The sequence below is a fragment of the Gossypium arboreum genome, chromosome 1 (assembly GCF_025698485.1).
Source record: "Gossypium arboreum isolate Shixiya-1 chromosome 1, ASM2569848v2, whole genome shotgun sequence".
NCBI classification, from domain to species: domain Eukaryota; kingdom Viridiplantae; phylum Streptophyta; class Magnoliopsida; order Malvales; family Malvaceae; genus Gossypium; species Gossypium arboreum.
The window spans coordinates 116,755,258-116,817,005 of NC_069070.1; the positions used below are offsets into that span (position 1 = coordinate 116,755,258).

At 33.2% G+C, this 61,748-nt stretch overlaps 4 protein-coding genes across 5 annotated transcripts; 2 read left to right on the forward strand and 2 right to left on the reverse strand.

Moving 5' to 3' along the window:
* Positions 1–33,212: 33,212 nt before the first annotated feature.
* LOC108480457 (uncharacterized) lies at positions 33,213–38,390 on the reverse strand. 2 transcript variants are annotated; one of them, XM_017783470.2, is made up of 8 exons: positions 37,837–38,371; positions 36,982–37,116; positions 36,645–36,833; positions 36,327–36,388; positions 36,057–36,214; positions 35,302–35,450; positions 35,071–35,214; positions 33,213–33,591 (listed from the first exon to the last, which is right to left on the reverse strand). In XM_017783470.2, the coding sequence occupies exons 1-8, from the start codon at positions 38,191–38,193 to the stop codon at positions 33,412–33,414; spliced, it is 1,374 nt and encodes a 457-aa protein (XP_017638959.1). In that variant the 5' UTR covers positions 38,194–38,371; the 3' UTR covers positions 33,213–33,411. The 2 variants fall into 2 exon arrangements, with proteins under 2 accessions (XP_017638959.1, XP_017638958.1); XM_017783469.2 differs by having other exon boundaries at positions 35,071–35,450; positions 37,837–38,390.
* Positions 38,391–39,173: 783 nt separating this feature from the next.
* Positions 39,174–43,864, reverse strand: LOC108480558 (polynucleotide 3'-phosphatase ZDP). Its single transcript, XM_017783594.2, has 11 exons — positions 43,231–43,864; positions 43,081–43,140; positions 42,608–42,688; positions 42,086–42,157; positions 41,894–41,950; positions 41,550–41,626; positions 41,027–41,108; positions 40,809–40,925; positions 40,028–40,155; positions 39,786–39,855; positions 39,174–39,380 (listed from the first exon to the last, which is right to left on the reverse strand). Exons 1-11 carry the CDS (start codon positions 43,576–43,578, stop codon positions 39,333–39,335), a joined length of 1,140 nt encoding a protein of 379 aa, XP_017639083.1. The 5' UTR covers positions 43,579–43,864; the 3' UTR covers positions 39,174–39,332.
* Positions 43,865–46,051: 2,187 nt separating this feature from the next.
* LOC108483573 (uncharacterized) lies at positions 46,052–50,104 on the forward strand. Its single transcript, XM_017787040.2, has 7 exons — positions 46,052–47,087; positions 47,408–47,503; positions 48,106–48,231; positions 48,311–48,400; positions 48,794–49,471; positions 49,552–49,644; positions 49,792–50,104. Exons 1-7 carry the CDS (start codon positions 46,326–46,328, stop codon positions 49,834–49,836), a joined length of 1,890 nt encoding a protein of 629 aa, XP_017642529.1. The 5' UTR covers positions 46,052–46,325; the 3' UTR covers positions 49,837–50,104.
* Positions 50,105–56,628: 6,524 nt separating this feature from the next.
* Positions 56,629–58,796, forward strand: LOC108480715 (multiprotein-bridging factor 1a-like). The gene is made up of 4 exons (XM_017783792.2): positions 56,629–56,890; positions 57,068–57,151; positions 58,300–58,382; positions 58,487–58,796. The coding sequence occupies exons 1-4, from the start codon at positions 56,749–56,751 to the stop codon at positions 58,604–58,606; spliced, it is 429 nt and encodes a 142-aa protein (XP_017639281.1). The 5' UTR covers positions 56,629–56,748; the 3' UTR covers positions 58,607–58,796.
* Positions 58,797–61,748: the final 2,952 nt, after the last annotated feature.

Below are 61,748 nucleotides of genomic sequence, written 5' to 3' on the forward strand. Positions count from 1 at the left end.
ACATGGGTTCAGATTGGCTAAGACCGTAACTCAGATACAGTTCCAGGTGAACTTTGCCAGAAAGTTTGGCTAGGAAAAATGACAATACAAAGTACGAGAGAGATCAAAGTGTGATCTATTTAGATAGTAACACGAAAGGACGAACACGGCTTGTCCGAACACATGGGTAGATGGGATAGCCCTAGGATCCACCAAATTAAGAAGATAAGAAAGGAGAGTATGAACTCATGAGTTTTTATGTATTGGCAAGTAAACCCAAGTCAATGGCAAACTAGGAAGATAAAGTAGAACCTAAGTCTAAGGGGTTCGCGGGCAAAAGACTGTTTGGACGGATAAGTCCGTTGGGGTTTCACTTGGGAACAACGATAGCGTAACGGTCTGACTGGTAGAGTTTATCTAAACCTATAAAGAGGAAGAAAGTTTAACCAAGACTAAATAATACCGAATAGACTGCATGGAACTAACAAAATGAGTGTCCGTCAGGGACAAATCGAGGACGAATGGCCCGTCAAGAATAATAGAAGATAAGGATCTAGATTTTGAGGAATTAAATAGATGACAACCAATGGTAAATAATGGAATTCACATCCAAGGTTGTGAAAAAAATGGAATATGAGCTTGTTAGGTAACAAAGGAAGTTGGGATGAGGCAAAATTAGGCATGTACTAATAGAGGACAATCACCATAAATGAACACGCTTGTGTCTCAGGTAGAGAATGAGACGCCAATGGTAAGCTATGGGAAAAAGAGAGATATCAACCTCACAGGTGAAATCTAGGGAAGGCTAAGGATGATCAGAAATTTGAAATCCCTACTTAAAACTTGTTCCTTAAAGTTTCTGGATTATTACTATAGTGCAGTCATGTAGATTCTCATTAAGTTCATTCAAACTTACAAATTTAATGTTTTTTTTAGGATAAAGCTTTGTCTTGATAATCGAGTGGAAAGACCAAGATGGACATTGTTAGCTTATGAAAGGGGCATGATTATTGTTCATGTGTCTAGAAGGGCACTCCTTAGATGCTACGCCACGAGAGCTGGGTTGGATGTATTAAAGTAGTAGGCCTAAATTAAAATGGTGAATAATGTCAAGAATTTACCATTATAGTGAAATTGTAAGAATTCTAAAATTTTGTTCGAAATAGATTACAAATGATGCTACATTTTGAGAAATGTTAAAACCCAAAATATATAATTATGACAGTTAAAGAGTTTGTTGAATTATATATGGTTTGTGACATTTTGTACCCGAACCCATGGATCGGGTTGTAACACCCGGATTTTTTATGTTAGAAGTTTTGATATTTGTAGTTAGGGTCAGTGGCTAGATCAAGCATGTGAGTTTGTTTCCGCGTTTTAATGTTAGAATGGGTCTACTGGTCTGGTGGTCGGTTGAATGTTAGTTTAGTTTGAGGTTTCAGGTTCGAGCCTCAAGTGTACTTTGAAGGAATTACTTTGATTTAAGTTTTGTTTTGTTGAGAAAGTTAAATATTTATTTATTAAATATGTATCTAGTTTGGATTTTTTATTTTTATTTTTCTTTCTTTTTTTCTCCTTCTATTTTTTTTTGTTGGCACGTTCTCTCTTCTCCCTCACCATAGTTTGCTTTCTCCTTCTTTTCTTCTTGGTTTTCTTGCTCCTTTGGACAAAAACAAAAGAAGAATGGTTTTATTTTGGAAAGCTTCTGTTCTCCGTTGTCAAGCCGGCATCTGAAGGTTTTGGTCGCGAGTAAGGTGTGAGATTCGAACCTTTCTTTTTCATTAATGAAATTATGAATTGGATATATGAAATTCGACGGTTGTTGGTGTTTTCTGAATCATTAAGTTTCGATGTTGGTGTTTGGCTTTTTCTTGTATGTTTTTGGATTAAAGCGAATGGGATTCATTTTGTTAATGGTTGAAGGATTGTTAAGCAATTTCGGGGTGGGTTTTAGATATATTGATGTTGGGAATGCATTTCGGGAAAGAAAGGTATGATTACAGCCAATTTTGGTGTGGATTCGTGACTACACGGATGGCCACACGGACAGTTTACACAGTCGTGTACTTTTGGAATTTAGGGTTTCTAGGTAAATTTCGGTGCCACATGGCCCTGTGGCTAATTTGGGGATTTTAGTTGATTCCCACATGGCCATGTCCCTTGGGAATTAGGGTTTGGGTGATTTGGTACCATACGGCTGTGTGGGTAATTTGGGGATTAGAGATTCCGCACGGATGTGTATTTTAAGACAAACAGATGTGCCTGGTGGGCACTCGAGCATGTGAAACCTTCATACGGTCGTGTTTGCCCTGTACCCTATTTTAGTAAAATTGAACAGAGAGTTACACGGTTGAATCACACGGCCATGTCCTTAGGTCACACGGGTGTGTGCCTTAGCCATACGACCGTGTGCCTCCTTTCACACAGGCGTGTTACCCCTATACGGCCTAGGCACTTCCACACTGTCGGAGCACACAGCCGTGTGACCCTGTTTTTGCAAATTATTATTCTGTAGCATAGCCTATCCATTCTGTATCTTGTGTTGTCCAATGGTTGTTGGGGCCCCTATATAAGTAATAAGGACTCTGATACGGCTTAGGATCATATGATTAACTATAAGCGTGGTGTTAAACCTTCAATTTGATAGTTCATGTTTGTAATGTGCTCTGCAAAATGAAATCATGTCCGATAACTGTGAAGAAATTTGACATTGAGTTTGCGTTTGTAAGAGCATTCTGATTTTGCACTCTGATTTTGTGTGTTTGATTTCAAAGAGTGTGTATTTTTGTAATCCCATGAAATTTTGTATTTGTCTGACTATTTACGACCTTCTGTGTCTATGTAATTGTTCATCTTTGGTGAGCATTGTTGCATTTACATCATGATTTGGGGTTTGGTTGTGAAGAGAAAGAAGACTGATTCTGATCTGATCTGATCTAGTAGTTTAACTACAACATCTCTATACAGTAGTTTACCACAATACACTGTACTGAATATATGTTAGCTTTGTTACGGACTATTATCTGAGTGGCTTAGTCCACATACATGGTGTGTAGGGTTGTATGGGCCTTTTGAGGACCTATATGGTGTGTTTGGTTAGATAAGCTTTAACAGTTCTATTGGGGTGTGATCGGAGGATGAAGAGGTGTTTTGGCTGGATGGGTGGGTTTTCACTGCTTGTCTGCATTTTGTCTGTTTAACTTATCATATGCGATCGTTCTTGTGAGTAATGACATTTGTAACACTGTGTGTGATGAAAAGTGCTTTGCTTGAGTACGTTCGTTTGGGACGCTGGCTTTGTGTATACCTTCTGGTTCTGTATATTACTGTAAGTACGTTTCACTGTTGTACAGCCATCTGGAATTCCTATCTATAACTCCATTATTGGTCATGTTTCGAACTTACACTAAGCTCATGTAGCTCACTCCCTTAGTGTTTCCCCCTTTCAAGTACATTCACAAATTCTGTTGCTGGACTTGGCATGCCAAAGGTCTCGGAGTGACATGTTTAAAGGCTAAAAGGACTTTTCAAATTTTTAAATTTATAACTTGTTTTAGACTGTAAACATCTATAAAGACTGTGGTACAATATAATTTTGGATTTTCGTAAGTAGTTTTGTTTTGATTTCTAGAAACTTCAGAACTTTATTTCCGAACGCTTTCAACGTAACTTGAACTCTCCATTTTAAACCCTAAAAGGGCTAAATGGTTTAGTTCAATTTTAATAACTGTGTTCGAATAAGATTTTAACAACTCGTTTTGTAAAATTGTTTCAGATCACTTCGGTAATCAATGTGACCTCTGAAATTCGATCTAAACTCCTAGGTCAGGTTTTAGGGTATTACACTGGTTGAGTATAGGGTGTTACAAATATGTAGGAGTATAACAAGTGTTTCAGCTACAAGTGTGCAATTTTATAGTGCTTGGGTCATGGCTCCATCAATAGGATTTAATTCTCTTGTCAACTTCTTCACAAATATTAATATAGGCTTTAAAGATAGATAAAGACAAAGAGGAATTGAGAAAAGGGTAAACTTGACCAGAGTGAGATTTACAAGAAGCCAATTTTGTGTTTATCTTATCCAACAAATTGTGAAAGTATTCCCTCTTTTTTTAAATTTTCCCTAATTCATGACCAAGATACTTTCTAAGGATGTCAACTCCTTTTGCATTAATAATACCACCATCTATTCTTCTTGCTTCAAACTTAGTGGAAGGGCTGAGAAAAAACTCAGACTTCTCAAAGTTAATCTAGAAACCCAAAAGAGAATAGAAATTAAGAAGAAAATCTTTAACCAAAAGAGAACAAAAATTAAGAAGAAAAGCTTTAAGTGACCTGCACAATTGAACAGAAGCATTGAAAAAGACATAGCAATCATCAACAAAAAGAAGGTGATTACTAAGAGGAGTATTTCTTAAGATTTTGATTCCTCGAATAGAACCATTATTTTCAACATCTTGAAGCATATGAGAAAGCACATTCATAAAAATGACAAAAAAAAAGGTGATAGGGGGTTTCCCAACCGTAGACCTCTATTGAGGGCAAAACCTTTCAACAGTAAGCTATTAACCAATACATGATAAGAGAAAGTAGAGATGCATTGTCTAATAAGGTTGATCCAATATTGGTTTAAGCCCATAAAGTCTAGGACGGAAAGGAGGAAGTCCCAATTAATCCTATCAAAAGTCTTGCTCAAAAATAAGACGTCCAAGGACAAAAGCATTTGAAATGGGTGATAAAAGAAGGAAGAGCATTCTTAAGGTGATTGACAATGGTCTTTGAAATGATCTTATAGCCATATTGTAGAGGCTAATGGGACAGAAATCAATTGGGCAAGTCTTGGAACTTCTTTTCAGGATGAGAACAATTAGAGTTTCATTAAGTACTCTTAAAAAGTGCCCAAAGTTGAAAAAGGATAAAGGGGCTTTAAATGCTCCAATTTGGAACACCATTTTAGAAGCTTCAAATGGCTTGTTAAGATAAGTAAAATCATTATGAGAGATCCAATTTGGAATACCAAGAACTTGGTGTCGCGACATTACCAACAGCCTACTCCCAAAGTCACTTGCTAGCTTCAACATTGTGACCCTAATCTCTTGGTGTCAGGATTATGGACCCTGGATGGCTGGAACTTCTCAACCTTGGCGATTTCCTTTGAATTCATGACTTAACTCTAAAGCTTGATTTTGTAAACAAGCGTATACAAAACACCCCATACCCAACCTGATCATTGGGTTCGGGTAGTAAATGCTAGAAGAACCCATTAAATTTTACTATATATCCATAATTAATTTAATTATATACAAGAACAACTCAATCATATTGACCTAATTGCCACTAATAACATACACTGAAAATTTCGTAATGATTTCCTATGACATTAGTTTCTACGTATCGTTACAATATTTGAATAGGATTCTATTGTTCTTATGTTTGACTTAACCCCAGAGGTGAGGCCTCTATGAGTGCCCTTTTACATATACGTACAACTTCTACTACACCACACTAATTGAGCAATGGTTGGCTTGGCCCTTCCATTCGAATCTCTTGTCACGCTTGGTCTTGCTATTAAGCAGTAAAATCTGTAAATTCTAATGGACTTAGTGAGAATTTGCTAATCACATTATATAACAAACTTTTGAGAGAACAATAAGAAACAAGTTTTGGGTAGAGATTTCAATTCCCTATCTCCCTTTTTGGTATGTCGCAAAATTCACCAGAAATGTTGTTGTCTCTTCATTTCTTTTACAACTTCTTGTTGCCCTGACTCAATCTCTCTATGAGACACAAGCACGATCTTTCATGATATTGGTCACTTGATAGGGTAGACCTATCTCTGTCTTACCCCGACCTTACTTTTTCACTCTTTCACCACTAATCTTGGTGAACTATCTATTCCAAATTTGGCTCTTAACGGATCCCTTCCCCTGTTAGCCCGAATGATCAAATCTCCGTATGGTTATTAACAAACTTATTTCGCCCCTAGCAGACCCTCACCTCCAAATCCTTATTGACCGAGTTTTGCTTGATCACCCATTGCTACCTTACATTCCCATATTTTTTTGATGAACTACTTTGAACAATTAGTCATTTACCACCTCTTCCCCCTTACGGCTTGTTGACAGACCTTCCATCCGCCCACAACGTTAGGCCAATAAAGTTTGCCCCAGATTTATTTATCCTCATAAGATCTTCTGCTTCTCTAATGGACTCGATTGACGAATTGTTGGCCCCATTTTGTATCATCTTTGGCAAACCCCTTTATTATTCAAAAGATCCATACCCCTCAGATGAACCTCGCTTATGCATACTTGTAATTCATCATGTCATTCACGTTGCTCTTTCTATCTTAGCCCATGGCGTACCTCTTGTGTGGTGAACTCCCTTGTTGGGATCCCATGTCTTACATCTTGGCAAACCCTTCCACATTTTACGTTATGGCGGACTTTTCGTAATGTTGCTTAAAGGCACTTAGGCGAAGTCAACAAGAGGGTCAACAATAATTATGCTTCTGACACATGCTCGTACTGGCGGAGGGATACAACATGTATAATAACAAATTTAGTTCAACACGTTTACACATTTGTGTCCATTTAGTCTCAGTTCTAAAATATAAATATTTTAAGAAATAATTTTAAATTAAAATTTTAAAACTTGAAATTTTAAAGTAATTATTAAAATGCAACATAATTTACCTAAAATAATAATTAATTTAAATATTTACAATACAAATAAAATTTCCATTAGTTCTATCATATTATATGAAAAATGATTTAAAATATCAACGTCACAATTTTTAAATTTAAGAAAACTAAAACATAATGAAATAATTTAATATTAACTCATAATAACTAACAACTCTATAATAATAACTAGAGCTCATCTTTATGAAATAACATGAAAATCATCCTTTATTATCAAATATGGAGCACTATTTCAGGACTTTATATTGTTCATAACTTTTTAGGTCGAATATGAAATTCTAAGAAACAATTATTGGAGGTTAAAAAAGTAAACCAGTGGGAGTTAATTTTATTCTATTGACCATCAGGTTTGTTGAGTCTCGATGTTTGTAAGTGTAGTCCAATTTCATGAGTTCTTTTTCTATTCATTTGAAAATTAATAAATGTTATCTTAATACCCAACTAAAAGGAAATCAAGGAAATGCCATTGCAAATCTCAAAAGGTGATGACTAGTGTGAGCAGGTGTACTATCATCTAATTTCACTTTTGACAATGAGACAAATTTTTAAGTCATTTCAATCAATAATATTAATTTCAGTAGTCATGCTCTTTGTTCCCCATTATTCCATCACGCTGTTGCATATTCTAAGCATTAACATCAATGTTAGCATAAATCATAAATAAAATGTAATAGGTATAGGATTTGGATATCTAAATCGTTATCTATGTAAGTAAAGCATATTTTGTGATCCAAAATATTTCAACGTGAATATCTTTTCTAATTCATATTTAGAACTATTTATTATTTATTAACGATGTGAATTTATATTCTATCAATATAAAATTATTTTTTATCATGTATTAAAAAGGCAATATCATATCGAAAAAGGAAATTGGAGAAAATAAAATAAAATAAAAGAAGAAACAATAGAGGAAGTCCTTTTTTACCGTGGTCTTTATTTAATGATTAGTCAGTCTTCTGCAATTTAAGTACACCAATTCTACGAATTCTTTAGCTTTTGCTTTTGCTTTTTGCTTTTTTTGGTAATTAATTTTAGTCTGTATTAATTAATTTACTTTCAATTCCTATTGCATAGTTTTGCTTTTTGCTTTTTGCTTTTGTTCTTATTCGGTAGTTTCAATTACACGTTGATTGTTCAACGAATATGCTGCTTCTTTTTATTAATAAAAAACATTGCAGATAAACTTTACAGTGCTACAAAATAACAAGTCACCTCATTCCAGGCAAGTTTATTCAAACTAATTTACGCCGTTACAATAGTAGTCACCATTGTAGTTAATACTGTGGTAAGGAGTTAGACAATTTTTTAAGTAAAATTTTTTAAGTAAAATCTTTGAGTTCTGAATTATGTTTGATATTGTATAAATATGATAATATATTTATGAAGATAAATTTATTTGAAATAATATATCTTGAGTAGATCGAATTCGATCCGATCAAGCAATCGAATCCTTTAAATTATAAAAATTATATTGAAGTTATGTTATATGATCTTATTTTATCTTATATTTTATTAATATATTGTACATGTTATAGGGGGAAGTGATTGTAATTTTTTTATTATCAGCAAAGGTTAAAATTTATTACTAGAACAAAGCCAAAAGGCTGAGGTACAACTACAGACGCCCAAAATATAGAATAAAATACAGTTATCAGGACACATAAAGAGGAAGCAAAGTGAAAGGAAATTCAAATAATCAAGAAAATTAGTCCTCAACAGTCCACCCAAGGAGAGTGCCGAGAAAGTCCGGCTTTTGCAAGTCACCTCACCAATTTTTCAACCATTTTCTCAATTAATTTAAAAAGCTCCCATAGTTTCCACCGAGGTTCAGGAGAATCTGTAAAGTGATTTATTAGGTTAACAAATCTAGCTTTAATATATTTAAAGAGTTTGGTATAAGTTTTGTATCTGTAAAAATAATTTATTAAATTTACTTTTAAAATATTATTAAAATGTAAATTTTAATCATTTATATTAAGATTTAATATTTGTATTGGGTTGATATCACCTTTTAACTAGGTTCAACTCGAGAGAATTTTTCAAAAGCTTCTTTTTTTATACAAAACAATAAATATTATTTTGAGAATAATTTTATTTTTTCATTTAAAAGCTAAAAATTATGATTTTAATAAAATCAATTTTATCGTTTCAATTATTTCATTATTATATTTAATTTTTAAAATAAAATTTTCACCTATGATCATAATCTAAGATAAATAATATAAATAGTAGGGGTTGGAGTGAAAGAGGTAGGTTAGATCTTAGGCAAGCCTCTAATGTCATGGGTTGCGCATGGGAACTCCAAGAATCCTAAATCCGTGACACTAGAATGGTGATCATCCTCATCATCAGCGAATCTTGGTGAAGGCAGTTGTGCAATGTTTCCGCATTTCTTTGACAATGGCAAGCCACACCAATCCCAAGTCGCTGCTAGAGGAAGTGTTAAATTGCTTTTCAATGGAATGAGGAATGAATTTAGAAATATTTTAGGAGTGTATTTTGTAAAATTTTAAGATTTTAAAATGTTAATATTTTAGAATTCATCAATTTAAAATGCTAGTATTTGTAACTATTTTGTTAGGATAAATAATTAATTTAGAAAAATTTAATTTATTAGAATTTTACAAATTAAAAATAATTATAAAAGAAGAATAATTATACTGAAAATAAATAATATAAAATTCAAGATATCATTATATTTTTAAAAATATAAATAAGTTTTAAAAATTATATATTAAAATTAAATAAAATTATTTTTGAAGTTTAAGTTTTTAACTTAGGATTTGTGTATTAAAATCAAATAAAGTTACGAGAAATTTTAAAAAATCACCTCTATAGGTAGAATTTGAGAAAGGAAATTGAACTATTGAAACCACCTACAGTGCATTAGGATGAAGAATTTTAAATTCTTTGTGATTTTTAAAATACTACCATTTTAGAATTTATCAATTCAAAATGTTAGCATCTGTAGTTGCTTTTTATTGATAAATCATTGATTTAGGAAAAACTTGATTATTGAAATTATATAAATTAAAAAGTATTTATAAAAGAAGAATAATTATACTAAAATAAATAAAATAAAAAATATTCAATATGGATATCATTATGTTTATAAATATTTTTAACAAAATATATATTAAAGTTAAATAAAAATAATTTTTAATTTGATTTTTTATCTTATGATGGGGCCATGTGTATTAAATAAAATAAAATTAGGATGAATTTTAAAAACCACTTCTTTTGGTGGAATTTGAAAAGGAAAATTGAACTACTAAAATCCTCTATTGAAATTACTCACTAATTTTGGAATTATTCAATATTTTTATTTATTTTTATTTTAAAATTTTAAAACCTTGATATAAATGAAATCTCTCTTACAAATTCTTCATCCAAACACATCTCTATTTAAATTACTCATGAATTTTGAAATTCTCCAATATATTTTCCTAAACAAGTAAATTTGTTTTTAGGATTTTGAAAACTTTGATACAAATGAAGTTCCTATTGCAAATCACTCACCCAAACACACTTTAGGGGCCAAAATTGAATTCTAATTTTTTGAAAGGTCAATATACAATTTTTATCATGTACTAATTTATAATTTCATCATAATTGAGGGAACTATTTTATTTTTTTTTGGAGCAATGCGCTATTTTACCATATGTTTACTTATAATTTGATTATTTATAAAAAGCTTAACCCATAAATTGGTACCTAAACTATACCATTTTTCTCTTTTTATATATTTTTTTCTTTTTTCCTTTTTTCCTTTCTTCAAAATAAGAATGATGATTGAACCAGTCAAGCAACTAGTTCTCGGTTTGATCAGTTCGACTAGTTTGATCAAATAAATTATTAAAAATTTTATAAAATAAAAATATTTAAAATAGAAAAAACCAATTCAATTGGTTTTTTAGCTTGATTTAATTAGTTTGTATTAGTTCGCAAGTCAATTGGTTCAACCCCTATTTTCAGACCAATACCTCAGTCGTTTCTTAGCCCAACAGGTCTGGTTCTAATACTTACTCTGGTTTTGGTCTATCAAATAACTTTTTCGATCTCGTTAAGTAGAGCAAGTAGGCAATGAAGTTCAAAAACAGAATAAATCACCATCGTCTAGACCTAGAGAGGCATTGTTAGTATTGCCAGGCATTAAAATAAAGGATTAAGCCTTTATAAAAAGATAAATTTGAATTTTTTTATTTTTTAGGGTCTAAGGCGCCCGCTTGCTCACTTTGTATTTGCCCCTCAATAGATCTCTGTTGAAAAGTCAACAAAGGTAGGAAGCAACTTGTTAAAAAGGTGAAGCAAGTTGCACCGAATGTTGAAAAGTTGAATGGGATAATTGCAATTTTGGTCCCTAATTTTTTAGCCATTTGCAAGTTAGTCTCTGAACTTCAACTATAAATAGGCCTTTTCATTTTTCATTTCAACCATCCCCAACCAATCTTTCTCTCTTAGTTTTCTCTCTTCTCCCATTTGAGAATTCTTAAGGAATTCTATTTGTTTGTAATATTTTGGAGATAATAAAGTTATCATCTGGTGTTAGTGCCCGAGGACGTAGGTATAATTTACCGAACCTCGTTAAAACTCTTGTGTTTTTTCTTGTCCTATTTTTCTTTCAATATTTGAAGGTATAATAGTAGTATTTAATTGTGCTATTAAATGACTATAGAAGGGATATTCTGACTAAGGAAAAACTTGGTATTTAAGAGATCCTTCTGATCCACCTCTCTTCCCTGGGAATTGAACTTTGTGTGATTTTTTAGTACAATAATTTACACGCTTCCGACCCTATTGGAACAACAAGTGGTATCAAGAGCTGAAGGTTAATCGTAGTATGCTCTGTGGTTGCAGTTTAAACTGATCTTCCACATCAGAAAAGATTTCCTTAAGTATATTGAAAGATTATGGAGAAAACGATCGGTGTAGGAGCTTCAACATCATCCATGTGGACAAGACCGACAATTGCAAATGCAAGATTGGCCGTGGAGATCTTTGATGGCGCGGGCCATTTTGGTATGTGGCAAAGTGAGGTTCTAGATGCCCTTTTTCAGCAGGGTCTAGACATTGCCATTGATGAAGAGAAACCAGATGATGTACAGGAGAAAGATTGGAACGCGATCAATCGGTTGGCATGTGGCACAATTCGATCATGCCTTTCTCGAGAGCAGAGGTATGCTTTTTCAAAGGAAACTTCTGCAAATAAGTTGTGGGTGGCACTTGAAGAAAAATTTTTGAAGAAAAACAGTCAAAATAAGCTCCACTTGAAGAAAATACTGTTTCGCTTCACTTACGTCCCAAGTACCACAATGAATGATCACATCACCAAATTTAATCAGTTAGTCACTGATTTGCTAAATATGGATGAAACATTCAAAGATGAAGATTTGGCTTTGATGCTGTTGGGGTCACTTCCTGAGGAGTTTGAGTTCCTAGAAACTACTCTACTTCATGGCAGGAGTGATATATCTCTGAGCGAAGTCTGTGCGGCCTTATATAGTTATGAACAGAGAAAGAAGGACAAACAGAAAAACTCAATCAGAGATACAGAAGCTTTAGTAGTCCGAGGTCGTTCATACACTTGGAAGAAAACTCAGAAGGGGAGATCAAAGTCAAAGTCCATACTCGGGAAAGATGAATGTGCCTTTTGTCATGAGAAAGGCCACTGGAAGAAAAATTGTCCAAAGTCAAGAATAAGGAAAAGTGCAGAGATGCTTGTGTTGCAAAGCATGATACCGTGACTCAACTATCACTGGTTGCATCATCATCGTCATTCTATTCAGATGAGTGGATATTGGATTCGGGTTGTACCTATCATATGTCCCCTAACCGGGAGTGGTTCTCTGATTTAGTTGAGCTAAATGGAGGAGTTGTTTATATGGGCAATGACAATGCCTGTAAAACTGTTGGGATAGGTTCAATCCAATTAAAGAATCAAGATGGATCAACTAGAGTTCTGACTGATGTTCGGTACGTGCCTAGTTTGAAGAAAAATCTCATCTCATTGGGAGCCTTAGAATCCAATGGTTCAGTTGTTATTATGAGAGATGGGGTTTTGAAAGTGACATCTGGCGCACTTGTGATATTGAAGGGCATCAGGAAAAATAACTTGTATTACTACCAATGTAGTACAGTTATTAGAGCAGTCGCTGCAGCTTCCGGTAACAAAGAATTGGACTCAATACAGTTGTGGCATATGAAGTTGGGATATGCCAGCGAAAAATCCTTGCAAATTCTGGCAAAGCAAGGATTGTTGAAAGGTGCAAAGGCTTGCAAATTAAAATTTTGCGAGCATTGTGTTCTGGGAAAGCAAAAGAGAGTGAAATTCGAAGACTCGCTATCCATAATACAAAAGGTATTTTGGAATATATTCACTCAGATGTGTGGGGGCCTTCCAAAACACCTTCATTGGGAGGAAAACACTACTTTGTTACTTTTGTTGATGACTTTTCCAGAAGAGTTTGGGTGTATACCATGAGAACTAAGGATGAAGTGCTTGGCGTTTTTCTTAAATGGAAAACTATGATCGAAAACCAGACTGGCAAGAAAATCAAGCGGCTTAGGACAGACAATGGAGGGGAATATAGAAGTGATTCGTTCTTCGATGTGTGCCAAGAGTATGATATTGTTTGACACTTCACAGTTAGGGATACACCACAGCAGAATGGAGTGGCAGAGCGTATGAATCGAACATTGCTGGAGAAAGTTCGATGTATGTTGTCCAATGTTGGGTTGGGCAAGCAATTTTGGGCTAAGGCTATAACATACGCTGGCCATCTTGTTAATCGTTTGCCATCATCTGCATTAGAAAGAAAAACTCCTATGGAGGTATGGTCTAGAAAATCGGCTACAGATTATGATTCCTTACATGTGTTTGGATCCACTGCATATTACCATGTGAAGGAGTCAAAGTTAGATCCGAGGGCAAAGAAAGCTCTCTTTATGGGAATCACTTCTGGAGTAAAGGGATTTCGTCTTTGGTGCTTAGACACAAAGAAAATGATCTGTAGCAGAGATGTTACCTTTGATGAATCTGCCACATTGAAAAAGGTAGCAGATAAAGATATTCAGACAAGCGATACTCCACAGCAGGTGGAGTGTACTCCAAAACAGGTGGAGTTTGAGCAGATGGGGATTTGCCCAGTTAATAAGTCTAATTCTCCAGCCACAATAGAGGAATTAGAGGTTGAAAAGGTTCTGACCCAAGAACCGTTAAGTACACCAGAACCAGTTGCAGTTGCAAGGCCACGGAGAGAAATTCGTAGACCTGCTCGATTTATTGATATGGTGGCCTACGCCCTTCCCGTTGTTGATGATGATATTCCTGTCACTTATCAAGAAGCAATCCAAAGCTTAGAAAGTGACAAATGGAAAAGCGCCATGGATGAAGAAATGTAGTCTCTCTGGAAGAACAATACTTGGGAGTTGGCGCAATTACCGAAAGGTAAAAGGGCAATCGGATGCAAGTGGGTATTCGCAAAGAAAGATGGATCTCCTAGCAAGAAAGATGTTCGCTACAAGGCAAGATTGGTAGCTAAAGGCTACGCTCGTAAGGAGGAATTGACTACAATGATGTATTTTCCCTGTAGAAGCATTCCTCCATTAGAATTTTGTTAGCCTTGGTAGCGCAGCTTGAATTTGGAGCTAGCTCAACTTGATGTTAAGACGGCTTTCTTGCATGGTGAGTTAGAAGAGAGATCTATATGACTCAAATTTTAATGATACAAAGATGCTGGTGGTAGAAATTTGGTTTGTAAGTGAACAAATCGCTATATGGATTGAAGCAATCCTTGAGGCGATGGTACAAGCGATTTGATAGCTTTATGAGAAGGCGTATACACAAGAAGCAAATATGACAATTGTGTGTATTTGCGAAGTTGCATGACGGATCTTTCATTTATCTACTCTTGTATGTTGATGATATGTTAATCGCTCAAGAGCCAAAAGAGATAAATAAGTGAAGGCTCAGCTTGAATCAAGAGTTTGAGATGAAAGATCTAGGTGAGGCCAAAAGATTCTCAGATGGAGATAAGTAGAGATAGACAGAGAGGCAAGCTTTGTTTGAATCAGAAGCAATATCTGAAAAAGGTATTACAATGTTTTGGTGTAAATGAAAACACAAAACATGTAATTACCCCACTTGCTTCTCATTTGAAACTTAGTGCACAATAATCTCCGAAAACTGAAGAAGAAAGAGAATATATGGCAAAAGTCCCATATGCAAATGCAGTTGGGACTTTGATGTATGCGATGGTGTGTCTGCTGCCGACATTTCACAAGTCACTGGAGTTGTGAGCGGTATATACATGATCCTCGAAAAGGACATTGGCAAGTCGTGAAATGGATTCTACGGTATCTTCAAAAATCGTAGATGTTGGTTTAATTTTTGAACAGGATGAAGCACTTGGTCGGTTTGTAGTTGGATATGTTGATTCGACTTTGCTGGTGATTTAGATAAACATCGCTCAACTGCGGGTATCTGCTTACTCTTGCAAAAGCCCCATGAGTTGGAAGTCTACCTTACATCTCTGATGTGTGTCTACTATAGAGGCGTAATATATGGCGCTTCTGTAAGTCATTAAGGAGGCTATTTGGCTTAATGGATTGTTGAAAGACTTGGGAGTTGTTCAAAGTCACATTAGTCTATATTGTGACAATCAGCGCTATTCATTTAGCAAAAATCAAGTCTATCATTCAAGAACCAAGCATATCGACGAAGATATCACTTTGTGCCTAAGTCTTTGAAAAGGAAAATTCTACTTGAGAAGATTCCGACAGCAGATAATCCTGCAGATATGATGACCAAAGTGGTAACAACAATCAAGTTTAATCATTGTTTGAACTTGATTAACATCCTGAGAATTTGAGCACCTTCAGGTGTATGGGGCTCGAGAGCGCATTTGGAGGCACTACAAAAGATAACTTTATCGAATTTGGGGAGTTGAAGGAAGTGTGTGAAGATGTGATTATCCTAATCAAATCTTCAAGGTGGAGATTGTTGAAAAGTCAACAAAGGTAGGAAGCAACTTGTTAAAAAGGTAAAGCAAGTTGCACCGAATGTTGAAAAGTTGAATGGGATAATTGCAATTTTGGTCCGTAATTTTTAGGCTGTAGCGACGTAAAAATTGGTTTCGGGGTCGCTAATTGTGGCGATCTAGTGAAAAAGTTTGGAAACTGAAGTTCGATTTTGAAATAAAAGGGGAGTCGCCACCGATCCATTTTATAGGTTTGATCGAACACCTTATAAATTTATTTTTGAACTGAAAAGAAATGAATTTAAGTCCACGTTAAAATCCAGAGAAAAAAAGTTCGAGTCGATTCTGCGAGGAAGGTATTAGCACCCTCGCGACGCCCAAAATTGGTATCTCATAAACACAGGTTGTCTTGATTTTCAAAAATACGGGTTCAATGTAAAATTTAGTCGTGATCCGATTAAAAACGAGAAATTTTAGTTTATTCCGTTCTTTGAGAAGGGTATATCGCTTTAACACGAGTCAATTGACGTTCACCCAACATAGCGATGAACTTGATGACTTAATGTTAAATTGATATATTGCCTTGACTATTGAAATTAATTAGAAAATCAGAACGTAATTTTCAAGAGAATGCAAGACATAATTGATACGAAATGAAAATAAGCAAATGAAACGGCTTGATACATTTGAAACAAATAACAAACATAACAATAATATTAGAAAATAATAACCGTGCATGCAAGATCAAATGCAATGTTAGCATTGAATACGAGAACGTAATAAGAATACAATGAATACACATATGAAGATAATTAAGAGTATATACGTAAAATATATATATAAATAGTAGTAGTGTTAGAAATATACTAAGCGTATAATGTTTGAAGTACGATAAGATAGTAAAAAAAGTACATAACTAGCAACAATAAAATAAAGTATATACACAATATAAATGTAACGTGGTACTAAGGATATATATATACATAAGAGTAAGAAATATGTACATGGAATAATATATATATATATAAAAATATGACTAATAATATTGAAAATATATATACATACACAATATATAACGATGAACATATATGATACATATTTAAAATGCTAATAACATAAATAATATTAATAAGACTACGCAAACATGTGCATGGGACAATATCAAATACATACATGGAGATACATAAGAAATATATAACTGATAATATCAAAATATACACATAGTAATATGTAAAAGTATATGTATATAATATAATATGAAAATATATAATATTAAAACATAATAATACGACATTAAAAATATATGATACATGTAAAGTATAGTATATTAAGAACACATGTATACGATATATGAAGAATATACGTAATACTAAAACATTTAGGTAATATATACATATAAAAAGGGTAATAATACTTAGCCATATACAACTATATTAAGTATATATATACGTATTATAAATATATAATTGTATAATAAAACATAAACTAATACATAATAATAATAATAATAATAATAATAATAATAATAATAATAATAATAATAATAAGAACAATAGTAATAGTAATAGCACTAATATTATATAAATAATAATAATATTTAATAAGAAAATAAGAATAAACAACAAAAACACAAAAAAGACTAAAATTAAATAAAAAGCAGAGTTATGGGCTAATTTTAAAGCAAAAAGATAAATAAAAGGATCAATTTGAAAGCGCGTGTAACTGCAGAGGGTTAAATAAGCAATTTACCCGAACATTTGAAACGGCGTCGTTGAAAGGAGGACTAAATCGCAAAGCGTAATAGATTTCAGGGCTAATTTATAAACAAAATAACTTGATTGCAAAATATGAAAATGCGGAAGAGCTGATTACGCAAATAGCCCTTCCACTTTAAAAACACGCGGATCCTGTCGGAACGGGTCGGGTCAACCCGACCCATACTCAAAACGGCGTCGTTTTATTGGTTAAAGGGAGGGGGTCCAAAACGGTGCGTTTTGGACCCCTATATAAGTCAAAAAAAATTTAAAAATCTCATTTGGCACCAGCAGAGGAAAAAGAGAAGAAAGAGAAGGGAGAAAAGAGAGAAGGGAGGAAGAAGAGGGGGGAAAAGGGGAGAGCTCCACCACGGTCCGGTCATGGGACGGTCATTGGACCACGCCGTCGCCAATAGCGTCTTGATGGCGAAAAGGTAAATTTTATTATTTTTTATATTTTTATATATGTATTTTTTTTAAAATATGTATATATGTATAAATAGAGAGCGAAGAGAGGAAAAAAATTTCGATTAGAAAAAAACTAAAAAATCCCTTGAGTTTCGACCTTTTTGATATTTTGCTGTCTGATTTTAGTGCTATTCTCGTATTCGATATTGCTAGAGTTGCTATTTTTTGTTTGAAAATGTATTGCCTTCATTCAAAATTTCATCCCCTATTACATTGATTCTCTTTCGCTTTATAGCCGATTACATGTGATTTCCACTACTTTCGCTTGTTTTGCTTTTGCTTTGCATGTTTCTCTGTTCCTTTCCTGTCTTCTTTTGTTTATTTGCAGGTGTGGAGGTGCAAGTGATGGGAGTGTCGACAAGATGGGCAGCGCCTGGTCTCGGGCAGAGGAAGAAGTGGTTTGGCAGCTCGCGTGGGGGCTGAGTGGTCGTGCACATGGGGCAACGGCGCCAGAAACCCTAGGGTTTCTAGCTTTCCAAAATTTTTTAGGGTTTTGGGCCAGTAAGGGGTTTGGGCTTCTGTGTATTAGGTTTTGGGTTTGTAAGGGTTTAGGGGTTATTAAATGGGTCATCCGGGGTTGGGTTGTAAAAGGGGTAAATGGGTAGTTGGGTTTAGATTATTGGGCTCCAGGTATTGTAATGTATTTGGGGTTTTGTGGGTCAGTGGATTAAATATTTGGGTTTATTGGGCTGCGGGTATTTTGTAGAAGGGCCCATAATTGGCCTACAACAGTTGCCCCTCTTTGCTCATTGTCGTGTAACGAGAATAGAGCAAAGACACAAAGAAAGGCCAATTTTGCCCTATACTGCCAAGTATTGACTTCTTTGGTACTCTTCTTGTTCAGGTAGTCTCCTTTCAGTCCGCCGCATCTTGTAGCTTTGGTTCACTCCACTACATTTTTTGACATGACTTGTAGCTTCAATCTGCCCGCATCTTCAGGGGTATGAGGTTCCTAGCTTCGATTTGCCTCATTATAGCTTCAGAAAGATGAGATCTATGGCTTCAATCTTCTATTGCTTCAGTCAGATAAGGTTTGTGGTCTTCTCTTCTGCAACTTTAGAAAGGCAATATCTGATATCCTTGATCATCTCCACTGCAACTTCAGGGAGACAAAGTCTGGTGCCTTCAATCAGCTCCAATCTTTATTCTTTACTCGGCATGTGATCCTAAGCTCAACTCATTTCTCGTAATATGAATTGACTCTTTAAAACTAGACATTAAAAATAGAAATTGAAAATAGCTCAGCACATGAGCTAAGGCTCAACTCACTTCTCGCAATGTGAGTTGATCTTTTTGAAACTTAATTTGAAAAGCAGATTTTGAAAATACCTCGACATGTGACCCTAGGCTCAACTCACCTCTCGCAATACGAATTAATTTTTGAAAAACAGAAATTAAAAGGTTCAACCCACCTCTCGCAATATGAATTAATTTTTGAAAAACAGGAATTAAAAGGCTCAACTCACCTCTCGCAATATGAGTTGATTTTTTGAAAAACATAAATTGAAAACAAAAATTGAAAATACCTCAGCATGTGACCTGAGACTCAACTCACCTCTCGCAATATGAGCTGATTTTGAAAAAGTAGAAATTAAAAGGTTCAACCTACCCCTCGCAATATGAATTGATTTTTGAAAAACATAAATTGAAGAAAACAGAAATTGAAATTACCTCAGCATGTCCTGAGGCTCAACTCACCTCTCGTAATATGAGTTGATTTTTTTGAAAAACAGGAATTAAAAGGCTCAACTCACCTCTCGCAATATGAGTTGATTTTTTGAAAAACATAAATTGAAAACAAAAATTGAAAATACCTCAAAGATGTGACTCGAGACTCAACTCACCTCTCGCAATATGAGCTGATTTTGAAAAAGTAGAAATTAAAAGGTTCAACCCACCCCTCGCAATATGAGTTGATTTTTGAAAAACATAAATTGAAGAAAACAGAAATTGAAATTACCTCAGCATGTCCTGAGGCTCAACTCACCTCTCGTAATATGAGTTGATTTTTTTGAAAGACAGAAATTGAAAAACAGAAGTTGAAAAGACCTCAACATGTGAGCCGAGGCTCAACTCACCTCTCACTATATGAGTTGATTTTTGAAAAACATAAATTGAAATTACCTCAGCGTGTCCTGAGGCTCAACTCACCTCTCGCAATATGAGTTGATTTTTTTGAAGAGTAGAAATTGAAAATACCTCAGCGTGCCCCGAGGCTCAACTCACCTCTCGCAATATGAGTTGACAAACATAAATTGAAATTACCTCAGCGTGTCCTGAGGCTCAACTCACCTCTCGCAATATGAGTTGATTTTTTTGAAACTTAATTTGAAAAGCAGATTTTGAAAATACCTCGACATGTGACCCTGAGGCTCAACTCACCTCTCGCAATATGAGCTGATTTTTGAAAAACAAAAATTGAAGAAAACAGAAATTGAAATTACCTCAGCATGTCCTGAGGCTCAACTCACCTCTCGTAATATGAGTTGATTTTTTTGAAAGACAGAAATTGAAAAACAGAAATTGAAAAGACCTCAACATGTGAGCCGAGGCTCAACTCACCTCTTACTATATGAGTTGATTTTTGAAAAACATAAATTGAAATTACCTCAGCGTGTCCTGAGGCTCAACTCACCTCTCGCAATATGAGTTGATTTTTTTGAAGAGCAGAAATTGAAAATACCTCAGCGTGCCCCGAGGCTCAACTCACCTCTCGCAATATGAGTTGACAAACATAAATTGAAATTACCTCAGCGTGTCCTGAGGCTCAACTCACCTCTCGCAATATGAGTTGATTTTTTTGAAAAGCAGAAATTGAAAATACCTCAGCGTGTCCTGAGGCTCAACTCACCTCTCGCAATATGAGCTGATTTTTGAAAAATAAATTGAAAATACCTCAGCGCACCCTGAGGCTCAACTCACCTCTCACAATATGAGTTGATTTTTGACAAACAGAAATTGAAACATCAAAATACCAAAACCTGTCATCTGGTGGAACTCAGGTGTCTTTTCCTTTGATTCAGTACAGCTATCATCACATACTCTTGCTCTATTGGAGTACCTGTATAGGTCATGCATGATGTTATCATGATATGAACATGTTTGTCTTAAATGCCTTTATGCCTACATGATTATGCTATGCGCCTTAGGCATGTTTGTCGTATGTCCCATTCCGTCATGATTTTTGATAATCTGTGTTCATTGCTTTGACTCTTGACTTTCTCTTCAGACCCTGTACTCGTCCTCTAGCTTCACGAGTAATCTGCGTTTCTCAGTTATCGCTCTCTTGCCCCTGGTTTAACTTTGTCCTTGCGTTGAGGCTCTTGTACTTATCAAATTCTCATCCGGGTAATGCTCAACATTTCTTTTGTTTGGAGCATGTCATTTCAAAATACTCTAGATCTTCAACGCATGAACTCTTCCACATTTCTTAATCAATAATCTTTTGAGTATGTCTTCTTGCGTATAAATTTTCGAAATGAAAATCCTTCAAATATCGTAGTCTTGCTTGCTGACTCACTTCTTGAATCTTTTTACTCCTTGGGCCCAAACCTGCTTCATTAGGATGCCCTTTCGGGTTTTCATCCTAATTTTTGTTTATCAAGACGCCCTTTTCAAGTTTTCATCTTGATCTTCTTCTTTTTTTTTTAAGGAGTCATCACTCATTGCCCATCAGGGCTCTATTACTGACGTAGTACGCTGCCCTAATGCTCGGTTGGTATTTTGACCCAAAATCCGAAGAAATAATCGCGTTTTGCTCAACCAGCTTGCCCCACCGTAACTTCAAGGTCCATTCCACTGTAATTTTGGGATACAAGGTTGGCACTATCCTTAAACCATTCCACTGCAATTCATGGCTATAGGATCTGTATCCTACTGTAACTCAAGGGTGTATGATCTGTAACTTGTTCCATCGACTGATATTTTTTGATAGAAAATCAGAGGAGATAAACTCAATTTGAGCTCAAATATTTCCAACCCTTACACTTGGTAAGCTCTTGAACAACCGACTGGTTTCAGGTTCCTGTACTATTTAGAAGCTTTCAGAGTAATATGAAAAATTCCTTTTATAAAAGTATGATTAGTCCATTAATCATTATTTCAATGCGAAATGCTTGAAAAGGATCAAACTGATGGACAAGAAGAAAATCGGTTAAGAGCATAGCTCGAAACAAACAAGTTGAACAATGAGAGTAAATGCAAGTTTATTAGAAACTTATTTTGAAAAGAATAAGATAATCAAAGATAAATTCAGAAATGGGTAAAATGGAAAGCTAAGTGCCCCAAATATCGCCGCCTGAGCTTCTCTGTACAAACTCCTTTTGAGACAATTTTGAGTTCAACATGTGTTTAGGGGATTCAGAGTACTTTGTCAATTCCCCAAGACGTAGCATACTTCTTCACTGTCAATTCAAGTATAGCATGACTACCATATGCCCCACCTTTGAACAAAATTTGAGCTGCCTTTTTCAGGTTTTCAACTCAAAACCCCTTTTGTCTCAAGGTGCCCTTTGCGGGTTTTCACCTTGACCTATCCATTTTCTTTTCTTTTTTCTTTTTTGCTTTTGAATGAATAAAGGTCACAAGGCGCCCTTTGCGGGTTTTCACCTTGGCCACTCCTTTTCAAGTATTTCTGGACTGAATCCGAATTTAGGATTGGATCAGTGTTCTTTCGGGGAAAGCCTCCTTTACCTCATAAAGTTCTTAAGCATCCATTTCCCTTTGAAATCCTTTCGTATAGAAAGGATCTTCTGCAATACCAAGTTCCTACTATGAAATTCCTTTGGGTGAACCATTTCCATCATAACTCATCATCATACGCGTTTGACCTTCAAACCCTTTTCTGCAGTCAAGTTTAATGAAGACATTTTACTTCATCCAATTCTTGATTCAATCAAAGCTTGGAGAAAAAGAATCTTAATTTCCATGGACAGAACCACCTCTAATATCCCAGTGAAGGTCCTGGTCAACTTTAATAAGCACAAAGAGTAAAAGGTAGCCTCTTATGCCAATATTTACAAGTCTCAGTCACCTTCTATAACTTTTCTTGATTTTTGTATTTTTCTTTTGGCAGCCTTTGTTGCATTGTGATATGACATTGTACAGTTACGCATTAAAACATGATTCTTTCTGGCATTTGATTTCTTTTTTTTTGTTTTTTTCTTGTCCTTTTTTTCTTTTTATTTTTTTTTGTTTTTTTCTTTTTCTTTTTATGACTGTCGACTTTATAATTTTGGCATATGAAGCTACATTCATCTTCTTAGTGAAGCAATTGATGGCCACGACGATGATGTCGACTGGAAGCTTTTGACGAGATCATCCCCAGAACATCTATGCCCCACGTATTGAAAAGTTTGTGAAGAGATGAAAGAAGCACATGAGTCTTGACGTCATAACTGATGCTATTCCCTTCCCATAGTGGACTAACAACATCCGATACTCATTAATTAGCTTGGCTATTGCAGAACCATTGTCATGTGTTCTCCAGACACCCCTATGGACCTCTTTCCAGATGTTCCTAAGTGCGTCTTAATATGATCGTGCAAAAACATCCTTGAATTCTTAGAAATAACTCAATAGTCTTGCCTTATTTTTGCGGTGAGCTAGGTTTCGATCTTCATCACTTTCCCAAGCTCACAATGTCAGCTGACCCTTTGTAAGTTAGGGTCTGTTTTTCATCTCATTCTGTTATCCCTCACGAATCAGAAGATGGACACAGTCTCTGTCATCTTCGAAGTCCTGAGATTCCACTAGACACACATCTTGCTCCAAAGGGAGTTAGTAACAGCGTCGCTCGTGACATTGATATCTGGGGACCTACTGTGGGTATGAAGGAAAATTCTAGAGAATAAATGATTCTAAGGATAATTATTTGTATAGGATGATCATGAATGTAAAATAAAAGAATGAAAGTCCAAATAATAAAAGAATCTATAAATAGAAGAAAATTTACTCAGAAAGATGCATTTCATTGAAATAAAAATCTTGGACCGAAACCTATTTCTCAAAAGAAATCTTATCACCTCTAGTCTTAAGGCAATAAGTATGTTTTGAATATTACTCTAGATTAGCTTTAAAAGTACACGGATCTCTTCCACTGTCCCATTGTTCAAAACACTCCCAGGTATGTGAAATTTGGAGGTGGGTGATATCGAGGTCATGGTTGAGTTGGGTACGGATTAGAAGCATAGTGGCTTCCTATTCCTACCACATGGGTTTCTGGCTCTTTTTTCTTCATGGGTGCTGCCCTTTTAAGCTCTCAGGGCATTCCATCCTTCCATTTTTTATGGCGTTCTCTATAAGTTCCCCGGATGTCACAATGTTCGCAAAGTCTTTCGTAGCACTTCCTACCAACTTGTCATAGAATGGTGCTCTCAGAGTATTGATGAAAAGGATCATTATCTCGCTTTTAGTCAATGGTGGTTCCACTTGAGCGAGATATCTCTCCACCTTTGAGCATATTGCCTAAAGGTTTCTGCTGATTTCTTTTCCATCCTTTGTAGAGTCATTCGATCGGGCACCATGTCGGACACATGCTTGTACTGTTCACAAAATGTCGATGCTAAGTCTTTCCATGATCGGATCCTTTCTCTACTAAGTTGATTATACCATCAAGAGCCGATCCGACCAAGTCGTCTTGGAAACAGTGTATTAGCAACTTATCTTTATTCACGTGACTCGTCATTTTTCGGCAAAACATGACAAGATGCGTTCTTGGACATCTCGTTCGTCAGATTTTTCAAAATCGGTGCTTTAAACTTGGAGGCGTAACCGGATCGTGCACTAGATCGAGCTCCTTGGCACTTAATGCAGAGAAGACTTCAGCACCTTCGATTACCTTGAGCCTTTCTTCAAAACTCCTATACTTGCCCCAAACATCATGATCGTCTAATTTCAACTTGGCTATCTCTACTGGGTCATCCCAATCTGGAATATTGGGATCAACGGGATTACCTCCGGGGTTTGATACAGATATACCTTGCCCTAAATGAGTAGGTGGTACAAGTCGTTGCTCCAAGCCTACAGGCTCCTTTTGAGGACATCCTCTTTGCGTTACATGAACGTGAGACGGGGTGAATCTTGGGGGATAAAACGGATCCTGATCATGATTAACTCTTGACTGAGGTTCTATAACGTCAGGACTCTGCATAAGTCCATTCCCTTGAACAAAAGCTGACATCATCTCCATCATTTTGGCCATTTGATCCCTTTGCTTGAGTGATTCCTCTCGAGACCTTACCATCAGATCTCTCATTTCCTGCTGTGATTTAGCCAACTGTTCTTGCAATTCTCTTTGGGCCTTTTCCAATCTTTCAATTCTCTCATTGAATTCGGCCTCCATAGTTCTAGCTCTTAGCCGCGTCTTATACTGAATGGCGTGATTCCGCATCAGAAGCGTCACAACCTGTAGATCATACGGTTTCACCTCGATGAATGATTAAGGGACATGTACATGCAATGAATGGATGAATGAATAAATGGCAGATGGATGTCAGTCATGAATATGCAAAAATTTGGTGTTAATTTCAAGATAGCCCCTATTTAGGCATTTTCTTAATCAAAAGAGTCTATTACACAACATTTCGGTCATTCGTATAATTGACTCCTCCATCAGAAACCCGTTTTTGGCAACCAATCTCTAATCAACACTTTCCTAACAAGATGCCTTTGATGCATGATGAAAAATGGAAATACAGACAAACAACCTCGGTTAGCATAACACATATGAATAGAGAAAAACTGTGGAAAATCTAACAAATTAAGCTCCTTGGTCCAATGGACTCGATTCCCTTGCATAGAAAGCATAAATGTAAAAGAAACAGAAGGTAAGATGTGTTTTTCCCGTGTACTTATTTCGGTGACTAGTAAACGGACAAAGGTTAGGCATGGCTCTAGTTAGGTGGCTCGTACAGTCACTATATGCGGTTTTGGCTCTAGATAGGTACTCGAATTGTCCATACTGTCATCTACTAAGATTAGTATAGAGCCTCAGTCATTGCCCATCATAGGCTTACGAGTTCAATTCGAGGATTACATTTACTTATGCCTATGCGGAGGGACAAAGTTAACTCACGAAAGCATAAGTCATATGTAACCCAAAGTATTCACTAGCTTTGTGCGGAGGGACGAGTTAACTCACGAAGCGTAAGCGTTTACTTTCACTTAAATGGACGGGCCCGGTAGAGAACTCATGTTATGCGAAAATGCAAGTGCACGGTGTGTGGGGAGAAAATCACAAACCTTTACGTTTTATTTGAAGAAACTAAACCAGAATTAAAACCATAAAAACTGAAAAACAAACAAATAACAAGTTAGAAGAAATATTTACAACACGATACAAATGCATGAATTTTTGAAAACGAGATTTTCGGATCACGACTAAATATTTATTTTGAACAAGGAAGTTTGAAAATTTTGACAAAACATGTTTAATTCAACTCGACTCGCAAGGCTATGTCCCCAGTGGAGTCGCCAGCTGTAGCGACGTAAAAATTGGTTTCGGGGTCGCTAATTGTGGCGATCTAGTAAAAAAGTTTGGAAACTGAAGTTCGATTTTGAAATAAAAGGGGAGTTGCCACCGATCCTTTTTATAGGTGTGATCGGACACCTTATAAATTTATTTTTGAACTGAAAAGAAATGAATTTAAGTCCACGTTAAAATCCAGAGAAAAAAAAGTTCGGGAGTCAGTTACGCGCGAGGAAGGTATTAGCACCCTCGCGACGCCCAAAATTGGTATCTCATAAACACAGGTTGTCTTGATTTTCAAAAATACGGGTTCAATGTAAAATTTAGTCGTGATCCGATTAAAAACGAGAAATTTTAGTTTATTCCGTTTTTTGAGAAGGGTATATCGCTTTAACATGAGTCAATTGACGTTCACCCAACATAGCGATGAACTTGATGACTTAATGTTAAATCGATATATTGCCTTGACTATTGAAATTAATTAGAAAATCGAACGTAATTTTCAAGAGAATGCAAGACATAATTGATAATGAAATGAAAATAAGCAAATGAAACGACTTGATACATTTGAAACAAATAACAAACATAACAATAATATTAGAAAATAATAACCGTGCATGCAAGATCAAATGCAATGTTAGCATTGAATACGAGAACGTAATAAGAATACAATGAATACACATATGAAGATAATTAAGAGTATATACGTAAAATATATATATAAATAGTAGTAGTGTTAGAAATATACTAAGCGTATAATGTTTGAAGTACGTATAAGATAGTAAAAAAAGTACATAACTAGCAACAATAAAATAAAGTATATACACAATATATATGTAACGTGGTACTAAGGATATATATATACATAAGAGTAAGAAATATGTACATGGAATAATATATATATATATATATATAAAAATATGACTAATAATATTGAAAATATATATACATACACAATATATAACGATGAACATATATGATACATATTTAAAATGCTAATAACATAAATAATATTAATAAGACTACATAAACATGCATGGGACAATATCAAATACATACATGGAGATACATAAGAAATATATAACTGATAATATCAAAATATACACATAGTAATATGTAAAAGTATATGTATATAATATAATATGAAAATATATAATATTAAAACATAATAATACGACATTAAAAATATATGATACATGTAAAGTATAGTATATTAAGAACACATGTATACGATATATGAAGAATATACGTAATACTAAAACATTTAGGTAATATATACATATAAAAAGGGTAATAATACTTAGGCATATACAACTATATTAAGTATATATATACGTATTATAAATATATAATTGTATAATAAAACATAAACTAATACATAATAATAATAATAATAATAATAGTAATAATAATAATAATAAGAACAATAGTAATAGTAATAGCACTAATATTATATAAATAATAAGAATATTTAATAAGAAAATAAGAATAAACAACAAAAAACACAAAAAAGGACTAAAATTAAATAAAAAGCAGTTATGGGCTAATTTTAAAGTAAAAAGATAAATAAAAGGATCAATTTGAAAGGGCGTGTAACTGCAGAGGGTTAAATAAGCAATTTACCCGAACGTTTGAAACGGCGTCGTTGAAAGGAGGACTAAATCGCAAAGCGTAATAGATTTCAGGGCTAATTTATAAACAAAATAACTTGATTGCAAAATATGAAAATGCGGAAGGGCTGATTGCGCAAATAGCCCTTCCGCTTTAAAAACACGCGGATCCTGTCGGAGCGGGTCGGGTCGACCCGACCCATACTCAAAACGGCGTCGTTTTATTGGTTAAAGGGAGGGGGTCCAAAACGGTGCGTTTTGGACCCCTATATAAGTCAAAATTTTTTTAAAAATCTCATTTGGCACCAGCAGAGGAAAAAGAGAAGAAAGAGAAGGGAGAAAAGAGAGAAGGGAGGAAGGAGAGGGGGGAAAAGGGGAGAGCTCCGGCCACGGGTCCGGTCGCCGGACGGTCACATCGATCACGCCACACCCGCCAGCGTCTTGATGGCGAAAAGGTAAATTTTTATTATTTTTTTATATTTTTTATATATGTATTTTTTTTTTAAAATATGTATATATGTATAAATAGAGAGCGAAGAGAGGAAAAAAATAAATCCGATTAGAAAAAAAAACTAAAAAAAATCCCCTTGAGTTTCTGACCTTTTTTGATATTTTGGTTGCCCGATTTTAGTGCTATTCTCGTATTCTGATATTGCTAGAGTTGCTATTTTTTTGTTTGAAAATGTATTGCCTTCATTCAAAAATTTCAGCCCCCCCTATTACATTGATTCTCTTTCGGCTTTATAGCCGATTACATGTGATTTCCACTACTTTCTGCTTGTTTTGCTTTTGCTTTGCATGTTTCTCTGTTCCTTTCCTGTCTTCTTTTGTTTATTTGCAGGTGTGGAGGTGCAAGTGATGGGAGTGTCAGACAGTATGGGCAGCGCCTGGTCTCGGGCAGAGGAGGAAGTGGTTTGGCAGCTTCGCGTGAAATGAGTAGTTATTCTTGTATAGAACATTGGCCAGAAACCCTAGGGTTTCTGGCTTTCCAAAATTTTTTAGGGTTTTGGGCCTGTAAGGGGTTTGGGCTTCTGTGTATTGGGTTTTGGTTTTGTAAGGGTTTAGGGGTTATTAAATGGGTCATCCGGGGTTGGGTTGTAAAAGGGGTAAGTGGGTAGTTGGGTTTAGATTATTGGGCTCCGGGTATTGTAATGTATTTGGGATTTTGTGGGTCAGTGGTTTAAATATTTGGGTTTATTGGGCTGTGGGTATTTTGTAGAAGGGCCCAAAATTGGCCTACAACATAGGCCATTTGCAAGTTAGTCCCTGAACTTCAACTATAAATAGGCCTTTTCATTTTTCATTTCAACCATCCCCAACCAATCTTTCTCTCTTAGTTTTCTCTCTTCTCCCATTTGAGAATTCTTAAGGAATTCTATTTGTTTGTAATATTTTGGAGATAATAAAGTTATCATCTGGTGTTAGTGCCCGAGGACATAGGTATAATTTATCGAACCTCGTTAAAACTCTTGTGTTTTTTCTTGTCCTATTTTTCTTTCAATATTTGAGGGTATAATAGTAGTATTTAATTGTGCTATTAAATTACTATAGAAGGGATATTCTGACTAAGGAAAGACTTGGTATTTAAGAGATCCTTGTGATCCACCTCTCTTCCCTGGGAATTGAACTTTGTGTGGTTTTTTAGTACAATAATTTACACGCTTCCGACCCTATTGGAACAACAATCTCAAACCTCAAACCACTATTTCTCAAAAGGTTTCATTGGCAAAATGAAAAGTTCGTTAAGTGGGAAAGAATTTGCTACCGAGATTATTTGATGAAAGATGTAACAATTCAAGTTGCCAGTGCCAGTTACAAGGGTTAGATGCAATGCTAGTTGCAACTTAAGAAACATTCAGTATGTCATTGCAACTTGATTTATTTGGTTAGTATATTTCAATCAAAACTGTTTTTGGCCATCAAATCCTTATCTTTGGGTACTTTTAGCAACCCATTGTTGAAGATATATTGTGCAAGAATTAAGTTAAGTAAAAATTATATTAAGATTTTTAATGTGATTGAAGTTCCTACAAATAATATATTAGATATTTATTGAATTTTATGTCGAAAAGACATCTACCAATACACTTTTATTACATACATATTTGAATACCACTTTTGAGGAATTAAAAATATAAAGGATAACTTTATTAGGTTTAATGTATATGAGAGAGCACTTGTTCAATGAGGAATTGATTATCAATGCTAGTTGCATAAGTAAACTATCTTACAACTAAGCTTGTAAGGGAAAGACTTATGAAAGATTTAGTAGGAGAGTGATTTAACTTAAATCATGTATTGTACTTGTTGATGATTTATAATGGATTACTCTTTAGGTAAGGCCATACAAAGATAACAAGTTTCCAAACTATGTAATCGAACTTTTATGTTTATTTGTTATTTTATAATTATTAGTTAATTTGTTCACTTGCAATTGACCAAAAATTTAGAAGGCAAATTCAATAAATTCACACTTTAGATTTCCAAATGATGAAGTTGATGTGAGAGAAGTAGAGCACTTGAGCTAAACAAATGGCTACTGATAAGTGCACATATTTTACATATGTTGGACCCGAACATTTAGCATTTTTCATGATCCTTAGCAAAAATATTGTATTTTAATTTAGATGACTTATTTCGATCTCATTTGTTTAGTTCAAGTGCTCTACTTCTCTCACATCAACTTCATCATTTGAAAATCTAAACTATTTTCTTTTAAAAGTTGTTTTTTTATTTTATGCATTTTTAGATAATTGAATTTAATTTAGATGTTTTCAAACTTGAAATGGATGTATGGAAGCTTGAGGCTCAAGTTTTGAGACCATCGAAATATTAGACGAAGAACCGAAGTGAAGTTAATAAAGAATGGATTAATGGAATACTAACTTAGTGGCAAATTATAATTTTTTTTTTATTTTGAAAACATTTAAAATAAATCAACGTGTAAAATTTTGATCGTTTTTTATATTAGTTCCTATACTATACGTAAGTTGTAGATTTAGTTATTCTACTTTAATTTGATCAAATCTAGTTCATATATTTTTGAATTAGTCAATTTTAGTTTTATATTTTTAAATTTTAAAATTTCAGTTTTAACCTAAATTTTAACAGTTAAACGTGTTTAAATTCTTTCTTTAAAAAAATGTGTTTAAATTCTATTTCTAAACTTGTAGTATACAGAAAATCCTAGATTTAGTCTATATTCTCTACTATGCAATTTTGTTTTTAAACAACCTTAACTTCTCTCAAATATTTTTAGTTACTTAATTTTAGGTTAATATCCTAAAAACCCTTAAACTATCACACTTTGTTTAAACAAGCCTTTTTTTCTGTTTTAGTTAAATAAGGTCCTATTATATGAATATTTTTTCAAGAAGCTCTTAATTTTAATTGAAGTGATAAAATTGTTAATTTTTTAGGCATGGCATTTTCACATGGTTGTTAAAATAATATCATATCAACCAATTGGACCGAAAATTGGTCGGGGTATCGATTAATAGAGAAGCATCAGATTAATTGACTTGAGAATCAGGAATCAGTATAGATTGGTTGAACTAAGCTAAAAATTAATTAAATTAGATTTTTTTATTTTTAATATTTTTGTTTTTTTAAATTTTTAATAATTTATTTAATAAAATCAAAAGAATCGATGGAATCAATTTTACGGAGAAATCGGTACAACAAACCAGTTCTGAAACCTTGCATTTCCATTCTTATGTGTAAGTTGACAGTAAACACATAAGAAAAAAGAATTAAATATATGTTTTTGCTTTACTTTTACGCATTTCACAGTTTATTTGCTTTTAAATTTTAATATTAATCTCTAATTATACACTTAAATTCAAATAATTAAAGGTGTGTTTGATAAATTAAAATTTTAAGTACTAAAATTAAGTATTGAATTTTTATTGCTAGATTTTATAGTTGTTAAATTTATACTAAGAAAATGTTCGGAAAATGAATAAATATAAATATAAAATATAATTATATTATTTGATAAAAGTAAATATTGATTTTTTAAAAAATTGTTTTTAATTATAATTTTATTAATATAATTTTATATTATTTTAAATAATTATTCTCCACAATTATTTTATTATTATATTGCTTCAGTTATAGCATAGGATATCCTTTTGCTTTTAATCATTTTTTTTATAATTATATAAGGCCATTTGCTTTACTCTGGCCTCTTTCCCATTGCTTTTAATTTTTTTTTAAATTAATTAATTTACTGCCAATTCCCATTGCTTAGTTTTGCTTTTGGTTGGCCTTGTCTTTAATTACGCGTTGTTTCTTCAATTAATGTCTTCCCTTTCTTGTATTTGTCGATAAACTTATGCGTTGAGGGACCGCATCGCCACTAATTGGGTCCTATATGTAAACTTAATTATATTTCATATTTTGTATAATAATATAAATATCAATATAAAATAAGGTATTAAACGTGTGCCAATTAGATTTTGTTAGAAGTAACAAAGACAGCTTCAAGTATCTCATTATTTGGATAGTGTGGATTCTCATTTCACATTGTATGTTCAAACCCTGTCCAGATTTATTTTAATTTAGATTGTTCATCCATTTTTTGCAGTGTAATACTCTAATTCTTGTCATAAGTATATAGATTGCAATTGTAATTGTAATTCCCTAATTCGTCTATGGAAGTCATACGAATGTAATTTTAGTTTTAGTTTTACATTGTAGTCTCGATTCTAATTAGAATTGTAGTTATATGAAATTTGCCTTTATGATTGAAATGTGTATTTTCGTGCAAACTTTTTTTCCATCATTTAGTTTTAACGTGGCTAACATATAGACCTTGGGTTTTTTTTTAACAGTTGAACAAATTAAAAAGAGATGTATAACATGTCCAACCGTAAAAGAACTGTCAAGATATATTCGTCACCTCACCACATGTTTAACAAAAATAATCACGCCAAATTATTTTTGGAATTTAATGAAAATTTGTTGGCTTCAAAATTGGAAACACACATTAAAAGAAAAAAAAAAGTAAAGCGACTAAAAGTATTAAATTGAGGGACTAAATCCAACAAAAATGTATATAGTACAAGCACCTACTATAGAATTTAACCAAAAATCATCTATTACACTAGACCCGGGTGTTCAATACTTGCATTTTTTTAATTATTAAGAATGCATCATTTGTGCCATTTTCATGCCATTTATAGATGGATAAAAAGAAGTCTCCTTGAACCTTATATTATCATCCATTTACAGAAACAAGGAGCTAATTTTCTCATCAAATTAAGCCATTCCTTTGCCATTTACTAGCTTTCACTGGAAAATGAAATGAGGCATGAATTCTGCCTACAACATACATACATTTCATAGAACCTTAATTTGTGGTTCTAAGAGAAGCAAACTAAGTTGTAGGTAAAGAAATCAAATTGAGAACAGAGACTGAACATTTGAACTTTCTATGTAAAATTTTCAATTAAGAAAACGATTCAACACTGACAACTGGCCTGAGTCTCCATTCAACAAAAACACTTCGAGAGGAACATAAGGAGAGTCTGATAATGATCCAAACCTGTATGTTGGCTGTAACAATCTGCAACCTTTAGCACACTGGATAGCTAAGACACGTGGTCCAGTTCTCATCTGCCACACCTGTGCACATTCACATACTCAACCACTTGACACAAGAAATTGATATTATCAAGTGCATAACGGTAATTGCATATGAAGATCTAAGATCTGCATATATAAAGAAAACCATCCAAATGTTATCTAGTTTTCAGTCCCCAACACAACTCAAATCAGAACAGCAAAGCCAAAAATCAGTCAAATTCATATATCCTGATAGAGTAAATATTAGTAACATTCAATTCACTCGTGAGAAGATAAAATTAAGATGTTTCCTTTAAGAGTGAACCAAGTTTTAGACTAATACATCAATCCATTCACACAATTTTTCTACTTGAAATATGTAATTACTCGATCAAATCATAATAGCACGGTCCAATTGTTTTAGTAAGAGTTTTGACTAAAGCCCATGAGTAAAAAACACACTAGGGTTAAAAAAATGGAAATCTAAGGAAATAAAAATCAAAGTTGCCATCAATTTCTTATCAAGCATGCAAAAAGGAAAAAAAAAATTGAGAGAAAGAGGAGAAGCTCTAAAGAGAAGAGGAATGATAGAGAATGGTTTTTGGTCTTACAATTAAAAGAAAAAGTAAGTGAAAGCTCTTTTTTTATTTCTAATGAAATTATTAGGATATATTGTGAAAATGTGGGTGAACATTATTTTGGGGAACACCTAGAAAAGTTATGAAATTTCTTATGATTCTTATTAATTTATTGGATAAAACTATTGGAATTGTTCTATTATTGATTAAGAGATAATTAAAAAAAAAGCTACAGGAGCAATAAAAAAAAAGTTACAACAACATACAGGCAAAGGTAAGGGGGTAGATGGGCCCTGGCCCCCCAAAATGATAAAATTTTGATTTAGTCCTAAAAACTATAAAGATATATGCCAATACAATCGTGAAATTGCATTTTAGCTCTCATAAATATATATAACTTAATCTTCCCTCCCTCTCCACAGAAAAAATTTGGCCCCTTACAACACACCATTAGTTAAGAGTTTTTTTTTTTATATTCTCCATATCTGTTTTACAGATATTTGGGTTCGTGGTGATCCATCCCAACAATATCGTCTCCAAAGTTCGAACCTGCGTTCTCCCTTAGGAGTGCAATGTGCCTTACCATTGTTGGTATTAGTTAAGGAACAAGTGCCAGGCGCAATGCTAAGGCACACTGGCTTAGTAAAAAACCTTAATAATATATATACAAGTTGCAACCACCCATAGGCAAGGGTTCACACTGGCTTTTTGCGTGTAGCCCTTATGCACCCCATACCTGTGGATTGTTAGATGATATAAAACCAATAAATGTCAGACTCTTGCTTCTCTTACCTTAATGGTCATAGTATAAAAATAGATTCTCAAGGTCCTAACACAACAAGCAAAATGGGCTTTATATCGAAAGTTACTTGATCTTAGATTTGTAAGCCCTCAAACATTTAAACTATAAACTGGAAATTCCAAATAAAGGACAATAAGGACCAAGTAAGAATATAAAAACCTCAATAATTCCTTTTCGGGGCGCATGAATGGCTAAACAGAGGCAATAGTCACTCTTTCCTGGTACATGGTAAGAGGAACTTGCACGTTTATCATCTCTATTCACTAACATTTCCATGAAAAAGCAGTTTGCATCACGATATCCCTGAAAGAGAGCATGAAAAATACTGCTTAGACCAGAAAAAGGAGCAGTTGGTTCCCAAGAATTCAAAATTATAAAAGCAGAAGAAACCTTCCAAATTCGCACTACTACAAGTGCCTGAGTATCTAAGAGTAATATACGACCAAGTGAATCCGTGATAGCAGCCAAAGTGCCACTGGGTGATAAGGTCAGCTTTTCACCCTTTCTTGGGTAGTCCTTCAAACATGTCAATGAAGAAGCTGGCATAAGTCATGACATCAGTAACTTATTCTATGGGTCTTGGAAAAACATTAATAAGAACAAAAAATGACTAAGATTTGTGTGCTAAGCCTGTTAGCATTCACAACACCTCAAAAATGCACAAAGAACTTATAAGATTCTTTATCTGAGATTATGATAGAAACATATTAAATATTTAACTTCACATCAGAACACACTATGATGAACTCTGTTGCTCAGTATAAGCACATAGTTGAACAGCATAAATAAGCATGTAGCATGAATGAGAAGGAAAATTTATGAAATTAAGAGACTAAGAGCTTGGTAAATACAATAAGATGAGAAAGATGCAAGTAGCATTTCCATGTTTAAATATAAGATATGCTGCTAAACGTATTTGTGAAATGTGATTGTACCAAAACAATAATGAGAACTAAAGATCAGTTAAAACAAATGTCTATCAACTTCAATAACCTAAAATTTAATTCTGATAACACATTTCTTGAAGGACAATTAAAAGAATAAATGGATTTTGGACAAGCACATACTTTTAGAGATTCATCCTAGGACAAAACAATACCCCAACAAAATAAGGAAACACGAGGAAAAAAATTAACAAACTCCACCTTGAGCAAATGACTGAAGCTTCTCTTCTGGTTTACTGGTTGGTGTTGGTTCACTCCGCCATATCATTTTGGAAAAAGAAGCAATAGTGGAAAATGTGACAGGCATAACTTTTGACAAAATAACTCCTACCAAGGAACGTTTCCTATCTTCTGAAAGTCTTCAATATAGTTAAAAAAATTTGATTAGTAAAACATAATAAAAAGGAAGAAAAGAATCCATTTTTTATGGAAGGTAAATCATATTATATTTCAAAATGCAGAGAAACTAACCTGAAAGCAGAGATCACAGCATCATCTCCAATGGTGACAGCACAATAGTAACGTTGACTTGACTGCCCAACAATAAAAGCAGCTGAATTCATATAACAGCATAACTTCAGAAAACTTCCATAATTTATTAGAGAAGAACCAAAAGCATAGATAACAATGTACTACAAGGAACAAGAAATGAACAGAGAACAAGCAAAAACAGTTTTCCATATGCACATTCAAAGTCAAGTGGCCACTAATTAAGAATAAGAAAATGAGTAATTGCACTTCTAACTTGAGTTTTGGGCCTATAAGATTAAGCAATATAAAGAAAATCACCTGGAGTTCCATGAGTGGAGGTGGCATTATGCCAGTGATTGCTGCATCAACACATGACCCATACTTATTAACATTCCATATCTGGTAAGGCAATCTGTCGTCAGAGTTGCCGTTATCCTCTGAATCTTTATTTGATTTCTCATCCCAAAAACGAGAATGAGTTTCTTGAAACCACCTTTGAAGCATACTCTACAATAACAGAGGCAGGTAGTCTAAGTTAGTCAAACATGTCCCACATATACATATTGATAACATTTTGCTTCTGCATAAAATAAACAGGTAGGCTCATGCCAATTGCAGAATAACTAGTACATTTCCAAACAGCTATGTAACTCACCCGTATATCAGACCCATCAAAACGAGCGATTACACCCGGCATGACAACACAAACATCCTCTGAAGATATATCTTGCATCAGATCTTTCTTAGTTCCCCGAACTCTTAGCTTTATGATTTGTCCGTGATATACCATCTATAAAATTAAATATTAAACATATGAGTTCACCCATTCCAACAGCAATTTACATCTAAACTGATCTATACCTAATAAAACTAGATACAACTGATTATAACACAAGAAGACTCGTATGGCTCATCATTTAATGAAACATATAAAACTTTCAGGTTTATAGTTTCCTCAAAAATTATACAAAAAAAAAAAAAGAAAGAACACCGATAATGTTAATTTCACTTTGCACAAGTTAATTTTTTTACAACGAGAAGCTCATTCTCCATTGTGAGACATTCGAGCCAATCGAGCATTTTCATTCTAACACACCAAGCCTGGTATGCAACAAAGGTTAAGCATCAACAAACTTATGGCAATAGTAAACTAGACATGTCTTAATGAAGTTAGCAAAGCATAAAATTCAAAAATAATAATAAATAAACCCAGCATTGAATAAATGGAAAATCATCAAACTACAATTTTTTAGATGCTTCTACTACTTCTTTCCAAAAGCATAATATAAAAAGCAATAAGTGCGAAGAATTAAAATTAAAAACACAATCTTTCTAGATGACCAAATGCATAAGTCTACTTTTACATAATGTAACAATCTTTATTAAAACATTTATTCCAGTTATTGTTCGTTTAATCAAATTACATAATTTTGCTATAAACCAACTTCTCAAGAAAATATCAATTACAAACAAACCAAACCAAAGAAAAATAAGTATATAGAAGCATTACCTGTCTATGAATCAAATCACCACGCAAAGAGTACATCAAAAGGAATCCTCTAGAGGTTCCGATTGCAATCACTTTAATATCATCGAAAACCAGCCACTCGATGGCCGTGATGCGCTCTGCCTCGATAGGTGACAGTTCGGGTCGGATCTTAACCCGAGGTTCGTCCGAGTCGGACCAGCCGAGGATGAGAACAACAGATCGGTTAGCGATTGCGAGAGAATGGGCGTCGAGAGCGCAGAGGACGGTGGTGCCGGCATCAGGGGCTAACCAACCTTCCTTTCCGGCACCGAACTCCGTCAAATCTTCGCAGGCGATGCAGCCGAGTTCCGTCAAGTGATGGTGGCTCCGCTTGGACATTGACACTGGATTTCGGATTTTGATTTCGTGTTCTTCTTTTTCTTTGACAGCTGAGTTTATGGGAGGAAAGAACACGTGACTTGTACGATTAACGTCGCGAGCTGTAAAGTATATTTAGAGAATTGGATTAATTATAACAGACATCCTCAAATTATGCTTAAAATCTAAATCAGCTTTTAAACTTGAAAATATTCTAATTAAATTCTCAAATTATCAACATCAGATTATGGTCATTCCATAAGCTTAGCTATTATGGTCATTCCGTAAGGTTAGCTATTAGCTTATGTGTTAAAAGGTAGCTAAAATGAGATTCTTCCTATTTTCAATTATGGGCTTAAATAAAACATATTATATTCAACTTCTTTCTTATAATTTCGGATAATATTTAAATTTAAATTCACATATTTATTATCCGAATTCGTTGTTACGGATAATGAATATTTTTTTATACTCGATAATTTATTTATTAGTAAATATCATATTCAAATTTGAAAACATCTTCGTAAATTTGAACTCGAAATAATCGGAAACAGCAAATATCCAATCCAGTACGATGATGAACTCAGTCATGTTAAACATGTTCGGAATTTCCACCAAATTCTTATTACTTGATATATCTAAAACCCTCCAATTTTGATGTTGAAAAGAAAATTGGAAACTTTTCAAATACCAGTAGAGTCATATGAGCTTAACTGGTTCCATGTTCTGTTACTGAAATATCTCAACAAGAGCTGTACATTACCTCCAACAAGATGACAATGTAAAATCAGGTACCCAAAATTCGAAAACAACAGGAACGCTGATCCTTTTAGCAATTAGCCAGGGGAACTCAGTGTTTCTGTTAGGAAGAATGTGCTCGATTTTAGGGATAACCGATGCGAATGAAGTTTTATTTTCGATGAATATGCTGCCAAGGCAAAGAAAGGCCTTAAATGAAACAATCTAAAGCATAAAGGCTATATAAGATAAGATAAAAAGTATAGCTTGAAACTAATAAAGTTTTATTCACAAGCAATTTGAGTACAGGTTTTGCTGTTAAAAGGATATCTAAGATAAGATAAAAGTATAGCTTGAAACTAATAAAGTACTACATGCCGGTCACTCATAAAGTACTACATGCCGGCATCCACTAACCCGAACTAAGATCTGAAATAGTCCTCAGGAACGTAAAATTTCAATCCTACCGCCTGCAACCATAACAAAACCGTGTAAATGACGCTATTTTAATAAATATATATGAGTTTAGACATTGATCAATATCAATAATTGAGGCATCCAAGTGGCACACAAGCGGAAAACGGGGGGCAGTTTAGAAGATGTGCACTAAAAGGACCATAGTTCTTCGTTCTTGCAGGTTACAGAAAAAGGGCTAAGCGGAAACAACAGCAAGACCATGGAAAAAAGGTTACAAAATTGTATAACTAGGCAGGAATATTGGTTATTGATATAAAAAGGCCATTTTCAGTATTCCAGCCTCAGCCAAAATGCCAGCGTAGAAAGACAAGTTAAGCAAACATAAATCAATAATGAAAACTAATGCATTCGGAAAAATGAAATAAAATAATCAATACAATGAATAAGTTAAATGAGACCTGTGCAAATTTTATATCAGCATCACTATGATCATTGGGTCTCCCAGCAGCATCGCCAACATAAAAAGATCTAGAACACAGAAAATCATAGTTCCTGTCAAATAAATAAACTTAAATGCCCACATGACACGATTATACTAAAATCTTTCGTGAATCACCAACAGCAAGTACAAACATAGATACTTAAAAGTTTAGAATAGTGAAATGTAGCGAAACAAGATAACAAAGACGGGAAAAATAACTGATCCATATCAATTGGAATGCCAGAGTTGAAATGTTTCTCCATAATGTGCCACATGCCAGGCTTTGGTTTGCGGAAAGGATCAACAGCTTTACCACCAGAACTGCTTATCCCACAAGCTATGAAAACCTGCATGCATATAAAACAAGTGAAGACCTGTAAAATTCATGTTATTCTTACATTATAGTAGAGCATTTCAGAAGCATTCCACGGTCATTTAAAAAGTATGAAATCAAGCAAGAAGATAAAGCCAGATGTTCGTTAGAGATGATCCCATCATTACAGAAATCAGTATGGTGATTTGTACTTCATTGTTCAGATAGCATCATGCATTATAAAGTGACCATGAAAACCTTTTCAGATATCAGAGAATGATGCCTGACAAGTTGTTTTATTCAGTGCATTCAAAGATCCCAACAGACCTCAGAGTTGGACTTTGGATTGTCCCCATTACTACTATAATTGTTCATTTGCTGCAAGCTGCAAACTTTAAGCAGCACATTAGACTCGATTTAAATAAGCCTTAATCTCAAACTAGTTGGGTTTGCCAGATGAAAGTATCTTCCCCACTCTCTCAGTGAAGGGTTCCATCATCTAAAGGTTTGAGCACCACCTTGATAACACCATTGAGATGAAGACTGGGAGCAATTATTTCAACAAGCACCGTCATGCTGGTTTAAGTCTCAGTGCTAGAAATTATTCGAGATTTGTTCAAATAGAATGGAGGATCTTTCCTTTTATGGAGGAATAATAAAGGTTTACCAAAGGGAGCAAAACCAAACCTGCATTGGAACCTTTACTTTATTGATGAAATTGGTGATACGTCCAATTTTCGAGTCCACAGCTACCTGCCTTTTATTCTTCCAGCGGTCAATATTGGATTCATTTGTAAAAATTACCTAAATATTGCACAACCCAAAGTTGCAATAAGAAAACAGATTGCAGCTATATTTTCTTAGAAAATAAACAAACAGAAATCTTTCAGAACACGAGACAAAACCAGCTTAAAGCCCTCTTCATAAAGACTCTGCAGCTTCTCTGGTATTGAAGGATACATAAGGGACCAAGCATCTGCACCTACTCTGAAAGACGAGTATAGATATCAATTCAAAAAATTGAGCAGCTGCTTCAATTCAACACAATAACCTTTCCCACATTTATCGGCACAATAACCGTTTCCCCTTTATTCCCCATACCTCCTAAACCTCTAATTCCTATATCCAGAATGGCAGTTATGTTGAATTCTACTCCATCCAATCAAATTGAATGCGTGGGAGGGAAAAATGTTTAAAAGAATTTAACATCATTCAGAACCAAAAACAAGTTAAAAAATGGGCAAGCATATCAATGACATAGAACAAAAATTCGAGAATTTCATATAACAAAGATGCGAAATCAACTGATAGAAAAACAAGCAAGTACTTTATTCATCCAATGCCAATACATGTCAAATTTATGCAAATTCAAATGTATATATGCAGAACAACCATAATTAAATGCACAAAAACTGCATATAACCATACCTTTTAAGAGATGTTTTAGCCAGACAACCATCAAAATCAAAAGCTGCAATTTTACCAGAATCATGGAGACCATCATCCTGAGAAAGACACAGGGAGATGTCACCTTATAATTGAAGTACTCGATACCAGAAAATCAATTAAAATAAATAACGGTTCAAGAACATTAACATGTCTCAACATAAGAAGCATATGGATACACCACCAAAAGATCAAACAAGTAAAATGACAAATAGCTAGAATCTGTAAGATTAAACCAATTATTGAGCTTGTGCATCCATTATCATAAAAGAAGTCAAGTTTTTCTTCCTTCGTTTCTCTTCTGTATTATATGATTGGCATCTTACCCGCTCAAGAAATATAATTGTCTGGAATGCCTTCCATTTTGGTTCTAATGCAGCATCCTAAAGGCAAAGAAAAAGATACAAACAGGTAAAGGCCGAAAACTTTTCAACAATTTATAAACATTTCAGCCCTAAATAATGAAACTTCTTTAGAATATTTTAAGGTTCAAAAACATCAAGTAAGATACACTATACCTTATACTTATCCTTGATATCAGAGACAGAAAAGGCTATGTCAAACTGAGCTTTCTCATCAGGTGCTGACAACTAGTTGATGGCATACAAATTTAGAATTGATTAGTTGTTGGGGATCCTCAACTACACAAATATCATGAACTCAAGCATTATATATATATGTATTAACCACATGAACCGACCACACTTTACACATTTATCCATGCATAGAATAATTAGTGCACGGTCAATTAAGCAGGCTTTGAATTTGGAAATAACAATAGGTGATTACAACGTTATTTCCTTTGTTTATTCTTTAGGGTGCTCAACATACAAGGAAAGCGAAAAAAGGGATAACCCGCCCTTACTTCCTCCACTTCATATCTTCTTTGTTTTAATTCACTTTCATTCATGACATGGCATAAAATATGAAAGATAAATGATAATAAGTGCAACGGAAAGGTAAAACTGGAAAACTTATTCTCCTTTTCTTTCTGAAGGTCTCTATGCCATGCAAGAAAATGGAAAGGGGTACTCCCCTACCTTAATTTTCTTTGTATTGCTTTTCTCTGATTCAGTTTCTTCTTCTTGTTCCCTTTCCTCTTCATCATCTTTTCCTCGCAACTGTTCACAAAACAGATAAATAGTTGTTTTAGTTATACTTGTTTGTTCTTAATGTATAGTTTCAGGTAGGAGAGAGAATAACTGAATAAGCAATACATTTTTGTACGACTCATTAGTCATTACACTCATGACAGCAAAGAATTAAACAGAACACAGAACTAGAGTCCTCTTGGACACAATGGTTCATCATTACACAAACTTGACCTAAAATTCGGATACAAAGCACAACAGTACAAACATAAATCAGACATAATTAACTGGCATTTCTCAAATCACACTCAACTGTGTTATGAAGCATCCAAGCTAAACCAACTACGAAACTCTAAAATTAACCAGCAAAAGATAACATCAGTTCATATTTGCTATCACAGTTCGGAAACTTAACAAAGTACCTGCTTAGGCGATTTAATAGACCCATCAGCCAATTTCTTTAAAGCTTCCTGGTCAACACCCTAACACCAATAACAGAAAATAATCCCTTTTTAATCAAAACCCAATTTTTTAAAATAATTTTTTAGCTGCAAGAGAAAAGGAATTTCAACCTTGAGAGAGTCAAAGCCCTTAATAACATCAAGGGAATCAATTTTTTCATGGAAGCAATCCAAGTGATGCCATTTGGTCATATCAAAGCCCCTAGCATCTCTGGTAACAAGGCCTAACCTCAAGGCCTGAGCAGTTATAGTTTTCCCACATTTTTTGCAAGAGGACCTGCCAGACTTGGCATACTCAGCTACGATTTTGGTGGACATATTTCGCTTTTCCCAGAAGTGAAAAGAAAAATGAGAAAAAAGGTTCGAGCTTTTAGGGGATTCTGGTTTGGAGAAGTGGCAAAACAAAAGAGGAGTTTTGGGTTTATTGGGGACTGTGAGGATAAAGGAAAGTTTTAGCATAGAAAAAGATGTGGGGCTCCGGGAAGAGCCGAATAGGTTTAATGGGTTCCCGCCATTTTGCGGTAGTTCTGTTGGCGAGCTAGCGTTTTAGTGTTACAGTGTCTTTGCTCTTCAATATTCTTTTATTTGTTTGGGTGGTGAGAAAATGAGAGAAAGTACACACACACCAAAAAATAAAAATAAAAAAAGTAAAAACAGAGGCTAGAGAGTAGAATGGGCTTTTTGCCTTTTAACCTATTTTCGTTGTCATTTTTGGGGAGAAAAAGAAGGATGATCTGAATCACCTGACAATGTTTAACTCTACAATTTGATATAAATAAATAAATAAAAATATCGTATAAAATTTAATAATAACATGAATATCTTAATTATTATTATCTTGCTTAAAAAAGATATTATTATTTATCAAAAATATTTTAGATACATAATAATTCCATTAATTAAAATAGCAACACAATGTAAAAGTTAGTGGGTTAATAAAGTAAAATAACAACCCTTGTCCATGGCTATATTAAATGTGGGTTCAAAAGTATAAAGGTTTAACTAAAAATAAATTATACTTATCTTAATATTATTTAAGTATAATTTTAATTTATTTTTAATTTGTTAGAAAATATTTATCATTTTTTAGTGTTTTTGATATATTATATTTTAAATAAATATATAAAAATTAATATAGGTCGAGCGAGGTGAACTTAAGTTTTAGCATTTTTTATACAAATTGGACTTATACAAAATTTTAGGCTCATTTTTTCGACCAAACCTATCAAACGGTTTTAAAATTTATCAAGGCCGGACCTATTAACTGTTCTAAACACAACCTGTTAAATTACAATAATTTTTTTATATGTTACTAAATTATGCCAGTTAAGTACAAATTATATGGAATAAAAATACAAAAATTACATTTAAAATCACTTGTTGTAAGCTTATAATAATTACATATCATGATTGTCATAAAGTCAAAAGAAAGAAAGATATACAAAATAAGAATCGTTTACTTGGTGGTATAAAAAAATTACTTGAAATGCATTCGACAATAATAACATCCTAACGCTATTATCATCGCACTGCACCAACAATTAACTCTGGTCAGTAATAACAATACTAAAATTCGAAAAAGATCATTAAGCATTGGTGATTTACAAAACTAGTCTCCAACACTACGGCCTAGTTTATGAATGTTTCTCCAAAAATCAATATATGTTGGGTTGGCCCAACATTCTCTAAAACTTCCTAAAAACACTAAGGCCTAGTTAAGTCCGTGTGCATTTAACATATAGCGTAAACTACAAAAATAGTCATCCAGTTATGTATTTCGTTCTACTTTAGTTACCGACTATTAATTTTTATGATTTAGTTATCAAAACTTTTCGAAATATAAAGCTTACAAGGGTTTTCTATTGGTCTAATAACAAATTTAATCATCTAATATTTACACATTCTATCAATTTGATCACAAATATAAAAAATACAACAAATTTAGCCTTCAATGTATATAAAATTTAACATTTTGTTTGAATTCTAAAAATTCAATAAATAGTCCTCAACATTTACACAATTTCAAATTAGTACTAATTCTAAATTTAAAACAATAATTAGGTGACCATAATAGAGTGAAAGATATAATCGGGTGATAAATTTTATACTTTACCCTAACATAGATTAAGAAAGAGACTTTTTTTAATAAAATAATCAACATTTTAATAAACTAGATCATGACAAGTGACAAATGAAATTACGTAGCAAATGTATTTATAAAAATTGATATAAATAATAAACTAGGTTTTGATTGAATAGAAAAGTACAAATATTTAAAAAATAGAAGATTTAGTTCAAATCTTATTATGCGTGCACATTTTTTATATAAAATATATAAAATGATAAAAATATCTTCAAAATTATATTATTTATTTTTAAAATAAAAGCATTTTTGTCGATATCAAGTTGAATTGTGATTAGTTAATTATTGTCGATATCCAATATTATAAAAAAAAAAAAAGTAGAAAGATCTCTCTAGTCCTCTCAATTTCAAAATTGAGCAAACAGTTCCTCTAAAAAATCAAAACAAATTGATCATTGTCAATTTTGAAAATGAGTAACTAAGGACAATTAATCATGACATTAATATTTTTCATCAATTGTATATGGTTTTGATTAGTATAATAATAAATTTAGCCTTAAAGTTTACACATTCTGTCAATCTGGTATTAATTTAACAAATTTATCTCGTAATATTTGAGTAAATTTATAATTGTTGAGGTTGAATTTATTTAAAATTTTAAAATTAAGACCAAAATGATAAAAGTATGTAAATATCAAAGTTTAAATTTGTTATTATATCAATTAAAATTATGTATAATTGATAGAAAATATTAATATCTTAATTAATTATATTTAATTACTCACTTTAAAAATTAACAAAAATTAAATTACTTCAATATTTTTGAGAGGAATCAATTTCCTTAAATTTGAAATTGAGAGAAGCTGGATAAGTGATTTTAGCAAAGGAAACCCTATATTCCAATTATTTTTCTAAGGGAAAAGGAAAAAGGTAACTATGTGTCTTTTAATGCTTACTTCACGTTGGGCGTTCAGCGTTCTCCTCTTCCCCATGTTTTCCCCTTCTCTGGCATCACTCTCTCGCCCTCCAACTAAAATTATTTAATAAATCATTCAAGTTGAAGAATCTTCTCCCATAAGATTCCATAAACAAAGGAAAACCCGAATGAATCCTTGTCCTAATAATGAACCCGTATGATGAGAAAAGGCTAAGAGACGAAGTCATCTACTTACACTATCTCTGGGAACAAGGTCCCCCTCAGACCACTAATCAAACCCTTCCGAAAAGACCCAGACCTTCAACCCAAAACCCCATCAACAGAAGAAAGTTTGCTCATTCTGGATCCCACCCTCCACCCAAACCTGACCCTGGGCTCGACTGGTCAGTCCTTCTGAAACCCACATCACCTTCCTCTCCTGGATGGCCAGAACCCAAGTCTAAACCAGACCCCATGGTCAGACCTGTTTCAATTGAAGACCAAGCTAGGTTTGCCAACATGCAAATGCAAAACAAGGTTCTTGACGGTTGCAAAGAGTTTTTCAAGAAAAGGGTTCGTGATGAAGAAAACGATGATGGTGATGATGATGATGTTGATGTTGATGTTGATGAAGAAGAAGAAGAAAAGAATGAAGTAGACATGTTTTTTATGAGAATTTTTGTGAATAACAGTGAGTTGAGGGGCTACTATGAGGAGAATCATGAGAAAGGTGAGTTCTTTTGCTTGGTTTGTGGTGGCATTGGTGAAAATTTAGGTAAGAAATTCCAGGGATGTGTTGGACTTGTACAGCATTGTATGTCGATTTCGAAAACAAAGTGTAAGACAGGCCATAGAGCTTTTGGATTGGTTGTTTGTAAAGTTCTTGGTTGGGACATTGATAGGTTGCCTGTGATTTTGTTGAAAGGAGAGCCTTTGAGTCGTATTTTGGCTAATTCAAGGGAATCACAGGTAAACTTCTTATGTTTATTTGCATTTTAATTGCCTAATAATTGTATCAATCATGAAGCTGTATGAGTGTTGGATACATGGTATAGATTGTTTGAATTGAGCAATTTGTAGAATTTACATTGATGATTATTGGTTATAAGAACTGCTATGAATGGTAAGGTTTGTAGTGTTAAGGATTTATGTTGAATTGATGGTCGGTGAGGTGAGTGAGTTTTTTCCCTTATTATTTGCTTAATTAATGAGGAATTTTGTGTAATATGAGTTTAGGAATTGGATGTATAGTGAAATAAGAACTTGTATCCTAATGGTGTTGAGTGCAGAACACTTTGCAAGGAGAAGGTTCCGATAAAAATGTAAAAAATCTTGAAACTGGAAATTCAAGTGGCGAAGTCCGGAAAGATGGCTCTGATTCTCTGGTGAGGGTTCATCTCTTTACTTTTTCTGTTAGTGTTTTTATGGACCATTTGCAATGTTGTGCTGGTAGTGATCACTGCATGATGTGAAGTAATAATAGTTGTTATAGCATTGTAGATGTGGGGTTGGCATTTCATGGACAATTGAGCAGGATTATTATGTATGTCAGATATGCAAACTTTTGATATTTCAAAAATCAGTTAACAAATTACTTAAATACGAAGGTACCACTTACTGATATTCCCTTGCCGGTATACTTAGTACCATTGTCTTTATTTCATTCCTAAGAGCACTATAATTCTTGATCTTAATGTTTTATAAGTATTCAATCTCATGATGTATTTAGAGGAAGGACAATAGATGATTTGAGGATATGCCAATGGTTGTCAAAAAGCCTAGAGTTTCTCCTAGAATATTTTGAAACTAAGCCTTTTCTGTGAAGTACTAAAGCCAACCTCGTTTATTCAATTCGGTCAGAGCATGCTTTTGTTTGATTTTATCCATGTTGTGGCTTTTTCAAATGTTCCTTATCCTGACATTGTTCGTGCATTAGTTAATTTTGGTTTTGTCAAGCTCAAGGATTTGCTTACATTGAATGCTGCAGGATAAGGAGGATGATTTAACGGGTGATGTAGAGTTCATGAATGCTGATGGCAATGGGTCAGTTAAAAAAGAGGTTTTTAGTAATGATCAGAGTAACGGTGAATTGATGGCCTGTAACATGAGTAATGTGAGTGTAGGACTATTTGTTTTATCATTTTTGGAATCTTTAGTAAACATGGATATCTTGTTGTTCTTGTGAGTTGTAGAATTTCTTAGAGGAGGAGGATGCCAATGAAAATGTTGAAAGTCTCGAGATTTCAGATGGTGAACCAAACAAAGGATCGGTTAATGATCTGGTGAGATAATGGTTTTCTAGCAGTGTTTGTATGTCATATAAATCACCTGAAATTACTTTACCAGAACCTCAGCCTTGTTCTTTATATCATACCACAAGGAGCTCTAAAAAGCTTTTCCATGATCCACAAGTTTTTAGAAACTCGTTATTTGGTGAAAGAAAGGCAAATTTGAAAGTACTAAGGTGTTTTACGGAGAAAAGCGTGAGGAAGTTTACGAGACTAAGTTACCTAATCTTCCCTCAGCTACACATCAATTCTTACAAAGCATTACCTAAGTTTTGCCTTCTGCAAGTTGTTATTTTAGATTCCCTCACTTGCACCCTTGCTTTTGAATGTTAAACTGATGAAAGTCAATAAATGATTTTGGTACCATCAAAATCTAAAATAATGCAGGGATTAGGCTCGTCTCAGGTCACAACCACCGGGTGGCCCTGCATAGAATCCATTGATGTGTCCACTTCAACAACTCCGGAATGGCCCAGCTTTGAGCCTTGTACTGCTTCTATCACTCATGTGATTTCTGCCGAAGAACAGATTAGAATAAACATGGTGCAGTGGCAGCTGAATGTCTTTGATGCTTGCAAACAATTCTTATCTAAAACAGCCGGATCAGACATCGATGAAGATGATAATGAATTTAATGAAGATGATTTAATGGATGATGATGGGTCTAATGACAGTAATGAGTTCAATTTCTTTCTGAGGCTTTTCACAGAGAACGATGAACTCCGAAGTTATTACGAGACTTACTGCAGAGATGGGGATTTCTGGTGTTTGGTCTGTCGCGGGATTGGGAAGAAAGATTGGAGGATTTTTAAAGACTGTGTGGGGCTAATTCAGCATTCCACTGCAATATCAAAGACAAAAAGGAAGCAAGCTCATAGAGCTTTCGGGCAGGTTATTTGTAAGGTTCTTAATTGGGATTTTGACCGTCTTCCATCGATCATGTTGAAGAACAAACCTTATAGCCATTCCATCAATCATGCTCTTACGGATAAATCAAAGTCCGAGTCAGGTTCAAAGGAGGATGTTGATGCACATCAAAATAATAGCCTGTTGATGAATAGTGAGGTCAGTAATGCACCCATATTGACCTACATACTTTCTGGTACCCACAACTCTTTGCCCTTCTTAAATAGCTTCCATTGCAGAATACCTTGAACGAAGAACCCGGCAAAGATGCTAATTTAGAAAACAGAGCTTTGAATATTGGAGCAAATGAAGATAAACCAGAAAATCCCATGGTGAGTTGGTATTTTTCGAATGTTTTATGTTATTCTCTTGCTTTACGCCTTTCGGGAAGCAATATGGTTTAATCATGTTGAAATTTTAGAATATTGAAGCTGGCATGGCAGTTGCTTTGTTCTTTGCTAACCATTCATTGTGAACAGAATTCTTCAGGAAAAAATAACACAAATTCTGAAGTAGACCAATGATGACATGGAGAATTCTAGTTTTGAAGATCAGAGTGAAGAAGATGCTCACCATCACAAGTAGAAGAAATGAATTTATCAAGAAAACATGGTAGGTAGTGAAAGTTTGTGTTAAATTATTGCGCAAGTACCATTAGGATCAACAACTCCATTTAGCATTGCTCTCTCTATGTGATAAGTGGTAGTAGTTGTTTAGGAATCGAATATTAACGAATGGACTTAAAAACGAACTTATTTGGGATCGGTGTTAATTGAAGACTTATAATATAAATCTTTTGAGTTGGCTTTATCTTTTAAAATAAATAATTAAATTTAAATAATTTATTTAATTATGGTATAATGATAAATTTAATCTCTAGTGTTTATCTTATTTGTCACTTTCGTCTTATTTTTTCACTTTGGTTCTCTTTCTTTGAACGGAAAAATTACTTCATAGTTGTTGTTGATAATTATTTTATTTTTTTAATGAAAGTTTTTGAAATTTTTGAAAATTTTATTAATCATTATGTGCTTTTCTAAAACCAGTTTCCAATGGCGTTGTACGTGCTTATTTTTATTTCATTAAATAATGTATTTTAATTTTTCAAAAGATATATTTTAATAATTAAATGATTAATTAATTTTGAAAAATAATTTAGAGAAAAAATAACATTTTAAAGTAATAAAATAAAAACAATCGATAGGATAAAATAAATAAAGTATAAAATGAATTTATAAAATTATTTACCATATAATTGATCATTTCCTTTTTTTTATATTGCATTTTCATTTTTATATTAAGAAATGGTTTAATATTAATAACCAAAATAATAATTTTTAACAAAAGGGAAAATAATATAAAATAAAAAGATAAGATATTTAATTAACACCAAGTAAAAAATAAATTATATTATTAAATTTATAATAATATAATTATACTTAATATTGATATTATATTATTTGTTTGTTCATGTGCTCTTTGAAACAATCAATTGAAATACATTGGCGGAGTTATGATGTTAACTTTGTGATACGCAAGGGAAAGATATGAGGAAAGTAATGAGAGTGCTAAGAGTAGGCATGGCTCTTTTTATATTCCAATTTTTACTTCTCAAATTTAGCTTCTTTAAGAAGATTTTTCATTTGTTTTTTCAAGAAAAATATTTTTAATATTATTTGTAATATTATAAAAATATTGGAAGGGTTTTCTTTTATATTTAGGAGGGCCTAGAAAGTGGGAAATTGAAAAATATTAGACCTTGACGGCTATAGCTCGCTGAATCTCTTAGTGGAAAATCATAAAAGAAAATAATGTCGTAAAGTGAAAAATATAATATTAATTTTTTATAATGATAATCTCACTTATTATTTTATATATCATAATTTTGTATATGATTTCGTTTTTTTTATCATATAACTCGTCTTCTAATAAAATATTGTAACTCCTTTAGATAATACGGTAATAAATACCTTAGCCCATAGTTTATTCACAATATTTTACAAATAAATTATTTATAATAATAAGATATCACTCACTGAAAAAATAAATTGTGTAAATTATAATAAAAGTATAATTGAAGATGAATATAAAATGTTATTTGATATTTCTTGCGTTTTATCCATTTTAATTTTTTAATTTTTTAATATAATAATATTTAATTTCTCATAAAAATATTTAATTTATATGGGGACCACCACATATGTTGCAAATTATTGTTGGTTTAAATAAGAAACATTTAAATTGCTAAAATTAAATAGTTTAAATTATAATTAAAATGTAATTGAAGATGGATATAAATATATATTGTAAGACCCAAATTTTGCCCGGGACTCAATAAAACTAAACCCGAATTAAACCTAGCCTATTATCCAGTTACAAGCCTAAACCCAATTTTGGCCCAACCTAATCCCAACCCAAACACAAAAAAAAAATAAATAAATAAATAAAAAACCTTGGCCACCTACTCCACCACCTTTGTTGGCCACCCACCTTGGCCACCAACTCCACCACCCTTGGCCACCTAAACCACCCCAACCACTCCACTTGTAAAATTTGGCTATAAAAGCCATTCAAGACTTTATTTTAGGGGTGGGTTTTTGGTTTTTTGGAGAAGAATTGTTCTTTGTTTTGGAGGAGGTTTTTTTTGTTTTTTAGAGGTGTTTTTTTTGTTTTTTTGGAAAGAAGGTTATTTTTGTTTATTGGAAAGGCTAGTTTTTGGAGATTAATCAAAGATCAAAACAAAAGAGGTTTCTTTTGTCTATTCTTATCTTTAGTTCTTTGTTTGTTTATTGTTTTCCTTTCAATTTTATTTTGTTTTTTTATACTGAAAGTAAAAATAAAAGTAAGAAGCTTACCCATATTTTCATTACCAAAAAGTTTTTTGAGGTCCTATTGTTGTATGCGGTGGCGCCGATGGCGACCCGTGGGGTCCATGACCAAGCAAAAGTTTTACCAACGGCGATTTAGAAAAGAGGAGAAAGAGAGTTGAGAGCTTTGTTTTATTATTTTATTATTTTTACTATTATTTATATTATTATTATTATTTCTCATGTATATATTATTATTTATATTATTATTATATTATATATGCCCTCTCCATATTTATTTATATTATTACTATCATTATTGTTACTTTTATTATTTTTATTTCTAACTACTATTATTATATATATATGTATTATTGTTTGTATCATTATTATTATTATCACCCTATTGTTATTACTTTACTTTTGTATTCTAATATATTATTAATATTACTCATATTTTCATTATTTTTGCTATCACTATTACTATTATATATTAGTGTATATTTTTATGTATATATATATATATTTATATATAGTATTGTTTTTATTACTTTAATTTAATATTTTTATTATATTTGCTTTTGTATTTCTATATTTATTATTATTATATAGTAGTGTGTATTTCTATTATATACATATATATATATATATATATTTTATATATAGTATTATTGTTTACTTTACTTTAATATTATTCTTATTATCATTATATCCAACCCAATAATAATTCTTTCATAAAGTAATATTCCGTATTTGGTAATTCGAGACAATCGTGCCCTAACTTATTGGGTTTCGATTTTCTCCTTTAACCTAAATAACGGAATACTCTTTTAAATCGCGACATGAGTTTTGAAAATGCTTATTCTCGGAGATACGAGGTGTTGTGCCCTAACTTACTGGGTATGGCATTTTGTTACCTCGAAATAAGATTTTTGCAAGTAAAGGCAATATTCGTGTTTGGGAATTCGAGGAAGCGTGCCCTAACTTATTGGGTTTCGATTTTCCTCGTTCACCTTAACTAACTGAATAACCTTTTGAAATACACATTTTTTTATATAAAAGGTAAGCTCGTTCTAGAAAATTCAAGATGTCGTGTCCTAACTTACCGGATGTGACATTTTATATTGTGAGACGAGAAGGTCCTTAACATTTGAGCATTTTCTTTACAAAGAGGGATCGTATTTTAAATTCTTTCAAGTTTTCAAATTTTCGACACTAAGACACTAATTAATCAACTAGGTACCAATTTTGGGCGTATCGAGGGTGCTAATCCTTCCTCGTGCGTAACCGACTCCCGAACTCATTTTCTGATTTTCGTAGACCAAAAATTATCGTTTTAGTAAATCTTAACTTTTATTAAAATGATTAACTTAAGGTGATCCGATCACACCTAAAAAGATTGGTGGCGACTCCTGTTTTCATTTTTTTTTTCTTCTCCAAGTCGATACCCATTTTTTTCAAAAAAATGGTTACGACATATATTAATTAAAAAAAGTGTCCTAATAAAATACTTATTTTAAGTTTGAATAAGGGGTAAAAGAATAATTCTATTTTTGTCAAATTTTGTTATAGTCCTTATATTATGCTTAACTTATGAATTTAGCTCACATACTATAATTTGGTCAATTTTAGTTATTGTACTTTTGAATTGATAAATTTTAATTTTGAACTTTTCAATTTTAAATTTTTATCCTAACCCGATGAATAATAGTTGAATCCATTTAATTTTGGTTTACTATTAATCTTTTATAAATTAACTAATTGAGGGAAAACAAAGTATAAGATAATTAACCATACTAATAATCTTTCATAAAAACTATATTAAAATGATAATTATTTGGTACATTTAATTTTAAATAATAATTGGAAACTATATCTTAAGAATTCATTTTGAATATATTTAAAAAATATTTCCAAAACAAAAAAAAAATTGAAATTAGAATTCAATTTAATTTGTATGTGCACATTAATAATAAATAAAATTAATTATAATTTTAATATATTGTTCAAATTTTAAATTTAATGTCAAAACATTAATTTTAATTTTATTAGTTTTAATATTAAAATGATTATTTTAATAATTAAAAATAAATTATAATTAGATGAAATATAATCAATATCAAAATTTATGAACTTAATGCAAAATCAATTTACATAGTAAGTTATTATAATAGTTTTCCAAGTTTATAATATTGAAAAGGGGTGAAGAAATATGGGAACACATCAAATTTTGTCAAAGTCCAATACCAAAGCTCGTTTAAATCGGTTCGTATGATCTTTCACATGCTATTATTTGATACATTTCATATATATACACATATTATACCATTTCATATCATGATTCAGTTGAAATATCATTAATCAAGTTCATGTTTTATAATTCCCATTAATTGAACTCAGACTCAAGATGGATACATGGATTGTCCAACCAACACATCAATCTGGCACCTCAAAGTATCATTAGAAAGTCCGAAGTAATTTGCACTCAGTGCTATCATATCATACTTGCACTTAATGCATCATCGGAAAGACTGAAGTAATTAACGCTCAGCACTATTTATATCATACTGGCACCTAGTGCATCATCGAAAAGATCGAAGTTTAAACTCGTACACAATCTAATCCTATGGCATGCCAATTATATTTGACTTTTCCCGAACAATTAATAAGGTAACCAATGTTCAATAACATATCATTACATATTTAATATCATAATTTCATATAATTTCCATCATCAATTCATATTACGAATCATTTAACATGTTCATATCATTCTTATTTTTACTATGTTCCAAATCAAGTCAATCTCCGACATTCAATTTCATCAAACACAATCATTTCATGAGACAAGTAATGATCTTATCTTAATAACTAATATGCAACAATCATGTATATATATGTTGAAATTAAATCATAAAAATACAAATTGAATTTGTCACTTGTCTACGACTCTCATATTTCCCTCGCGAGGCTCCTCGTCGTCTTTACTCTTTAGCTACGTTCAATAATGCAATTATAAAATAATGTCAGTTCACATCCCAATCACATTAAAATACATAGCCAACATATTTTGTAATTTAATCAATTTAGTATTTATACTCGCTATACACATATTTTTTCATATTTAACATCGGATCAAAATCCAATTTCACAACCTTTCATTAGAGATCCTATACTTTTCATTTACAACATAATTTCATGAGTTTTCAATTTAGTCTCTAATATTACAAAGTTATCTAACAAGTTTAACTCAATTTCTAACTTAATTCTTATCATAAGCTAAGCTTATTAGCTACCAATTTCTTCAAAAACGATTAATTTTATTTTAATGGCAACTTGATAAACATCTAACAATTGATCAAATTAACATATGAAATAGCTAGATTAAACTCCCATGATCAAGAATTTATAAAAATCAAAGAAAAAGGCTTGGTTGCCTTTGAAAATTAATGGTTCAAGGTATCTATCGGAGCAAGCACAGTAACTAATTATTCGTATTATGGAGGCCCATTAAGGGGGTAGATGTTGGCCATAAGTTTTAAAGTTGTTCCATACCCGGGGCGAAGATCAAATCCTCGACCACTAGTTAAGACAAGAAAAACTCTTATCATCTCACTTACTTCTCGTATTTAGTTGAAACTTCATCTTTCATTCCACTAAGTTGCCATATATACTTAGTTTAGTATTTAATTAAACTAGTTAATGATAATTACTTAGTTAATCTTATTTTATATTTTATATTTTTAATTGTAATTTCATTAAATAAACCATCATTTCCCACTAACTTATAAAACAACAACGATTTAGTAACTATTTTGGTCCTCTAAATTATTGCTAACTAGGTCCCTAAGTATTTTTAAATTAAAATTTAATACGAGTTAAATTTTACAATTTAGTCTCTGAGCTTTAATTAATAATTTTCTCGGTTAAATTATTTAACCAATCTTTAATATATTTTCATATTAGCTCCATAAATCTTTCTATTTTACTTTTACGGACTCGATTTATGAAGATGAGATTTTAAAATGCATTTTCCGACCTTTGGAAAAAGTCGGTTAATTACAAAGTACATAATATGTGTCTTTAATTATTCATATTAATCTATAATGAATAATTTTTATTATGATTTTGTCTAAAATGATTATTTAAATGTCAATTTAGTTTGCTTAATTATTATGATTTTATATAAATATTATCGGTAGATGTTAATTCTATAATATAGTATAAAATAAAGAGAAAATAATTTAACTAACATTTAAAGAGTAAAGATTAAAGCGTTCTAAAAAAGAAATAGGGTAAAATATTAAATTAAAATTTTCATTATGACTTTAATTATTCAAATAAATAATTTTTTAAAAAATCTTACCTATAAAACAAATCTATCTGAATTTTTGGACATAAGCCCAAATCAGAACTCAAGCCCAACTAATGTTTTTAACTTTAGTGATTATCTGCCACGTCATCTAATAATAGTTAATAGTAAATGGGGATAATACCTCGTATAAATAGACAAAGCCCCTTTGCTTTTTTGCTGCATTTCTGACCAAGGAAGAAAAATTCTCTTCCTTTTTTTATTCCTTTCTTTTTCCTTTCATCCAATCGACCAAATTCAGAGCTTACAAAAGAAAAATGGCCGGAATCGGACCTTTAACTCAAGACTGGGAGCCCGTCGTTATTCGGAAAAAACCCCCAAACGCCGCCACCAAGAAGGATGAGAAAGTCGTTAACGCCGCCCGTCGAGCCGGTGCCGAAATCGAATCCGTCAAGAAATGTAATTTTTTCCTTTTCAGTTTTTTAACTCTTTTTTCTTTTGGGAAAACTGCGTTTAGTCAGATCATCGGACTAAATACCTAACTTAGATGACAATTTATTATATCGATTAGGGTTTTTGTTTTTAGTGAAAATAGAGAATAATAAAAATCTAATTTTGTTGATGGGAATTTTGCAGCGAATGCTGGGACGAACAAGGCAGCATCGAGTAGCACTACTTTGAATACAAGGAAACTTGATGAGGAAACTGAAAATCTTGCTCGTAAGAAATATTTTATTCCCTTTCATTTAAATTTCTATTTACCCTATTATAACTAAGTTATATCTGAATTATAAATGAATTTTTTATGTATGATATTCCCAATTTATTTCTCAAAAGAGAATGATAATTTTAAATTTGAATGTATTGTTTTTTAAATAAATGATAATTTTAAATTTGAATGTATTGTTTTTTAAATAACGGTAATAAAATCATTTGTCTATAAATCTGTGTGTTCTGATGGATTTTAATATTTGTATGCTACTAAAGTAATTGTTGATATAAATTTTAAAGTATGTTTCAGAATATGTAATCCTCTTTAGCTAGTAGTTTTGTCTTACTAGTCTAAGCTATTAAAAAATAAGAAAAAACTTTGCATATCATTGGGGATAGAGAGGTTTTATGAATTTATTTTTATTAATAAGTATACTTGTGTGCCCTTTGATTTTTGCTTTTTGCTTTCTTTCGTGTGTTTAGGAACCGATATGAGCTTTTAATGCATCTATGCATGCTTTGTAAATTGTCTTGATTAGCTTCTCTTTCTTTTGTGAATTTATTTTTATTAATAAGTATACTTATGTGTCTTTTGATTTCCGTTTTCTTTGGTAAGTTTAGGAACGGATATGAGTTTCTAATGCATCTATGTGTACCTTGTTAAGGTGTCTCGACTAGCCTTTCTTTGTCTTGTGAATTTAATTTTATTAATGAGTATACTTGTGTATCATTTGGTTTCCTCTTTCTTTCGAGTTTAGGAACTGATGCAAGTTTTTAATGCATCTATGTATGCATTGTTAAGATGTTTCGATTGCTTTGGAAGATCAATTATGCTTTTATGATTTTATCTACAATTGTTTTTCGTGATTTTCAATTTTACAACAACCTTGGTGAATTACCTGATTACATGTTTTTGTAGTTTCCTTCAATCTCTTATATAACAAGTGAGATGCTTTTTTATTTACATAATTGGCTATTATGATATGATCCTAATCCTGGCCTCCGATCAATTTGTTTAGCTTATATGATTACCGTATGTGTTCCTCTCCGCCCTACTTGCTCCATATGTTTTCATCAGTTTTAAACTTTTGTACACCTTTGGTTTTTAATCAGTGTTTCTATTATGATTTTTGATCTGTGCTTGAATTGATGAACAGATGAAAGAGTGCCAACTGAACTGAAGAAAGCCATCATGCATGCTCGAATGGAGAAGAAACTCACCCAGTCTCAACTTGCTCAGGTCTCTCTCATGTATCTATGTATATGCATGATGTGCACTCCCCGAGAGTGTTATGAGTCTCTATTGTTAAGTTCTTTCGTTAAATCTTTCTTGTCATCTTACAGATGATCAATGAAAAGCCCCAGATTATACAAGAGTACGAATCCGGAAAAGCTATTCCTAACCAACAGATTATAGGTAAACTCGAGAGGGCACTCGGTGCAAAGCTGCGAGGGAAGAAGTGAGGAGGGTCTTATCGTTAATCAAACAGAAGTTGAATATGGGGTCCAGTTCTTGAGTCCTAAAAAATGGTGATGTAAATAAATGCACTCTACAGTTACTATGGCTCGCATGTAATAACAGCGTCTTCGATGTTATCTGAAAACTATGACTATGACTGATGAAATGAAGTGTGTTCTTGACTGTTGCAAGGGATTCTCTGTGCTATTTATATTTTGCTTTTGTGAATTTAGAGTAAGACACACTCCTTTGATGAACAGACGATGGTTTCTACAATTAGAAACACCAATAAATTTGTTTTGGCGTAAACTTGTTGCAATTGGAATTTTGTGCTCGGAATCTAGGGATCATGTCTTAAAAACCAACAAAATGTTGTAGAGAACTTCATGAAACTTGCTTCGTGCTTCATACTTTAAAGTGTGAAGGTTTACTTTGGAATTCCAACACTTCATTTCTTTTTTTAAAAAAAAAAGAAGTTATTTGGACTCTTTATTTGTATTCAACGCACTTTTGGGTTGGTTGTATGTGATATTCTTCACAAACTTAGATTCTAAATGGATCTTTAAGTTATAAGTTATGCAAATCGAGTCTTTAAAGTATTACTCTCGTATTAATTAAGTCTTTCTATTAGTCTTATCAGCTTTAGTATTAAATTTTAATTTGAGTATGATGTGAAACAAATTTAAAATATATATATATATATGTCGTGTTTAGTACTTTTTTATGTATGATGTCACTAGAATATGCTTTTCTTGAAACCATATTTTTTTGAAAAAAAATAGGGATCAACTTTTAAAACGAATTATGGAGTCGCCATCAATCTTTTTTTGAGGTGTAATCAGATCACCTCGAGATTGATCATTTTAATAAAATATTTAATTTATTAAAATAATAATTTTAGGCTTACGAAAATTGAGAAAAAAGAGCTCGGGAGTCAGTTATGCATGAGAAAGGGTTAGCACTCTCGCAACGCCCAAAATTGATACCGTATTGATCAATTATCGTCCTAATGTTGAAAATTTGAAAAAGATTTTGAAATACAATTCCTTCGAAAACGTTTAGATATCTTGAATTGGACATTGAGATTCTCTCGTTCAGTATAAAATATCATATCTAGTACAGCAAGATACAACACTTCGAACCCTCGATACAAGATCATCCCCTGATTTCCAAAACTCATGCATTTGAAATTTTAAAAGGACATTTAGCTATTTGGTCATACGGTAAATCGAAACCCAATACGATTGGGCACGATTTATCGAATTTCCAAATACGAAATATTGGCTTATTTTCGAAATTTTTTGAATAATAATATCAAGTCAATCGATCTACCACGACCCAAACCGCATCCTTCTTACTTGCTGACAATGGCAGTCCGGATACAAAGTCCATTGTGACTCGATCCCATTTCCACTCGGGTATCGTGATTGGTCAAGTAATCTCAAGGCACTGATGTTCCGCTTTCACTTGTTGACATATTAGACATCTCAAACAAAGTCGGAGATGTCTCGCTTCATACCATGCCACCAAAACCGACGTTTCAATTCATTGTACATCTTCAGTACTCCCGGTGGATTGCCATTCGGCTACAATGGGCTTCATTCGAATTATCGAAATGAGTTCAATTCTTTGGGACACACAGACGACCTTTAAACCTCAAACAATCGTCATCGTCGATTTGAAACTCCGAGTCCTTGTTCGTAACACACGCAGCCGTTTTGCAACCAACTCGTCATCGACTTTCTGAGCTTCTCGAATTTGGTGTGTCAATAATGGTTTGGCTTTCAATTCACCACTAACACACCGTCGGATCGGACGGACAAGTGCACATTCATCGCTCGTAAAGTGAATAACGATTTACGACTCAAGGCATCCGCAACCACATTCGCCTTTCCCGGGTGATAGTCAATGATCACTCATAATCCTTTAATGACTCAAGCCAACGTCTTTGTCGCAGATTTAAGTCTCTTTGGGTCATCAAATATTTGAGACTTTTGTGATCCGAGTATACATGGCACCTTTCACCAAATAAGTAATGTCGCCAAATCTTTGAGGCGAATACGATGGCGCCAATTCGAGATCATGAGTCGGATAATTTTTCTCATGTGGCTTTAATTGCCTCGACGCATAGGCCACAACTCGACCTTCTTGCATTAATACGCAACCTAACCCAAGTAGAGAGGCGTCGCTATAGATGACAAACTCCTTGCGGACTCGGGTTGCACTAGAATTGGGGCTTCATCAAATAAGTTTTCATTGATCGAAACTTTTTGGCATTTCTCCGTCCATTCGAACTTAACATCCTTTTGGAGTAGCCGTCATCGGCGTGGCTATCGTTGAGAAGCCTTTTACAAATCGTCGGTAATAACCGCAAGCTCCAAAAAGCTCCGAACCTCAAGAATATTTCTGAGGCTTCCAATTAAGTATGGCTGAAATTTTATTCGGTCGACTCGAATACCCGTGCTGATACCACATGACCCAAGAAGCTAACCTCTCTTAACCGTAACTCACACTTCTTGAACTTAGCATATAATTGCTTATCCCGTAAAATTTGCGGCACTAACCGCAGGTGTTCAAGATGTTCGGTCTCATTTCTTGAATAGACCAAGATGTCATCAATGAACACGACTACGAATCGATCCAAATATGGTCTAAAGATCCGATTCATTAAATCCATAAATACTGCAGGGGCATTAGTGAGCCCAAACGGCATCACTAGGAACTCATAGTGACCATATCTCGTTCTGAAGGCAGTCTTGGGTACGTCCGAATCTCGGATTCGCAATTGATAATAGCCCGATCTCAAATCTATTTTCGAGAACACCGAGGCTCCCTTCAGTTGATCGAACAAGTCATCAATACGTGGCAACGGATATTTGTTCTTTATCGTCGCTTTATTAAGCTGACGATAGTCGATGCACAGTCGCATGGTTCCATCCTTCTTCTTCACGAACAACACCGGCGCACCCCAAGGCGAAAAACTCGGGCGAGCAAAACCTCTATCCACCAATTCTTGCAACTGAGCTTTCAACTCCTTTAATTCCGTTGGTGCCATACGATACGGAGCTATTGAAATTGAGTGGTACGGTACCAATTTGATGCCAAATTCTATTTCCGAACAGTGGTAAACCCGGCAATTCTTCGGGA

Coding starts and splice junctions, on each gene's coding strand:
- LOC108480558 (XM_017783594.2), bottom strand. CDS start 43,578: ATGCTAAAACTTTCCTTTATCCTCACAGTCCCCAATAAACCCAAAACT. Junction 42,158..42,607: donor GCAATACAAAGAAAATTAAG/GTAGGGGAGTAC, acceptor GCCATCAACTAG/TTGTCAGCACCTGATGAGAA. Junction 40,156..40,808: donor AAGTAAAGGTTCCAATGCAG/GTTTGGTTTTGC, acceptor ATATGCATGCAG/GTTTTCATAGCTTGTGGGAT.
- LOC108480715 (XM_017783792.2), top strand. CDS start 56,749: ATGGCCGGAATCGGACCTTTAACTCAAGACTGGGAGCCCGTCGTTATT. Junction 56,891..57,067: donor AATCGAATCCGTCAAGAAAT/GTAATTTTTTCC, acceptor GGAATTTTGCAG/CGAATGCTGGGACGAACAAG. Junction 58,383..58,486: donor CCCAGTCTCAACTTGCTCAG/GTCTCTCTCATG, acceptor GTCATCTTACAG/ATGATCAATGAAAAGCCCCA.
- LOC108483573 (XM_017787040.2), top strand. CDS start 46,326: ATGAACCCGTATGATGAGAAAAGGCTAAGAGACGAAGTCATCTACTTA. Junction 48,401..48,793: donor AAGGATCGGTTAATGATCTG/GTGAGATAATGG, acceptor AAAATAATGCAG/GGATTAGGCTCGTCTCAGGT. Junction 49,472..49,551: donor GCCTGTTGATGAATAGTGAG/GTCAGTAATGCA, acceptor CTTCCATTGCAG/AATACCTTGAACGAAGAACC.
- LOC108480457 (XM_017783469.2), bottom strand. CDS start 38,193: ATGTCCAAGCGGAGCCACCATCACTTGACGGAACTCGGCTGCATCGCC. Junction 36,389..36,644: donor CTCCACTCATGGAACTCCAG/GTGATTTTCTTT, acceptor ATTGTTGGGCAG/TCAAGTCAACGTTACTATTG. Junction 35,451..36,056: donor GCTTCAGTCATTTGCTCAAG/GTGGAGTTTGTT, acceptor GACTTATGCCAG/CTTCTTCATTGACATGTTTG.